The sequence below is a fragment of the Mobula birostris genome, chromosome 4, assembly GCF_030028105.1.
Source record: "Mobula birostris isolate sMobBir1 chromosome 4, sMobBir1.hap1, whole genome shotgun sequence".
In the NCBI taxonomy this organism is placed as follows: domain Eukaryota; kingdom Metazoa; phylum Chordata; class Chondrichthyes; order Myliobatiformes; family Myliobatidae; genus Mobula; species Mobula birostris.
Window position 1 is genome coordinate 15,482,343 of NC_092373.1, and position 72,089 is coordinate 15,554,431.

The 72,089-nt window shown below is 44.2% G+C and overlaps 1 protein-coding gene across 2 annotated transcripts; it reads right to left on the reverse strand.

Annotated features, from left to right (window-relative positions):
• Window positions 1-10,031: 10,031 nt before the first annotated feature.
• LOC140196174 (P2Y purinoceptor 1-like) lies at window positions 10,032-47,586 on the reverse strand. 2 transcript variants are annotated; one of them, XM_072254934.1, is made up of 3 exons: window positions 47,405-47,586; window positions 14,301-14,400; window positions 10,032-13,670 (listed from the first exon to the last, which is right to left on the reverse strand). In XM_072254934.1, the coding sequence occupies exons 2-3, from the start codon at window positions 14,340-14,342 to the stop codon at window positions 12,687-12,689; spliced, it is 1,026 nt and encodes a 341-aa protein (XP_072111035.1). In that variant the 5' UTR covers window positions 14,343-14,400; window positions 47,405-47,586; the 3' UTR covers window positions 10,032-12,686. The 2 variants fall into 2 exon arrangements, with proteins under 2 accessions (XP_072111035.1, XP_072111036.1); XM_072254935.1 differs by lacking the exon at window positions 14,301-14,400.
• Between the last annotated feature and the right edge of the window lie 24,503 nt (window positions 47,587-72,089).

A 72,089-nucleotide genomic window follows, 5' to 3' on the forward strand; every position in this document is an offset into this window, starting at 1 on the left:
GTAATAGTGACTGAGACTGGAAGCTGGCAAGTGGAGACAAGAGAGAGCTGCAGATCATTAATACAGGATATGAATCAAATGAAAAGTTGAGCAAAGAATGGCAGATGGTTGTTTAATCCAGGCAAGTGTGAGTTGATGCATCTTGTGAGGTAAAATGCAAACGGCAAGTGTACAGTAGGTATTTACACAAGAGATTCTGCAGATGCTTTAAATCTTGAGCAACACGCAGAAAATGCCGGAGGAACTCAGCAGGTCAGACAGCATCTATGGAGAGGGGAAAGAGCTGATGTTTCGGGTCAAGAACCTTCATCAGGACTGAGATACTCTTTGCTTTTTACTCTTAATGGAAACTCCTAAAAATTCAATCAAAATGCTGTGATGCGTAATAAAATGATCTCATCGACTGGCTCACACAGAGCATAAATATTGTGTGTTCATAAACAAAAGGATTTTCTCTGGAATTTAAGGAAGAATCTTCAATTACTAAATCCAAACATTAGCACAAAACTTTACTATGTATACTGTACCGAAGTCTCTCATTATTCAGGTCCTTTAGAAACCCTGGAGACATTCAAGGTCGTTGGGGAATTCCATTACTTCCTTTCCTTTAGATTTGCATCCACGATAATTGTTAGTTTATTCTAATATTGACAGATATACTCCTGACAAATTACTCCTTATACATTACCATGGAAATGTGTTGGTTAGCACGAGGTTATTACAGCTCCGAGCAAACTGGAGTTCAGAGATCTGACTAGTGTCTTAAAAAGCCTCAACATTATCTCCTTGCTTTTATATTCTATTCCCCTTGAAATAAATGCCAACATTGCATTTGCCTTCTGCACCATAGACTTAACCTGTGAATTAACCTCTGACGGTCCATCCGCACCTCTGATGTTTGAATTTTCTCCTCGCTTAGACCATAAGACCATACGACATAGGAACAGAATTAGGTCATCTGGCCCATCAAGTATTCAATCATGGCTGATCCTTTTTTTTCTCCTCCTCAACCCCAGTTCACAACCTTCTCCCTGTAACCTTTGATGCCATGTCCAATCAAGAACCTATCAATATCTGCCTTAAATACATGCACTGACCTGGCCTCCACAGCTGCCTGTGGCAACAAATTCCACAAATTCACCATCCTTTGGCTGAAGAGATTTCTCCATATCTTTGTTTTGAAAGGGCACCCCTCTGTCCAGAGGCTATGCCCTCTTGTCCTAGACTCTCCCACCATGGGAAACATCCTTTCCACATCTACTCTGTCTAGGCATTTCAACATTCAAACGGTTTCAATGAGATCCCCCTCATCCTTCAGGCAGTCTGCCACCATTGTTCTTTTTACCAAAATGCATTATCATATATTTTCCAACTCTGTATTCCATCTGCCACCTCTTTGCCCATTCTTCCTCAGCACTACCTACCCCTCCACCTATCATCTGAAAACTTTGCCACAAAGCCATTAGTTCCTTTACCTAAATCACTGATAACCAACGTGAAAAGTAGCAGTCCCAACACTGACCCCTGATTCCCACTTGCTGCCTCCTACCTGTCAGCCATTCCGTTATCCCCTTCTTTTTCTGTGCCTGGAATGTGAGTGTCATTGTAGCAAAATCAGGTTTACTATTGCTGGCATATGTTGTGAAATTTCTTGTTTTGCGGTAGCAGTACAGTGCGATACATAATATAAAACAACTCAAAATTACAAGAAGTATATATGTGTGTGTGCGTGCATGTGTGCATACGTGTGTGTGTGTGTGTGTGTGTGTGTGTGTGTGTGTGTGTGTGTGTGAAGTTAAATTAAGTAAGTCTGACAAAAATAGATGAGAAACAAGTGAACCCGTGCCCTTTCTTACCTCACTTCCTTGGAATTAAGAAACCAATTTCCTTGAAGCCTGACGAACCTCAGGAAGGCGTTTGAACGTCAGACAAGCTTGTGCAATGACAGAGACTCAGTAATACAGCAGAGAAAGAAGTCATTTGCCTGATCATCAGTGCAAGTTGAAAAGTGATGACAAGCTTTGCCTCACTCTACAGCTTCAGACTTGCAACTTTATAAGTCATTGGTCAGACCATACTTGGAGCATTGTGCACAGTTTTGGGCTTATCCCTTATCTAAGAAAGGATGTGCTGGCTTTGAAGAGGATCGAGATGATGTTCATGAGAATGATCCCAGGAATGAGAGGATTAACCTTTGAAGAACATTTGATGGCGCTGAGCTGGTACTTGCTGGAGTTTAGAAGAATGAGGGGAGAATCTCATTGAAACCCATCAAATATTGAAAGGCTTGGATAGAGTGAAAGTGGAGAAGATGTTTCCCATAGTGGGGGAGTCTAGGACCAGAGGGCACTGCCTCAGAATAGAGGGGCATTCTTTTAGAACAGAGATAAGGAGGGATTTCCTTAGTCAGAGGGTGGTGAATCTGTGGAATTTATTGCTATCGACAGCTGTGGATGCCAAATCATTGGGTATATTTAAAATGTAGGTTCATAGGTTGTTGATTAGCCCGGATGATAAAGTTTACGAGGAGAAGGCAGGAGAATGGGGTTGAAAGGGTTAATAGTTTAGCCAGAGTGGAGTGGCAGAGCAGACGAATTCAGCTCCCATGTCTTATAGTCTTATCTCTAACCCAGACAACCACAGCTCGATGCAGAAGTCAAGACCCACGGCCACTGGGAGCAAACTTCTGCTTTTATCCCTCAAGAAGAAGAAACCTGCATTTCTGCAGTTCCTTTCACAACCCTGGGACCTCTCAAATCCCCTTGCACATGTCTAAATGTGCACAGTCCTTCCAGGTGAGGCGACATTTCACCTGTGAGTCGGCTGGGGTGATATACTGCGTCCGGTGCTCCTGATGTGGCCTTTTATATATTGGCGAGACCTGACGCAGACTGGGAGACCGCTTTGCTGAACATCTACGCTCTGTCCGCCAGAGAAAGCAGGATCTCCCAGTGGCCACACATTTTAATTCCACATCCCATTCCCATTCTGACATGTCTATCCACGGCCTCCTCTACTGTAAAGATGAAGCCACACTCAGGTTGGAGGAACAACACCTTATATTCCGTCTGGGTAGCCTCCAACCTGGTGGCATGAACATCGACTTCTCTAACTTCCGCTAATGCCCCACCTCCCCCTCGGACCCCATCTGTTACATATTTTTATACACACATTCTTTCTCTCACTCTCCTTTTTCTCCCTCTGTCCCTCTGAATATACCCCTTGCCCATCCTCTGGGTCCCCCCCCCCCTGTCTTTCTTCCCGGACCTCCTGTCCCATGATCCTCTGGTATCCCCTTTGCCAATCACCTGTCCAGCTCTTGGCTCCATCCCTCCCCCTCCTGTCTTCTCCTATCATTTTGGATCTCCCCCTCCCCCTCCAACTTTCAAATCCCTTACTCACTCTTCCTTCAGTTAGTCCTGACGAAGGGTCTCGGCCCGAAACATCGACTGTACCTCTTCCTAGAGATGCTGCCTGGCCTGCTGCGTTCACCAGCAACTTTGATGTGTGTTGCTATCACTATTGCAGTGTCCGACTGTATTGACACAGAAGGCTCCCACAAACAGGATTATGATTAGGGCCAGATAATCAGTCTCCATGATATTGACAGACTCCTGTATCGATTTCCTGCTCCTGTTCAGAATGACTTCATGGGGCTGTTTGCATCTGCTTAAAAAACATGAAGGATGCACGGCACTTTCAAAAGTGCAGCACTACCTCAAGACCCCACTGCATTAACTCCGAGCTTCTGGCGGGGGATTTGAATCCACAACTTCCTTGGACGCAGCACCTATCTGTGATAGTGAGAACAGCTACATTATTGCTGCCTGTGGGAGCCTCTCAAATTGAATACTTCCCTCTTTTACAATATGGTTTAAAGAGCATGTACAACAATGACTCTGCAACTGACCCCTCTTAAATATCTGGAGGGACAAACAGGCTGCCATACCTTTCTCTTGAGATGGGAAACTGCAAGGAAGTCCCTTAAAAGAGGTCGGGCAAACTAGGATAGTCCAGTTTGGACCATCTAATGAAAGTCCAATTCATTACCAAGACTGACACAGAGGAACTGCGTATCCTTGAGTTATTGCACAGACCAATTCCTCATACCTTGTGGTCACCTGTTGCAACTACCCAGAGAAGAGGCGCTGGAGACTGATAACATTCAAAGTGTAAAAGAGGACAAGTCGTACAAATAATAAAAATGTAAACAATAATTCTGAGAACGTGAGCTGCAGAATCCCCGAAACCAAGTCTGCAGGCTGTGAAGTCTGAAATGAAGAAAGCCAGTCCAGGGGCCCGATGGTTGTCAGGCAACAACTGTTCCTGAACCTGGTGGCTTAGGACCCAAGACTCCTGCATTTCCTGCCCGATGGTAATAACGAGAAAAGAGGGAGACGGGTCAAACATAGGCAGATGGGATGGGCTCAGGTGAGGGACCTTGGCTAGCACGCCATAGTGGGACTGCACACCCCTTTGTTTCCCACTAGCGGGCATTGACACTTTAATCCTGCTTGAAGACTGACCCTCTCTTGTAGTGATGGCCAACCTTTGTCCACTTCAAGGTGCTGTGCCTGCATTCCTGAGTCAAGTTTGCTGAATCCTTTGGGAGATCGTAAAATCGCTAGTTCGCTTACGGTTCAAATGTATGTTTCTTGAAGAGAAATTACAGGCTGTGGTTTGCATCAAAGCAACACTCACAACACACTGGAGGAACTCAGCAGGTCGGGCAGCATCCGCGGAAACGATGAGTCGACGTTTCAGGCCGGAACCCTTCGTCAGGACCGAAACGTCGACTCATCGTTTCTACGGATGCTGCCCGACCTGCTGAGTTCCTCCAGCGTGTTGTGAGTGTTGCTTTGACCCCAGCATCTGCAGATTATTTTGTGTTTACAGATTGCATCAATCATAGTTCTGAAGAAGTATACTTAGTAGTTTTGTGAACTGCCTGCAAAATGTTGCTGTATATCACCAGTGCCATCTTGGATCTGGTATATTCCGGCATCAACTCCATATTCCTGGATTCACTTTAAGTCCAAAGGACTATCTATTTTAACTAATCCCACCACTCAGTCTTCATACTCCCCAGGGATACAGAATTCAGAAGGTTCTGACTGAGAAACACATACAAAAGTGCTGGAGGAACTCAGCAAGCCAGGCAGTATCTGTGGTCGATGTTTCGGCAGGACCATAGAGGCTGCCTGACTTGTTGAGTTCCTCTAGCATTTTCTGTGTGTTGATCCAGATTCCCAAAATCTATTATGTGTTGGGGAAAGAAATGTTTTCCTCATTTCAGTTAGGGAATCATTTTTCCTACGTCTGATCCTACTGAACACTTTAATCATTTTGCAAGTTTAGGCGTGACCTTATTCTTTTAAATACCAGAGAATACAGAAAGTGGTACATCTCTGGAACTTGTCTACTGAAATTCTGATGCACACCCTCTACAACAAGTACATTCTTGGGGTCAAACCTGTGCACAATACTCCAGGAATGGTAAACACACAATAGTCTGCAGATGCTGTTGTCAAAGGAACACTCACAATGCGCTGGAGGAACTCAGCAGGTCAGTCAGCATCAGTTGAAAAGATTAGTCGACGTTTCGGGCCGAAACCCTTCGTCAGGACTGAAGGAAGAACTTTGGGGAGGGTCTGAAGAATGCTGGTAGTTGAAAAAAAACAGTAATTTGAAAGACAAAGGGGTGGGGGAGGGGAAGCAGGGAGGTGATTGGCAGGAGAACAATGCGCAGTAGTAGAAGGAGGTGGAACTATGAGGGAGGTGATGTGAAATAGGGATAGAGGAAGGGAGGGGGAGGGAATTACCGGAAGTTGAAGAGTTCTACGTTCATACCAAGGGGCTGGAGACTACCTAGACGGTATATGAGGTGTTGCTCCTCCAACCTGAGTTTAGCCTCATCATGGCAGTAGAGGAGGCCATGTATGGATATATCTGAACGGGAATGGGAAGCAGAGTTGAAGTGGGTGGCAACCGGGAGATCCTGTCTGTTGTGGCGGATGGAGTGGAGGTGCTCGACGAAGCGGTCCCCCAATCTGTGTCAGGTTTCACCGATGTAGAGGAGGCCGCACCGGGAGCACCGGATGCAATAGATGACCCCAACAGACTCACAAGTGAAGTGTTGCCTCACATGGAAGGACTGTTTGGGGCCCTGAATGGTGGCAAGAGAGGAGGTGTTGGGACAGGTGTAGCACTTACGCTTACTCTGGGAATGGTCCTACCCAAGTTTCTATGGAATTGCAAGTAGTCTTGTTTACCCCTGTAAACAAATCCTCTTAGAATGACATTAAAAGTATCATTTACCTGTCTGATGACCTGCTGCATATGAATTTTACCCATCATTTTCTTTCGGTGAACAACTTCAAACTCCTGGTGTCAATATCTCTGAAGATCTATTGTGAGCCCAACATAGTAATGCAATTATAAAGAAGGCATGCAGCATCTATACTTCATTAGGAGTTCAATCACTCAGTCTCATTCAATGGCAGCAAGATAAGGAGCTGATTATTGGGTTCAGGAGGAGGAATCCGGAGGTCCATGACTCAGTGTCCGTCAGGGGATCAGAGGTGGAGAGGGTCAGCAACTTTAAATTTCTCAGTTATCTTTTCAAAGGATCTGTCCTGGGTCCAGTACATATGTGTCATTAAAAAGAAAACACAACAGTGTCTCTTCTTCCATAGAGGTTTGTGAAGATTCAGCATGTTCAGAGGTTCATTTATTGTCAAAGTATACAATTCTGAAGTTCTTCTTCTCTGGGTAGCCATGAAACCAAGAAAGAAACAAAAGGCAGCACAATCATCGTCCCCCAGATCCCCCCTCTCCGCACAAAATAGTGAACAAAACTGGACCAGGCACATCAACCCCGCTGTACAAAAAACAAGAGAAAGACTGGGCGAAAAACACAGAATACGAAAAAAACTATAAGATTGTAAAAAGTCACAGTCCAAGTCCCCATCCAAAACATAGGAAACCTAGGCAACATTCTCCTGGCACAGCAGCAGGTTCTCCCCTCTCTGGCAGTGTAGCAGAGCAGTTCCCAGTGATCAAAATCAATGCTCACCTACAGCATTCACCTCGATGTTTCAATCTCCCTCGTCGCATTAATTGGCAAACAATGGAAGCATTAATCGGCGAAATAGAGTTGAAGATCAGCTCACGCCCTATCCTACAGCCTACCTGCCAGGAAGTTCAAACACACTGCCTCTACTGCCTGGAATTCTCTCAGAGACTGAAGCACCTAAATGATCTCCAAACCTCTGCATTTACCTTGATGCTTCAACTTCCCTCGTCATCTAAAACTTTGACACACTTACAGAGATGTACGGTGGGGAGTATATTGACTGGCTGCATCATGGCCTGGTATGGAAACACCAATGCTCCCTGAATGGAAAAGCATACAAAAAGTAGTGGATGCAGCCCAGTCTATCGCAGGTAAAGCTTTCCCCACCAAGGAGCATCCGTTAGTCTTGCGAGACCATGGATCTGCGCCTGGAAAGTCTTCACTCACCAGGGCGCAGGCCTGGGCAAGGCTGTATGGAAGACCAGCAGTTGCCCGTGCTGCAAGTCTCCCCTCTCCACGACACCAATGTTGTCCAAGGGAAGGGCATTAGGACCCATACAGCTTGACACCAGTGTCGTCGCAGAGCAATGTGTGATTAAGTGCCTTGCTCAAGGACACAACACATTCCCTTGGCTTGGGCTCGAACTCACGACTTTCGGATCGTTAGTCCAATGCCTTAACCACATGGCCACGTGCCCACTAGACGAAGGAGCACTGCCGGAGGAAAGCAGCATCCATCATCAAGGGCCTCTGCCATCAATGTCATGCTCTCTTCTCGCTGCTGCCATCAAGAAGGACAAACAGGAACCTCAGGACCCACACCACCAGGTTCAGGAACGGTAGTTACTCCTCAACCATCAGGCTCCTGAACCAGCGTGGATAACTTCACTCAACACAACTCTGAACCGATTCCATGATCTGCAGGCTCATTTTCAAGGACTGTACAACTCACATTCTCAGTATTATTCTTTTCACCTGTAGAAGTTGTCTTCACTTACACTTTGGTTGACTGACAGTGTTTATTGAGGGAATAACCTCTCAACTTCACTCATCCCAACACTGAACTGTTCCCACAACCTATGGACTTACTCTCAAGGACTCTTCATCTCACGTTCTCAATATATATAGTCAGTTAGTTAGTTAGGTAGTATTTGTACAGTTTGTTGCCTTTTGCACATTGGTTGTTTGTCTGTCTTGTGATGTGCAGTTTTACATTGATTTCCATTGTATTTTGTATTTACTGTGAATACCCACAAGAAAATGAATCTCAGGGTTGTATATGGTGACATATATGTAGTTTGATAATAAATTTACTTTGAACTTTGAATTTAGTTGAATTTGAGTTTGAGGAGATTGGACATGTCACCAAAGACTCTCGCAAATTTCCACCGGCATATATCTTGCCTTTCTTTGACAATTTCTCGTTCCTCCTTTGGATTCCAAAAGGCTCCAAAATCACACTTGTATGGTCATGCATTTTGGTAGAAGGAATAAAGACGTAGACTATTTTCTAAGTGGGGAGAAAATTTTAAGAATCGGAGGTACAAAGTTCTCATGCGAGATCCCCTAACAGTTAACTTGCAGGTTGAGTTGGTGGTCAGCAAGGCAAATATATTGTTAGCATTCATTCCGAAAGGACTAGAATACAAGAGCAAGGATGTAATGCTGAGACTTTATAAGGCATTGGTCAGACCACACTTGCAGATTTGTGAGCAGTTTTGGGCCTCTTATCCAAGAAAAGATGAGCTGGCATTGGAGAGGATCCAGAGGAGGTCCGCCAGAATAATTCCAGGAATGCAAGGGTATACATGAGGAATATTTGATGCCTCTGAGCCTGTACTTGCTGGAGTTTAGAAGAATGAGGGGGGAATCTCATTGAAATCTATCAGACAACGGAAGGCCTAAATAGAGTGGATGTGGAGGGGATGTTTCCTATAATGGGGGAGTCTAAGACCAGAGGGGACAACCTCAGAATAGACAGATGTCCACTTAGAACAAGATAAATTTCTTTAGCCAGAGGGCAGTGAATCTGTGGAATTCATTGCCACAGATGCTTGTGGAGGCCAAGTCATTGAGTATATTTAAAACGGAGGTTGATAGTTTGTTGATTAGTCAGGGCATCAAAAGTTATGGTGATAAGCAGGACAATGGGATTGAGAGGGAAAATCTCTCAGTTCCAAGTTGGAATGGAGGAGCATACCATTGGGCCAAATGGTCTACTTCAGCTCCTATGTCTTATGGTACTCATTGAGCTCCTTCACTCTATAGGCAGGATTCCCAGTGGCCACTCATTTTAATTTCACTTCCTATTCCCATTTCAACATGTTGGTCCGTGACCTCCTCAACTGCCACAATGAAGTCACTCTGAGGTTGGAGGAGCATCATCTCATATTCCATCAAGGTACTCACCAACCTGATGGAATGAACATTGATTTCCAGTGATTTCTCACATTCCCTCCCTTCCCTCTTTTTCATTTTGTCATTCTGACTCCCTTCTTTTCTCCCCACCTGCCCATCACCTCCCTCTGGTGCTCCTCCTCCTTCCCTTTATCCCATGGTCTACTCTCTTCTCCTATAAGATTTTTTTTTTCTCCTGGTCTTTACCTCTTCCACCTATCCCCACCAAGCTTCTTATTTCGTCACCTCTCCCCACCTTCCCCCTCACCCGTTTTCACTTATCACTTGTCAACTTGTACTCCTTCCCCTCCTCCCACCTTCCTATTCAGACCTCTTTGTCCTTTCTTTCTAGTCCTGATGAAGGTTTCGGCCTGAAATGTTGACTGTTTATTCCTCTCCATGTACGTTGAAGACCTGCTGAGTTCCCCCAGCATTTTGTGTGTGTTGCTCTGGACTTCCAGCATGTGCTGAATCTCTTGTGCTCCCAGTAACATCTGCTTATTCAGCATCATACTTTGCAATTATAATCAACTACAGACAACTCTTGTTACATAGCTTCACATTTATTTTGGGATTCTAGTCAATGGTTTTGTTTTGAACTACATTGGTTTCACATTCAGAGTAAAATTCCATCATGATATGATCATCCTTCTCCGCAGGCCCCTTGACAACAAAATCCCCCATGCAGCTGAGACTTCTGTGGTGCTACCTGCCTGCTTTTAACCATACTACTCTGAGGAACTATAATTCTTTACAGTATCTGAAAAGTAATATCGTTTTGAGAGTGCAATTTGCTTAGAGACACCGTTAGTTCCTCAGTCTGTCTGCGGTTATCTATGTGCTTGCTCAACCTTAAAGTTGTGGTGTGACCCTGACACCCTTGTGCTGCGGAAAAGTTAGACTATGGAGTGCTGAGTGGTAACCATGGACAAAGTTGTGCAATTAGGTTCCATGTGTGATAAATAGATCATTAACAAGCATCCTTTACTGGAACACAATGTAGTAACTATGTGCCACCAGAACAGTAACCAGATAGAAAGTGGAACACAGGAAGCTGGTTCCAATGGAGTTCCAATCAGTAACCAGTCTCCACCGTAGCAATCCATTCAGTTAACTGATACATAGCATCGATGGGGAAGAAATGTGAACTAAGTGACTTTGACAGTAGAATGATTGATGGTGCCAGACAGGGTGGTTTGAGTATCTCAGAAACTGCTGACCTCCTTGGTTTTTCATGCACACCAGCTTCTAGGTTCTAGACCATAAGACCAGGAGCAGAATTAGGCAATTTGGCCCATCAAGTCTGATCTGCCATTTCATCATGGCTGATCCACTCTTCCTCTCTCAGCCCCAATCTCCTGCCTCCTCCTTGTATCCTTTCATGCTCTGACCAATCAGGAATCTATCAACCTCTGACTTAAATATACGCAAAGAATTGGCCTCCACAGATTCACTACTCTGGCTAAAGAAATTCCTCTTCATCTCCATTCTAAAAAGACACTCCTCTGTTCTGAGGCTGCGTCCTCTGGTCTTAAACTCCCCTACTATAGGAAACATCCTCTCCATATCCACTATCACGGCCTTTCACCATTTGGTAAGTTTCAATGAGGTCACCCTTCAGTCTTCTGAATTCCAGTGAATAGTGGCCCAGATTCATCAAATGCTCCTCATCTGACAAGCCATTCAATCCCTGAATCATTTTCATAAAGTTCCTTTGAACCCTCCCCAATGTCAGCACGTCCTTTCTTAGATAAGGGGCCCAAAACTGCTCACAATACTCCAAATGAGGCCTCAGCAGTGCTTTGTAAAGCCTCAACATTACATCCTCCATTTCATATTCTGAACCTCTCAAAATGAATACTAACATCGTATTTACTTTCCTCACCACCAACTCAACCAAATTAATCTTTAGAGAATCCTGCACAGAGACTTCCAAGTCCCTTCACACTTCAGATATTTGACTTTTCTCTGCATTTGTAAAATAATCTATGCATTTATTTATTCTACCAAAGTACATAACCGTACACTTCCTGATACTGTATTCCACCTGCTGCTTTTTTTGCTCTTTCTGCTAATCTATCTACATCCTTCTGTAGCTTCTCTATTTCCTCAAAACTACCTGCTCCTCCACCTATCTTCGTATCGTCTTCAAATTTGGCCACAAATCCATCAATTCTGTCATCCAAATCATTGACATATAATGTAAAAAGAAGTCGGTCCCAACACAGACCCTATGGAACACCAGCGGTCACTGGCAGCCAACTCAGAAAAGGCTCTCTTTATTCTCACACTTTGCCTCCTACCAATCAGACAATGCTTTATCCATGGTAGTATATTTCCTGTTATACTATGGACTCTTAACCTGGCAAGCAGCCTCGTGTGTAGCAACTTGTCAAATGCCTTTGAAAATCCAAGTAAACAACGTTCACTGATTCTCCTTTGTCTGTCTTGTTTGCTATTTCCTTAAAAAATTCCAACAGATTTGTCATGCAAGATTTTCTCTTAAGGAAACCATGCTGACTACAGGCTATTTTATCATATGCCTCTAAGTACCCCGCACCACATGCTTTGCAATCAACTCCAACATCACTAACTGGCCTATTATTTCCTTTCTTCTGCCTTCCCCCCTTCGTGAAGTGACATTTGCAATTTTCCATTCCTCTGGAACCATTCCAGAATCAATTGAAAAATCATTGATAAGGCCTCCACGATTTTTTCAGCCACCACTTTCAAAAACCCGGGGTATATACCATCTGGCCCAGGTGACATACCTTCAACCCTTTCCATTTCCCAAGAACCTTATCCTTAGAAATAGCAACTTCACAGAAAGGTTCACAGAGAATGGTGCGAGAAATAAAAAAAAATCCAGTGAGTGACGGTTCTGTGGATAAAAACTTCTTTCTGACAGAGGTCAGAGGAGAATGGCTAGAATGGTTCAAGTTGATATGCGTTACAACAGTGGTGTGCAGAAGAGCATCTCAGAACACACACCACATCAAACCTTGAAGTGGATCATCTAGATCACATTTCTTCCCCATTCTGATGTTTGGTCTGCATACTTTAATACTTTGATTTGCTGCCACATAATTGTCTGATTACATATTTGCATTAATGAACAGTGTACAGGTGAACGTACAAAAGTTGCCACTGGGTATAAGTACTGGTTGTAGGTTCACCTACATCCTATGACTGAACTATCATGTCCAGAAAATTCCTACACAATGTTCTCATTCCGAAAGGTCGTCCTAAAAACTGCATTAGAAAATCTTTTCCTGAAGTTGTCACCAGCCAGAAAGTACAGGATGGGGTCCATGCAGCTGTTGAGACTGGCAAGACCCCTGGTCACTTGGTACATGGCGTACACCATTTTATTCCACGTGCACGTGTCTATCCCTTGGTAATAAAGTCTGGACTGAAGGTTTAGATTCTTCATCACGTGGAAGGGCAGGTAGGAGATGGCAAAGACCAGCAACACAATGATGACCAAACGCACGGACCTGCTCCGGGAGGGAGACTGCATCTTGTTACGTATCAGCGCCTTCACTATGAAACCATAACAGACCAGGATGGTGGCGAAGGGGACACAGAATCCAAAGAAGGTGGTACTCATGGTGTAGATGAAGTATTTGTGAAGGAGTTCCTCTGATGTCGTGTCATAACAAATGGTACGATTAGCATCTTGTTGTGGCGTGGAACTGGTGTGCAGGTGTGTTCTAGAGAAGTAGAGTATTGGGGAGATGCCTGCCACCACGACAATCCACACACACACACAAACAATGGTGGACAACCTCTTGTTCAGCTTGCCCAGTGACTTCATGGGATGGACAACCCCCGTGTATCTATGGACGCTGATGCAGGTGAGGAACAAGATGCCACTGTACAAGTTGACGTGGAATATAAACCGGTGCAGCTTGCACAGGACCTCACCAAAGATCCAGTCACTTGCCTTGAGATAGTAAAAGGTCAGAATGGGCAGGGAGAAGATGTAGAAGAGATCAGCCAGGATGAGGTTGAACATGTAGATGGTGATGCTGCTCCAAGGTCGCATGTGGAATATGAACATCCAGAGGGCAACACCGTTGCCGATGAGGCCGGTGACAAAGACGATGATGTAAATGATGGGCAGGTAGTATGTCTCAAAGTCCTTGTCAACTTTGCAGATCTCATCTCCCTGCTCAGGCCATTCTTGTGAGAACATCTGCAACAGCAAAGAAAGATTTACACTTAGCGGCCACTTTATTAACTACACCTGTACACCTGCACACCTGCTCATTAATGCAAATATCTAATTAACCAAACATGTGGCCGCAACTCAATGCATAAAACCATGCAGACACGGTCAAGAGGTTCAGTTGTTGTTCAGACCGAACATCAGAATGGGGAGGTAATGTGATCTAACTGAATTTGACTCCGGAATGATTATTGATGCCAGATATGGTGGTTTGAATATCTCAGAAACTGCTTAACTCCTGAGATTTTCACACAGAACAGTCTCAAATTTGCAGTACATTCTACCCAATTACCATTCTCTGCGTAATAAAAATCTACCTCCAAAATTCCCCCACCCACCCCATCATTTCCTCCAATGTTGGAAATGATGGCTATTTCTGCCCTGGGAAGAAGTTGCTGGTTGTCCATTTGGCCAATGCCTCTTTTCGTCTTGTACACCTCTATCAGTCACCTCTCATCTTTCTTGGCTTCAAAGAGAAAAGCTGTAGCGCGTTCAACCTTTCCTCATAAGGTGTGCTTCATATTATTATTGCCAGGTGTACTGAGAGAGTTAAAATCTCTCTGGTTTGATGTTTAATATTCTGTAGTTTTTGCTCACATTTTTGCTGTTTCCAGGATTTGGTCTTTCTTTTTTGTGCATTGGGGGTTTGATGTTTTTCTTTGAACAGGCTCCATGGTTTTCTTTGTTTCGTGGCTGTCTGTGGGAAGACAAATCTCAGGGTTGTATACTACATACACACTTTCATAATAAATGCACTTTGAATCTTGGGAAAACTTTGTTTTGCATGCTGTCCATACAGATCATCTCATCACCTCAGTACATTGAGGTAGTACAAGGGGAAACAACAGAATGCAGAATAAAGTGCTGCAGCTAAAGAGAAAGTGAACAAGGCCATAACGAGGTAGATTGTGAGGTCAAGAATCCATCTTATCAAGCCAGGAAGCTGCTCATATATACAGAAGCAAACTGGAAAAGGGTCAGTAATATTATGAAGACTCCCACCCACCCTGCTCATGGACTGTCTGTCCTACTTCCATCAGGAAGGAATCTATATAGCCTCCACACCAGGAGCACCAGGCTCAAAAACATTTACATTCCCCAAGCAGTAAGGCTGACCAAAACTCTCACCTACTAATCCACCCCTCAAGAACCCCAACCACAATATTTTATCATTTCCTGTTAGAGCTGCTTCATGTACATGCACTCCTGTACCTAGCTTCATTTTATGGACGTATAATCAATCTATGCAGAGAAGCTATCTTATGTTTTTTTTTATTATTGTGCTATTTCTGTGTGCTGCATCGGATCTGGAGTAACAATTATTTCATTCTCCTTTACAACTATGTATTGGAAATAACATTAAACAGTCTTGAATCTTGAATCTTTAATAATCTTATAAAAGTGCATAGAAGATGCTCTTGAGCCTGGTGGTATGTGCTTTTGGATGGTTTCTTTGATTCTGTCATCTGATTTACTGAGGCTCTGAGAAGTATAAACTATGTTTATGGAGGGGAGACTATTTTCCATGATGTACCGAGCTGTGTCCTCAACTCTGCAGTATTTTGCGGACATGGGCAGAGTAGCTGCCATACCAATCCATGATGTGTCCAGATAAAATATTTTCTGGGCTGCATCTATAAAAATTGGTGAGAGACAAAAAGGACATTGCTGAATGTCCATAGCCTCCTGATGAAGTAGATGTGTTGGTGTGGTTTCTTTGCCAAGATGTCCATGTGGCTATTGATAATGTTCACTTGGGAACTGGAAGTTCTCAATTCTTAGAACCGCCAATGTAAACAGAAGCATACGCAAGGCATTACCCTCTTCTCCCACCAACACCAACCCCACCCCCTTCCTGAATTGAATGACCAACTCTTTTGTTTCGTTGATATTGAAGGAAAGGTTGCCGTCCTGACATCATGTCACTAGGGCTTCCATTTCCTTCCTGTACTCCAAATTATCGCCATTTGAGATCCATTGTTCTATATTCAAATGTCTACATGAAAGTTCTACCACAACACTTCAATCCTGTTTGTTTTCATATACACTTACAATTCTAGCACTTTGCTTAACCGATTTTACCATGACATCAATTTGAATTGAAACAAACAGAGAGTAGTGGACATATCATGGGCACCTGTTTTCCTACAATCTACAGGAAAGTGCTGCCTCAAGAAGGCAACATCTATCACTGAAGATCTCCACCACCCAAGTCATACCATTTACTCAGAGTTAGCATCAGGCAGGACATACAGAAGACTAAAGTCCTACAACATCGGTTTCAGGATCAGCTTCTCGTCTTCAACATTTGGTAATTGAACCAACTGAAACAACCCTAATCACTACAGTTTAGCAAAACTATGACCATTTTCCACTAAAATTGACTTTATTTTGTTTATTCCAATTTCCTTTTATTGTGCCTTTGTTTTTGTTGGCAATTAGGTCCTGCATTCGCACAATCATTTTCTCCATTTTATGGCATAATTTTATATACAATTGGTATGTAAAATTGGTGTGTTGTCTCTGCCTACATTGTTACTTGCTTCTTCTCATTGTTACCATCACGGAGGAGGTACAGAAGCCTGAAGGCACCCACTCGACAATTCAGGAACAGCCTCTTCCCCTCTGCTATCCAATTTCTGAATGGACATTGAACCCATGAACACTACCTCACTACTTTTTAATTTAAGTTCTACTTTTTTGCACTGCTTATTTTAACAACTACATAATACACACATACTATATTTATACTATATTTATTTATCATGTACATGTCCGATTCTGACATGTCTGTGATACTGCTGGAAGCAAGGTTTCATTATATTAAACCTCACTGTACTGTGCATAGGACAATCAAAGTTCAAAGTAAATTTATTATCAGTGTACTTACAAGGGGTGATTGATAAGTTTGTGGCCTAAGGTAGAAGGAGTCAATTTTAGAAAACCTAGCATATTTATTTTTCAACATCATCCCCTCCTACATGTACACACCTAGTTCAGCAGTCGTGGAGCATACGGATCCCTTCTTTGTAGAAGTGGTCCACAGCAGGAGTGATTGATAAGTTCGTGGTCTAAGGTAGAAGGAGATGAGTTATTAACTTCAAACTTTCTGCATTATCACTAAAAGAGCTGAACTGCATTTGCATGTCACAAGAGCGTCTTGAACCTCCGGGTGGTCCATAGCAGAGGCAATTGATAAGTTTGTGGCCTAAGGTAGAAGGAGATGAGTTATACCGCTCTTGTTACATGCATGTACTCTTTGAGTGAATATGCAGAAAGTTTGAAGTTAATAACTCATCTCCTTCTAGCTTAGGCCACAAACTTATCAATCACCCCTGCTGTGGACCACTCCTGGAGGTCCAAGATGCTGACTTCTACAAAGAAGGGATCCATATGCTCCACGACCGCTGGACTATTGACGCCTTCTACCTTAGGCCACGAACTTATCAATCACCCCTCGTATACGACAGCATTTTCTTGTGGGCATATTCAATAAAGCAACAGAATAATAACTATAACAGAATCAATGCAAGACAGCACCAACTTGGGCATCAACCAGTATGCAAACGACAGTACACTGTGCAAAGAGAAAAAAAGAAATAAAGAATAATAATATATAAATAAGAAATCATTATCAAGTACATGAGATGAAGAGTGCTTGAAAGTGAGTCCATAGGTTGTGAGAATATTTTAATGATGGGGCAAATGAAGTTGAGTGGAGTTATCCCCTCTGGTTCAAGAGCCTGATGGTTGACAGGTAATAACTGTTTCTGAACCTAGTGGTGTGAGAGCTGCGGCTCCTGTATCTTCTTCCTGAAGGCAGCAGCAAGAAAAGAGCATGTCCTGGGTGGTGGGGTCCTTGATGATGGATGCTGCTTTCCTGCAACTATGCTTTGTGAGTCTGTTGGGGCCATCTATTGCATCCGGTGCTCCCGGCGCGGCCTCCTCTACATCGGTGAAACCCAACGCAGATTGGGGGACCGCTTCGTCCAGCACCTCCGCTCCGTCCGCCACAACAGACAGGATCTCCCGGTAGCCACCCACTTCAGCTCTGCTTCCCACTCCCATTCAGAAATATCCATACATGGCCTCCTCTACTGCCATGATGAGGCTGAACTCAGGTTGGAGGAGCAAAACTTCATATACCATCTAGGAGGTCTCCAGCCCCTTGGTATGAACATAGAATTCTCCAACTTCCAGTAATTCCCTCCCCCTCCCTTCCTCTATCCCTATTTCACTCTGCCTCTCCCCCAGCTGCCTATCACCTCCCTCATGGTTCTGCCTCCTTCTACTACTCATTGTTTTCCTGCCTATCACCTCCTTGCTTCCCCTCCCCCACCCCTTTGTCTTTCAAATTACTGGTTTTTCAATTGAGCCTACCAGCCTTCTCCTTCCAACCCTCCCCCACCTTCTTTATAGGGCCTCGGCCCCTTCCCTCTTCAGTCCTGAAGAAGGGTTGCGGCCCGAAACGCCAACTCATCGTTTCCACGGATGCTGCCCGACCTGCTGAGTTCCTCCAGTGTGTTGTGAGTGTTGCTTTGACCCCAGCATCTGCAGATTATTTTATGTTTTGTGTAATTGTGCTCAGTAGTGGGGAGGGCTTTACCCCTAATGGATTGTGCCCATCCACTGCTTTTTGTCAGATTGTCCATTCAAGGGCATTGGTGTTCCTATTGGCAGCTCGTCTATAGAAGTTTGTCCAAGTTTTGGATGTCATGCCCAATCTCTGCAAACCCTTAAGGAAGTACAGACATTGCTGTGTTTTCTTCAGAATTGCACGCTTGTACTGGGCTAGGACAGATCCCCTGGAATGAAAACACCGAGGAATTTAAAGTTGCTGACCTTCACCACCTCTTATCCTCCACCGCTGAGATAAATTGAAACCCATTGGAAAACAAATTGCCTTTAAAGCCTCTGGTAAATACAGAAACATTTTGGAATGGTATTTCTTTCCCTTTTACTCATGAATTTAACTTCTCCAGCTCGGGTAATACTCAGCTGACCAAGTAGCAATAGAAATCAAGGTAGATTTTCAGGATGAAAACTATTTGCCCGAAGTGAAAGGAACCAGAGATATAGTAAACAGGGGAGAAGTAAAAGGCAAACTAGTCACAGAGTGAAAGGTTAGAGAAAATAATCACAGAATGGGGTTAAGGTATCATGCCAGCATAGCGGTTGGCACTATAGCTTTACACTGCCAGTGATCACTGATCAGGGTTCGATTCCCACTGTTGTTTCGAAGAGCTTTGTATGTTCTCTTCGTGACCACATACTGCAGGTTTCCTCTGGGTGCTCTGGTTTCCTCCCACATTCCAAATGCCTATAATTAGTGTTAGGGTTAATGAGTTGTGGGTATGCTCTGTTGGCACCTGAAGTGTAGCAATACTTGTGGGCTGCCCTGCACAATCCTCAATGATTTGATTTGATGTAAAAGCACATTTCACTGAATCTTTTGAAAATTGGCCTCCACTGCCTTCTGAGGCAGAGCATTCTACAGATCCACAACTTCTCTGGGTGAAAAAGTTTTTCCTCAACTCCGTTCTAAATGGCTACCCCTTATTCTTAAACAGTGGCCCCTGCTTCTGGACTCACCCAACATCGGGAACATATTTCCTGCCTCTAGCGTGTCCGATCCCTTAATAATCGAATATGTTTCAATCAGATCCCCTCTCATCCTTCTAAATTCCAGTGTATACAAGCCCGGTAGCTCCAAACTTTCAACATATGACAGTCTCGCCATCCCAGGAATTAACCTCGTGAACCTACGCTGCACTCCCTCAATAGCTAGATTATCCTTCCTCAAATTTGGAGACCAAAACTCTACACAATACTCCAGGTGTGGTCTCACCAGGGCCCTGTACAGCTGCAGAAGGACCTCTTTGCTCTTATACTCAATTCCCCTTGTTATGAAGGCCAGCATGCCATTAGCTTTCTTCACTGCCTGCTGTACCTGCATGCTTGCTTTCAGTGACTGATGTACAAGAACACCTAGATCTCGTTGTGCTTCCCCTTTTCCTAACTTGACTCCATCTAGATAATAATCTGCCTTCCTGTTCTTACCACCAAAGTGGATAACCTCACAATTATCCACATTAAGCTGCATCTGCCATGCATCTGCCCTCTCACCCAGCCTGTCCAAGTCACCCTGCATTCTCATAACATCCTCCTCACATTTCACACTACCACCCAGCTTTGTGTCATCAGCAAATTTGCTAATGTTACTTTTAATTCTCTCATCTAAATCATTAATATATATTGTAAACAGCTGCGGTCCCAGCACTGAACCCTGCGGTACCCCACTGGTCACTGCCTGTCATTCCGAAAGGGACCCGTTAGTCGTTACTCCTTGTTTTCTGTCAGCCATCCAATTAGTCAGGGTGTCAAAGATTATGTGAAGAAGGCAGCAGAATGGGGTTGAGAGGAAAAATAAATCAGCCATGATCTAGTAACAGGGCAGACTTGATGGGCGAAATAGCCTAATCCTGAAGCTATGTTTTATGGCTTCTTGTTTGGTTACCAGTGAGGCCTATGTGGAAGCTTCAGTGGTCACCAGTTGTGGATGTTCTTGCTGGGTGAGATGGACCACAGGAAGTTGGGACCCATAAGGATACCAGCAGTAAGTGCCATGGAGTGTGGAAATAAGGGCAGGGTAGGCCATTCGGCCAATTGAGTCTGCTCTGCTATTGAATATGATTACAGCTCATCCTCAACCACAAACTCATACTCCTGCTCCTCTCAATACCTCCTGATTCCCTTTGTGTCTCCATTATCTTATATCATCACTCAGCCTTCACAACCCTCTGGGGCAAAGATTCCAAAGGTTCACCAACTCTCAGTGAAGATATTTCTCCTCCACTCATCCTAAAAGTCTTACCCTAAATCCTCAATGATGACACTTTATTATTGTCATTTTTTCACCTTGTTCTGTCTCAATGCACTGATCCACACTTCTCCGTGGATTGTCACCTTGTCGTGGTGGAGAAGATTGTGTGGTCCTGTGACCCCAAGAGCAATGCCGTCTGAGCTATGCTCCTGGTAGGGTCACCCATGGTGGTAAGGTTGAGGGTGAGGTCCCTGACAAAGAACAATCCAACCAAGACCTCAACAGTGGAACAGATGGACGAAGTTACTTTGAACTCAACGGCTGTGAAGTTGGATGAAGGCTGCAACAAATCCATCAGCTTCAATTGTCGAGGTTCCCATGCCATTGGAATCAGTTGGTTGATTTGTGAAATACTGTGTGCTTCTTGGACTGCAACATCAAGCACAGGTTAAACAAATACACGCACAGGCGTCTTCGCTCTGTGGGGCACTTCTTCAGAATGAAGACTATCATCCTCGACCTCGAGGGATAGCCACGATGACGACAACTGACCCACACACTGTATGCTCGTGGTCTTCTGCTGCTGTAGCCCATCCACATCAAGGTTCAAGATGTTTTGCAGTCAGAGATGCGCTTCTGCACATCACTGTTCCAACATGTAGTTATTTGAGTTACTGTTGCCTTCCTGTCAGCTTGAACCACTCTAGCCAACAATATAAAATTGTGTAGCCAAAGTTGCTTCAAATATATAAAGCATAATAGAGAGGTGAGAGTGGATACTGGGCAATTGTAAAATGACGCTGGAGAGGTAGTAATGGTAGACAAAAAAATGGCGGATGAACTTAATCAGTATTTTGCGCTAGTTTTCACTATGAAAGACAGTAGCAGTATGCCAAAAATTCAAGATTATCAGGGGTTTCTGGTGTAACCTACCCTTTTTGTACAGGTCATACCCTCCCTAGCGGAGATCCCAATGATCCAGAAATATGAAACCCTGCTCCCTGCACTGATTCCTCAGCCAAGCATTTATCTACCATATTATCCTATTCTTACCTTCACTGGTGCATAGCACAGGCAGCAATCCAGAGGTTACTATCTTGAAAATCCTACTGCTCAGCTTTCTACCTAACTCCCTATATTCTCTCTTAAGGACTACCTCCCATTTCCTACATACAGTGCCTTTAAAAAGTATTCACCCCCACCACCCCCCCCACCACCAGGAAGTTTTCATGTTTTCTTGTTTTATAACATTGAATCATGGTGGATTCAATTTGGCTTTTTATGACACTGATCAAAAGAAAAAGACTCTTTTGTGTCAAAGTCAAAACAGATCTCTACAAAATGATCTAGTGAATTACAAACATAGAACCCAAGGTAATTGAATGCATAAGTATTCCCCCCACCAAGTCAGTATTTAGTAGATGGATCTCTGGCAGCAATTACAGCCTTGAGTCCATGTGGATAGGTCTCTATCAGCTTTGCACATCTGAACACTGCAACTTTCCCACATTCTTCCTTACAATATTGCTCAAGCTCTGTCAGATTGCATGGGGATCGTGAGTGAACAGCCCTTTTCAAGTCCAGCCACAAATTCTCAATTGGATTGAGGTCCGGTCTCTGACTTGGCCGCTCCAGGACATTAACTTTGTTGTTTTTAAGCCATTCCTGTCCGGCTTTGGGTTTAGTCTTGGGGCTATTGTCTTGCTGGAGAGCAAACCTTCTCCCAAGTCACAGTTGTCTTGCAGACTGCACCAGGTTTTCCTCCAGGATTTCCCTGCATTTTGCTGAATTTTTTTTACCCTCTGCCTTCACAAGCCTTCCAGGGTCTGCTGCAGTGAAGCATCCCTACAGCATGATGCAGCCACCACCGTGCTTCACAGTAGGGATGGTGTGTTTTTGATGATGTGTTGTGTTTGGCTTACACCAGACAAAGTGTTTAGATGATGGCCGAAAAGCTCAATTTTGGTTTCATCAGACCATACAATTTTCTTCCAGTTAACTTCAGAGTCTGCTGAGATTTCATGTGAGTATCTTTCAACAGTGACTTTCTCTTTGCCACTCTCCCATAAAGCTGTGACTGATGAGGCACCCGGGCAACAGTTATTGCATGCGCAGTCTCTCCCACATCAGCCACTGAAGCTTGTAAATCCTCCAAAGTTGTCATAGGTCTCCTGGTGGCCTCCTTCACTAGTCCCCCTTCTTGCACGGTCACTCAGTGTTTGAGGACAGCCTGCTCTAGGGCAGATTTACAGCTGTGCCATATTCTTTCCACTTCTTGATGATTGACTGAACTGTACTCCAAGGACAAAAAAGACACATACATTCGAATGTTATTCATAAACTTCAGTTCAGCATTCAACACAATCATTCCTCAGAAACTGATTGGAAAGCTGAGTCTACTGGGCCTGAACACCTCCCTCTGCAACTGGATCCTAGACTTCCTGACTGGGAGACCTCAGTCAGTCCGGATCGGAAGCAGCATCTCCAACACCACCACACTGAGCACGGGGGCTCCCCAGGGCTGTGTGCTCAGTCCACTGCTGTTCACTCTGCTGACCCACAATTGTGCTGCAACACACAGCACGAACCACATCATCAAGTTCGCCGATGACACGACTGTGGTGGGTCTCATCAGCAAGAACGATGAGTCAGCATACAGAGAGGAGGTGCAGCGGCTAACGGACTGGTGCAGAGCCAACAACCTGTCTCTGAATGTGAACAAAACAAAAGAGATGGTTGTTGACTTCAGGAGGACAAGGAACGACCACTCTCTGCTGAACATCGACGACTCCTCCGTAGAGATCGTTAAGAGCACCAAATTTCTCAGTGTTCACCTGGTGGAGAATCTCACCTGGTCCCTCAACACCAGCTCCATAGCAAAGAAAGCCCAGCAGCGTCTCTACTTTCTGCTAAGGCTGAGAAAAGTCCATCTCCCACCACCTCCTCCCCCGCGCCCCCCCCCCCCCCCATGCTCACCACGTATTGAGAGCATCCTAAGCAGCTGCATCACTGCCTGGTTCAGAAATTGCACCATCTTGGATCACAAGACCCTGCAGCGGATAGTGAGGTCAGCTGAGAAGATCATCAGGGTCTCTCTTCATTTACACCACACGCTGCATCCTCAAAGCAAACAGCATTATGAAGGACCACACGCACCCCTCATACAAACTCTTCTCCCTCCTGCCATCTGGCAAAAGGCACCAAAGTATTCGGGCTCTTACGACCAGATTATGTAACAGTTTCTTCCCCCAAGCCATCAGTCTCCTCAATACCCAGAGCCTGGACTGACATCAACCTACTGCCCTCTACTGTGCCTATTGTCTTGTTTATTATTTATTGTAATGCCTGCACTGTTTTGTGCACTTTATGCAGTCCTGGGAAGGTCTGTGGTCTGGTGTAGTTTTGTGTTGTTTTACGTAGTTCAGTGTAGTTTTTGTATTGTTCATGTAGCACCATGGTCCTGAAAAACATCGTCTCGTTTTTACTGTGTACTGTACCAGCAGTTATGCTCAAAATGACAATATAAAATGACGACTTGAAACTTGAAAAAGGGATATTCAGTGACTTGGACATTTTCTTGTATCCATCTCCTGGCTTGTGCTTTTCAATAACCTTTCTCACACAGTTGCTCGGAGTGGTCTCTTGACTTTAAGATGTAATTTTTGCCAGGATAGACTCACCAGCAGTTGGACCTTCCAGATACAGGTGGTATTTTTACTGCATTCTGTTGAAATTACTTTACTGCACCCACATCTCCGAAAACAGATCTCCGTTTAATTAATTATGTGCCTTCTCAAACAAATTGGCTGCACCAGTGATGATTTGGTGTGTCACATTAAAGGAGGGCAAACAGTTATGCAATCAGTTATTTTGCATTTTATATTTGTAATTAATTTAGATCACTTTGCAGAGATTGGTTTTTCACTTTGACATGAAAGATTATTTTTCTGTTGTTCCGCATCAGAAAAGCCAAAGTAAATCCATTGTGATGCAATGTTGTCAAACAATAAAACATGAAAACTTCGAAGGAGGGGTGAATATTTTTTATAGACACTGTATGTCATTGATATCAATATGTACTCTACCATGTCTTTTGGATCGGGACAAGAAGAGTGGCGTGAGAGCTGAATTCTGAAGAAAGGCAGATTTCTAAAACACTTCTTCGAGTACAAGAAGGACGAGACTGTGCAGGCGCGTGACGTATACAGGACAGTGCGGAGAGTTTAAAAAGGAGACCACCCTATACAGCGGGCAGTGGAGTGAGTAGCAGCAGTGTAGGGCTTTGGCTCAATGGGCTTATGTGGTAATGGGAAGAGGCGAGAGCAAGGCACCAACTCTTTTTTTGCCCCTTGGCGAATCAGCCCAGACAGACAGAGGAACAGCAGGGCTCACACAGCTAACGGTATGAACTAATGGTTTAAAAAGTTTGTGTGTTTGGCGAGGTAAGTGGGTGAGTAGACTTATTTTTCCTGTTTCATTCCTGTAGAATTAGGTAGCCTGCCTGCAGGGTTAGTGCTTTGCTCAGGGTGTCAGATGTGGGAATCCTGGGAGACCTCCAGCCTCCCTGATGGCCACATCTGCGCCAGGTGCACCGAGATGCAGCTCCTCAGAGACTGTGTTAGGGATCTGAAGCTGCAGCTTGATGACCTACAGCTTATTAGGGAAAGTGAAGAGGTGATAGACAGGAGCTACAGGGAGGTAGTCATCCCTAGGCTACAGGGGTCAGAAAACTGGGTGACTGTCAGGAGAGGGAAGGGAAATGCCTGGATAGTGGAGAGCACCCCTGTGGCTGCTCCCCACGGCAACAAGTATCTCGTTTTGGATGCTGTTGAGGGGGATGACCTGACAGGGGACAGCCACGGTGACCAGGTCTCTGGCACTGAGCCTGGCGCTGTTGTGCAGGAGGGAAAGAGGGAGAAAAGCAATGTGGTAGTCATAGGGGATTCCATAGTCAGGGGAACAGACAGGAGATTCTGTGAGCCAGATAGAGATACCCGCATGGTGTGTTGCCTCCCATGTGCAAGGGTACAGAATGTCTCGGATCGGGACCAGAATGTTCAGAAGCGAGAGGGGGAGCAGCCAGTTGTCTTGGTACATGTTGGTACCAATGACATAGATAGGAAAAGGGAGGAGGTACTGAAGAGAGATTTCCGGGAGTTAGGAAGGAAGCTGAGAAGCAGGACCTTCAGGGTAGTAATCTCAGGATTGCTACCTGTGCCACGTGCTAGCGAGGGCAAAAATAGTAGGATCAGGCAGATGAATGCGTGGCTGAGAGACTGGTGCAGGGGGCAGGGCTTCAGATTCTTGGATCATTGGGATCTCTTCTGGGGGAAGTATGACCTGTTCAGAAAGGACGGGTCATACCTGAACCCGAAGGGGACCAGTATCCTGGTGGGAAGATTTACTAGAGCTGTTAGGGAGGGTTTAAACTAATTTGGCAGGGGGATGGGAACTGGAATGATAGAGCAGAGGAGGGGGAAAGCAGAAATAAATCTAAGATAGTGAGCAGTAAAGACGTCAGGAAAGACAGGCAGGTGATGGGGCAAATTTGCAGCCATTGGGATGAGTTGCAGTGCAATCAAAGCAAAAAGTACCAAATACTGGTCTTAAGGTGTTATACTTAAATTCACGCAGCATGAAGAATAAGGTGGATGATCTTGTCGTACAGCTACAGATTGGCAGGTATGATATTGTGGCCATCACTGAGACGTAGCTAAAGGATGCATGTCTCTGGGAGCTGAACGTCCAAGGATACACGGTGTATCGGAAGGATAGGCAAGTAGGCAGAGGGGGTGGCAAGGCTCTACTGGTAAGAAATGATATTAAATCATTAGAAAGAGGTGACATAGGATCAGAAGGTGCAGAACATTTATGGGTTGAGCTAAGAAATCGCAGGGGTAAAAGGACCCTGATGGCAGTTATGTACAGGCCTGCAAACAGCTGCAGTGATGTGGCCTACAAATTACAACAAGAAATAGAAAAGGCTTGTCAGAAGAGCAGTGTTATGATAATTGTGGGGGATTTTAACATGCGAGTGGATTGGGAAAATCAGGTCGGCACTGGATCTCAAGAGAGAGAATTTTAGAATGTCTGGGAGATGGCTTTTTTAGAACAGCTTGTTGTTGAGTCCACTAGGGGATTGGATGTACTGGATTGGGTATTGTGTAATGAACCGGAGGAGATTAGAGAGATTCAGGTGAAGGAACCCTTCGGAGACAGTGATCATAACATGATTGGGTTCACTGTGAAATTTGAAAAAGAGAAGCCAAAATCCGATGTGTCGGTATTTCAGTGGCGTAAAGGAAATTACTGTGGCATGAGAGAGGAACTGGCCAAAGTTGACTGGGAAAGAAGCACTGGCGGAAAGGACGGCAGAGCAGCAGTGGCTGGAGTTTATGCGAGAGGTGAGGAAGGTGCAAAACAAATATATTCCAAAAAAGAAGAAATTTTCTAATGGAAAAAGGATTCAACAGTGGCTGACAAGAGAAGTCAAAGCCAAAGTTAAAGCAAAGGAGAGGGCATACAAGGAAGCAAAAATTATTGGGAAGACAGAGGATTGGGAAGTTTTTAAAAGCTTACAAAAGGAAACTGAGAAAGTCATTAAGAGGGAAAAGATGAACTATGAAAGGAAGCTAGCAAATAATATCAAAGAGGATACTAAAAGCTTTTTCAAGTATATAAAGAGTAAAAGACAGGTGAGAGTAGATATAGGACCGATAGAAAATGATGCTGGAGAAATTGTAGTGAGAGATAAGGAGATGGTGGAGGAACTGAATGAGTATTTTGCATCAGTCTTCACTGAGGAAGACATCAGCTGTATACTGGACACTCAAGGGTGGCAGGGAAGAGAAATGTGCACAGTCACAATTACGACAGAGAAAGTACTCAGGAAGCTGAATAGTCTAAAGGTAGATAAACCTCCTGGACCAGATGGAATGCACCCACGTGTTCTGAAGGAAGTAGCTGTGGAGATTGTGGAGGCATTAGCGATGATCTTTCAAAAGTTGATAGATTCTGGCATGGTTCCGGAGGACTGGAAGATTGCAAATGTCACTTCGCTATTTAAGAAGGGGGCAAGGAAGCAAAAAGGAAATTATAGACCTGTTAGCTTGACATCGGTGGTTGGGAAGTTGTTGAAGTCGATTGTCAAGGATGAGGTTACTTTGGCAGAAGAAATAAACGGGCAGACTATTATTTAAATGGGGAGAGAATTCAAAGTTCTGAGATGCAACAGGACTTGGAAGTCCTCGTGCAGGATACCTTTAGGGTTAACCTCCAGGTTGAGCAGTGGTGAAGAAGGCAAATGCAATGTTGGCATAGAGTATAGGAGCAGGGATGTGATGTTGAGGCTCTATAAGGCACTGGTAAGACCTCAATTGGAGTACTGTGGGCATTTTTGGGCTCCTTATTTAAGAAAGGATGTGCTGACGTTGGAGAGGGTTCAGAGAAGATTCACTAGAATGATTCCAGTAATGAGAGGGTTAACGTATGAGGAATGTTTGTCCACTCTTGGATTGTATTCCTAGGGTTTAGAAGAATGAGGGGAGACCTCATAGAAACATTTCGAGTGTTGAAAGGCATGGACAGAGTGGATGTGGCAAAATTGTTTCCCATGGTGGGGGAGTCTCGTACGAGAGGGCATGACTTAAGGATTGAAGGGCGCCCATTCAGAACAGAGATGCGAAGAAATTTTTTTAGCCAGAGGGTAGTGAATCTATGGAATTTGTTGCCATGGGCGGCAGTGGAGGCCAAGACATTGGGTGTATTTAAGGCAGAGATTGATAGGTATCTGAGTAGCCAGGGCATCAAAGGTTATGGTGAGAAGGCGGGGGATTGGGAGAATGGATCGGCTCATGATAAAATGGAGGAGCAGACTCGATGGGCCGAATGGCCGACTTCTGGTCAGTCTTTCTGATTAGAATGGACCTAATCTAAGACATCCCTGACCCTGGAACTACGGAAGGCAAAGTACCATCCAGGTGTCTTTTTCATATCCATTGAATCGCCTGTCTGCTCCTCTAACTATGTAATCACCTGTCACAACTGTACTCTGCCATTCCCTTCTGAGCTACAGAGTCAGACTCACGGCCAGAGATCTGCTCATTGCGGTTTCTTCCAGGTACGCCACCACCCCCCCACATTCACACACAACAGTATCCAAAGCAGTATACTGATTATGTGCGTCCTTCAACTTATGGATGACTATCTCCCTGTAGCTCCTATCTATCTCCTCCACATTCTCCCGTATCAGCCAAAGGTCATCGAGCTGCAGTTCCAGTTCCATAACACAGTCTCTAAAGAGCTGCAGCTCGGTGCACTTCATGCAGATGTGTTTATCAGGGAGTCGGGAGGTCTCCTAAAGTTACCACATCTCAGACAGGGAACATATCACTAAATCTGGCTCAATTATCAGCGCACTAGCTACATATGCACTAACAGAGGAAAAGAACACCTTATTAAAACTAGCGCCTACAGCTGTTTTCGCCCAAGCCTTAGGATAGCTAAGTAACCAAAATGAGACAGAATACACCCAGGGTTCTGAAAGAGGTGCTGAAGAGATTGGGGAGGTATTGGTAATGATCTTTCAAGAATCACTAGATTCTGGATTGGTTCTGGAGGACTGGAAAATTGCAAACATCATTCCATTCTTTAAGAAGGAAGAGAGGCAGCAGAAAGGAAATTGTAGGCCAGTTAGCCCAACTTCAGTGGTTGAGAAGATGTTGGAGTCCATTTTCAAGGATGCGGTTTTGGGGTACTTGGAGGCACATGCTAAAATAGGCCAAAGTCAGCATGGTTTCCCTCGGAGGAAATCTTGTCAGACAAATCTTTTGGAATTCATTAAAGAAATAACAAGTAAGAGCGACAAAGGAGAATTGGTGGGTGTTGTTTACTTTGAATTTCAGAAGGCCTTTGCAAGGTGTCGCACATGAGGCTGTTAAACAAGATAAGCAGGTATTACAGGAAACACACTAGCATGGATAGAATGGATAACATGGCTAACTGGCAGGAGGCAAGGAGTGGGAATAAAGGGGGCCTCTTCTGGTTGGCTTCCCTGTATACGTAGGGGTTGGTGTTCGGATGAATTTCGGAATTCATGACTTTGTGGCCAAGTTTACAGATGATATGAAGGTAGGTGAAGGGGCAAGTAATGTTAAGGAAGCAGGGAGTCTGCAGAAGGACTTAGACAGATTGGGAGAATGGGAAAAGAAGTAGCAGATGGAATATTATGTAGGGAAATATATGGGCATGCACTTTCATAGAAGGAATGAAGACATAGGGTATTTTCTAAATGGGGAGAAAATTAAAAAATCAGAGGTACAAAGGGACTTGAGAGTCCTTCTGGAGGAAGGATAACTTGCAGGGTGAGTCGGTGGTAAGGAAGGCATATACAATATTAGCATTAATTTTGAGAGAACTAGAATATACCAGTAAGGGTGAATTACTGAGGTTTTATAAGGCATTGGTCAGACTGCACTTGGAACATTGTGAGCAGTTTTGGGACTCTTACCTAAGAAAACATGTGCTGGCTTGGAACAGAGATGAGAAGGAACTTCTTTAGCCAGCGGGTAGTGAATTTGTGAAATCCATTGCCAAAGGATGCTGTGAAGGCCAAGTCATATTATATTTAAAGTATATTTAAAGCGTAAATTGCTAGGGCCTTGATTAGTGAGGGTGTCAAAAGTAATGGTGAGGAGGCAAGAGAATGAGGTTGAGAGGGATAATAAATCGGCCATGATGGAATGGTAGACCACACCTAATTCTGCTCTTATGCCTTATGGTCTTAGGATCATACAGGTGGCCCAATCTCTTCTCGAAGCTCAGGAATCCAGCCTGCTTCTGCACCATTTCCAACGCCTCCACACCCTTCCCATAATAGGGCAACTAGAATTGCACACACTGCTAGGATTACTCAACTTGGCCCTTTAACCTGGCAATGTAACTAGGTATGACCATAAAGTACAGTTCAGAAGTTTGACAGGATGGGCTCATTGAAAGTCAATCAAGGGACAGAAGAAGCTGGAATCTAGATCAACATAATCTAAAGGGACCTCGTTAGGGAACTAGAGATGCAGCTCGATGACCTTTGTCTGATCAGAGTAAGTGAGGAGGTGATAGAGAGGAGCTAAAGGCAGGTAGTCACACTGGGGCCTCGGGAGACAGGTAAGTGGGTAACAGAAGGGGGAAAGGCAGGAGTCAGAGGATAGTGAGCACCCCTGTGGCTGTACCCCTTGACAATAAGTACTCCTGCTTGAGTACTGTTGGGGGGGGATGGCCTACAAAAGGAAGCAACAGTGGCCGTACCTCTGGCACAGAGTCTGGCCCTGTGGCTCAGAAGGGTAGGGAAAGGAAGAGGATGGCAGCAGGGATAGGAGACTCTATAGTTAGGGGGTCAGACAGGCGATTCTGTGGACACAGGAAAGAAGCGCGGATGGCAGTTTGCCTCCGAGGTGCCAGGGTCCGGGATGTTTCTGGTCGCATCCACGATATCCTGAAGTGGGAAGGAGAACAGTCAGAGGTCATGGTACATATTGGTACCAACGACATAGGCAGGAAAAGGGAGGAAGTCCTGAAAGCAGACTACAGGGAGTTAGGAAGGAAGTTGTGAAGCAGGGCCACTAAGGTAGTATTCTCCGGATTACTGCCTGTGCCACGTAACAGTGTGTATAGGAATAGAGTGAGGTGGAAGATAAATGCGTGGCTGAGGAATTGGAGCAGGAAGCAGGGATTCAGATTCCTGGATCATTGGGACCTCTTTTGGGGCAGGAGTGACCTGTACAAAATGGACAGGTTGCACTTGAATCCCGGGGGACTAATATCCTTGCGGGGAGGATTGCTAAGGCTATTGGGGAGAGTTTAAACCAGGATTGCTGGGGAGTGGGAACCAAACTGAAATGACGAAGGAAGAGGCAGTTGGCTCACAAATAGAGAAAGCTTAGAGACAGTGAAAGAGGGAGGATAGACAGGTGATAGAAAAGTGACACGCTCAAACCGATGGTTTGAGATGTATCTATTTTAATGTAAGGAGTATTATGAACAAAGTAGATGAGCATAGAGTGTGGATCAGTACTTGGATCTATGACGTTGTGGCCATTACAGAGACTAGGATGGCTCAGGGGCAGGAATGATTACTTAGAGTGCCAGGCTTTAGATGTTTCAGAAAGGACAGGGGGGCAGGCAAAAGAGGTGGGGGTGTGGCACTGTTGATCAGAGATAGTGTCATGGCTACAAAAAAGGAGGAAGACGTGGAGGGATTGTCTACGGAGTCTCTGTGGGTGGAAGTTAGGAACAGGAAGGGGTCAATAACTCTACTGGGTGTTTTTTATAGACCACCCAATAGTAACAGGGACATCGAGGAGCAGATAGGGAAAGAAATTCTGGAAAGTTGTAATAATAACACTTTTGTCATGGTGAGAGATTTCATTTTCCCAAATATTGATTGGCATGTCCCTGGAGCAAGGGGTTTAGATGGGGTGGAGCTTGTTAGGTGTGTTCAGGAAGGTTTCTTGACACAATATGTAGATAAGCCCACAAGAGGAGAGGCTGTACTTGATTTGGTATTGGGAAATGAACCTAATCAGGTATCAGATCTTTCAGTGGGAGAGCATTTTGGAGATAATGATCACAATCCTATCTCCTTTACCATAGCATTGGAGAGGGATAGGAACACATAAGTTAGGAAAGCGTTTAATTGGAGTAAGGGGAAATATGAAGTTATCAGGCATGAACTTGGAAGCATAAGTTGGGAACAGATGTTCTCAGGGAAATGTACGGAAGAAATGTGGCAAACGTTCAGGAGATACTTGCGTGGAGTTCTGCACTGGTACGTTCCAATGAGACAGGGAAAGGATGGTTGGGTACAGGAACCATGGAGTACAAAGGCTGTTGTAAATCTAGTCAAGAAGAAAAGAAGAGCTTAGAAAAGGTTCAAAACCTAGGTTATGATAGAGATCCAGAAAATTATAAGACTAGCTGGAAGGAGCTTAAAAAAGAAATTAGGAGAGCCAGAAGGGACCATGAGAAGGCCTTGGCAGACAGGATTAAGGAAAACCCCAAGGCATACCTCAAAAATGTGAAGAGCGAGAGGATAAGACGTGAGAGAATAGGACCAATCAGGAGTGACAGTGAAAAAGTGTATATGGAACCGAAGGAGATAGCAAAGGTACTTAATGAGAACTTTGCTTCAGTATTCACTATGGAAAAGGATTTTGGCGATTGTAGGGATGACTTATAGGGGACTGAAAGGCTTCAGCATGTAAATACTAAGAAAGAGGATGTGCTGGAGTTTTTGGAAAGTATCAAGTTGGATAAGTCACTGGGACTGGACGGGAGGTACCCCAGGCTACTGTGGGAGGCGAGGGAGGAGATTGCTGAGCCTCTGGCGATGATCTTTGCATTATCAATGGGGACGGAAGAAGTTCCGGAGGATTGGAGGGTTGCAGATGTTGTTCCCTTATTCAAGAAAGGGAGTAGAGATAGCCCAGGAAATTATAGACCAGTGAGTCTTACTTCAGTGGTTGGTAAGTTGATGGAGAAGATCCTGAGAAGCAGGATTTATGAACATTTGAAGAGGCATAATATGATTAGGGATAGTCAGCATGGTTTTGTCAAAGGCAGGTTGTACCTTACGAGCCTCGCTGAATTTTTTGAGCATGTGACTAAACACATTGATGAAGGTAGAGCAGTAGATGTTTTGTGTATGGATTTCAGCAAGGCATTTGACAAGGTACCCCTATGTAAGGCTTATTGAGAAAGTAAAGAGGCATGGGATCCAAGGGGACATTGCTTTGTGGATCCAGAACTGGCTTGCCCATAGAAGGCAAAGAGTGGTTGTTGATGGGTCATATTTTGCATGAAGGTCTGTGACCAGCAGTGTGCCTCAGAGATCTGTTCTGGGACCCTTACTCTTCGTGATTTTTATAAATGTTCTCGATGAGGAAGTGGAGGGATGGGTTAGTAAATTTGCTGATGACACAAAGGTTGGGGGTGTTGTGGATAGTGTGAGGGCTATCATTGATAGGATGCAAAACTGGGCTGAGAAGTGGCAGATAGAGTTCAACCCAGATAAGTGTAAGTGGTTCATTTCGGTAGGTCAAATACAATGGCAGAATATAGTATTAATAGTAAGACTCTTGGCAGTGTGGAGGATCAGAAGGATCTTGGGGTTCAAGTCCATAGGATACTGCACAGCTTGAATCTGTGGTTAAGAAAGCATATGATGCATTGGCCTTCATCAATTGTGGGATTGAGTTTAGGAGCCGAGGGGTAATGTTGCAGCTTTGTAGGACCTTGGTCAGACCCCACTTAGAGTACTGTGCTCAGTTCTGGTCGCCTCACTACAGGAAGGATGTGGAAACCATAGTAAGGGTGCAGAGGAGATTTACAAGGATGTTGCCTGGATTGGGGAGCATACCTTATGATAATAGGTTGAGTGAACTCATTCTTTTTTCCTTGGAGTGATGGAGGATGAGAGGTGACCTGATAGAGGTGTATAAAATGATGAGAGGCATTCATCGTGTGGATAGTCAGAGGCTTTTTCCCAGGGCTGAAATGGCTAGTATGAGAAGGCACAGTTTTAAGGTGCCTGGAAGTAGGTACAGAGGAGATGTCAGGGGTAAGTTTTTTTACACAGAGAGTGGTGAGTGCATGGAATGGACTACTGGTGGTGGAGGCGGATATGATAGGGTCTTTTAAGAGACTCCTGGACAGATTCATGGAGTTCAGATAAATAGAGGGCTATGGCTAACCCTAGGTAATTTCTAAGGTATGGACATGTTTGGCACAGCTTTGTGGGCCGAAGGGCATGTGTTGTGCTGTAGGTTTTCTATGTTTTTATAAACAATCTACTGGAGGGTCAGAATTGTAAGGTGATTGGAGGAAAGTATACTGTAGGAGGGTTATCAGAGATAGGTTCTTTACACAGAGAGTGGGGGGGTGCATGGAATGCCCAGCCAGGGGTAGTGGATAGGGACATTTAAGAGGCACATAGATAGGCATATGGATGATAGAAAAATGGAGGGCTATGTAGGAAGGAACAGTTAGGTCGATCTTAGGATAAATAAAAAATGTTGAGCACAACATTGTGGATTGATGGGCTTGTACTATGCTGTAATGTTCTATTTTCTATAATCAGATTTCTGAAAAGTCCACAAATCCATGAATACTTCCTCATTGTTTCCATTTTTTTATCGTTTATTTATTTTGTAACATAGTAATATTTATGCCTTGTTGTAGTGGTGCAAAACATTTCATAAGACTAGAGCTAGCGGTCATGGATTAACGGTGAAAGATGAAATGTTTTAGGGGAACGTGAGGGGGAACCTCTTCAGTTAAAGGGCGGTGTGAGTGTGGAATCAGCTGTCAGCAGAGGTGGAGGATTCAGGGACGATTTCAGAATTTAAGAGAAATCTGGATAGGTACATGGATTGGAGGGGTATGGAGGGCTATGGTATGGGTCCAGATCTACGGAACTAGGCAGCATAACAGCTTGGCATGGAATAGATGGACAGAAGAGCCTACTTCTGTGGTGAATCGGTGACTATATGTCATATCAGACAGTGAGTACTGACCTGATCCTGAATCTGAATTGGATGGGTGGACAACGTTTGTTGTCTTTGCATCAAAACTGTATAAGTGGGTAATTGGAGTTCCCCTTTTCACAGAGATATTATAACTCATTCATTGCCTGTATCTACATTTGCTCTGGGGAATCTAACAAATTAAGACCCATGCAATGGTAGAGAAGTACAGCACAGAAACAGACCCTTCAGCTCATCTAGTCCATGCTGAAACCATTTAAACTGCCTTCTCCCGTCGACCTGCACCTCCATACCCCTAATATCCATGTACCTATCCAAATGTAGCCTATACATTGAAATCAAGATCACATGCACCGCTTATGCTGGCAGTTCTTTCCAGACACTCACGACCCTCAGAGTGAAGAAGTTTCTCCTCATGTTCCCCTTAAACTCTTCACAGTTCACCCTTAACCCATGACATCAGGTTGTAGTTTTACCCAACCTCAGCGGAAAAAGCCTGCTTGCATTTACCCTATCTATATCCCTCATAATTTTGTATACCTCCATCAAATCTCCTCTCAATCTTCTACATAGGGTTAACATATGAGGAACGTTTGTCCGCTCTTGGACTGTATTCCTTGGAGTTTAGAAGAATGAGGGGAGACCTCATAGAAACATTTCGAATGTTAAAAGGCATGGACAGAGTGGATGTGGCAAAGTTGTTTCCCATGATGGGGGAGTCTAGTACGACAGGGCATGACTTAAGGATTGAAGGGCGCCCATTCAGAACAGAAATGCAAAGAAATTTTTTTAGTCAGAGGGTGGTGAATCTATGGGATTTGTTGCCACGGGCGGCAGTGGAGGCCAAGTCATTGGGTGTATTTAAGGCAGAGATTGATAGGTATCTGAGTAGCCAGGGCATCAAAGGTTATGGTGAGAAGGCGGGGGAGTGGGACTAAATGGGAGAATGGATCAGCTCATGATAAAATGGCGGAGTAGACTCGATGGGCCGAATGGCCGACTTCTGCTTATGGTCTTACATTCTAAGGAGTAAAGTCCTAATCTATTCAGTCTTTCCTTATAACTTTGGTCATCCAGACATGTCTCCATACTTTTTCAATCTTGTTTACATCACCTCCAAGCTGATTGCCAAACTTCGCCAGCTTGGTATCAGCTCATCCCTCTGCAATTGGACCTTGGACTTTCTGACTAACAGACCCCAATCAGTTAAGTTATACAACCTTTCGTCCTCTACTCTCACCCTGAACACAGGCGTGCCTCAAGGCTGTGTGATGAGCCCTCTTCTGTACTCCCTTTTCACCTATGACTGCGTTCCTGTACATGGTTCTAGTTCCATAATCAAGTTCGCAGACAACACCACGGTGGTTGCCCTGATCAGAGGGAATGATGAGACGGCTTACAGGGAAGAGGTCCAGCACCTGGCCGGGTGGTGTGCCAATAACAACCTGGCCCTTAACACCCAGAGAAGACCATGGAGATCATTGTGGACTTCAGGCATGCCAGGAGTCACACTCACATCCCCATCTACATCAACGGAGTTGTAGTGGAGCGTGTATCAAGCTTCAAATTCCTTGGCGTCTACATTTCCGACGATCTCACCTGGTCCCTGAGCTCCTCCATCCTGATCAAAAAGCGCCTTTATTTCCTGCGGAGCATCAAGAAAGCTCACCTCTGTCCCAGGATACTGACTGACTTTTACTACTGTACCATTGAGAGCATACTCACCAACTGCGTCTCAGTGTGGTATGGCAATTGTCCCATATTGGACTGCAAAGCACTCCAGCATGTGGTGAAAACTGCCCAGCGGATTATCGGTACCAAATTGCCCACCTTTGAGAACATCTACCATAAACGCTGCCTGGGCAGGGTGAAAAGCATTATCAAGGATGACCATGGACTTCTTACTCTCCTCCCATCCAGTAGGCGCTACAGGAGCCTCCGCTCCCACACCAGCAGGCACAGGAAGAGCTTCTTCCCTGAGGCTGTGACCCTGCTGAACCTCACATCACAGCGCTAAGCAGTATTGCACCCATATTGTACTGTCTCAGTACTTTTATATTTGTGTGCTGTAGCACTTACTTTTTATTCATAGCTATTTTGTAAATAACACTATTCTTTGCATTTCTGGTTAGATGCTAACTGCATTTCATTGGCTTTGCATCTGTACTCGGCACAATGACAATAAAGTTGAATCTAATCTAATCTAATCCTTCCTGTGGGTAAGTGACCAAAACTGCACACAATTTTCCAAATTAGACCTCACCAACGTCTTATTCAACTTCAACATAACATCACATCTCCTGTACTCAATACGTTGATTTATGAAGGCCAATATGCCAAAAGCTTTCCTCATGACCCTTTCCAGCTGTGATACCACTTTCAATGATCTTGAGACCTGTATTCCCAGATCCCTTTGACCTACCACAATCCTCAGTGCCCTACCTTTCACTGGGTGGGACCTACCCTGGATGGCCCTACTGTATACCTTGCCTTATCTGCATCAAATTCCAGCTGCCATTTTCAAGCCTATTTTTCCAGCTGATCCAGATCCCCCTGTAAGCCGCAATACCCTTCCTTGCTGTCCACTACACCCCCAAGCTTGGTGTCATCCGCAAATTTACTGAGCCAGTCAACTTCATTATGATCTAGATCATTGATGTAGATGACAAACAATAACACACCCAGCACCCATTCCTGTGGCTCATCACTAGTCCCAGACCTCCAGTCAGAGAGGTAACCATCTACTACCACTCCCTGGCCTTTCCCACAAAGGCAATGTCTAATTCAATTTACTACCTCGTCTTGAATGAGAAGTGACTGAACCATCTTGACCAATAGGTGATAAGAGTGGGCTCCCTCACCTCTGCCCCGCTGACCCTCAACACAGGAATTCCCCAAAGCTGTGTCCTAGGGCGGACTGCCTGGCTATGTTTAGGGGGTATGTTCGAGCCCGGGTGAACATTGAAAAGGAATACGCACAGTCCACGGCGACCGTCGAGATGTTCCGGGACCGTTGGGCTCCGCGGGGTGTAAATGCCATCATTGACGAGGATGGCAATATATTGGTTTAACATGTATTGTCTGTTTGTAGTGTAGTAAATGTGTTATTCACTGGGTTTGTAAATATTGTATAGCACCGACATTTGTAATAAAGAATTTTGAAAAAAAAAAAAAAAAAAAAAAAAAAGCTGTGTCCTAAGCCCCTTCCTTTACTCTCTGTATACCCATGACAGTGTCACCACCCACAGCTCCAATCTGCTAATTAAATGTGCAGATGATATTACATTGATTGGCCTTATCTCAAATAATAATGAGGCAGCCTGCAGAGAAGAAGTCATCACCCTGACACTGTGGTGTCAAGAAAACAACCTCTCCCTCAATGTCTCAAAAACAAAGGAGCTGGTTGTGGATTACAGGAGGAATGGAGACAGGCTCATCCTTATTGACATCAATGGATCTGGGTTTGAGAGGGTGAACAGCTTTCAGTTCTTCTGTATACACATCAGAGAGGACCTCACTTGGTCTGTACATAGCGGCTGTGTGGTGAAAAAAGCATAACAGCGCCTCTTTCACCTCAGACAGTTAAAGAAGTTCAGCTTGAGTCCCCAAATCCCAAGGACTTTCTACAGGGGCACAGTTGAGAGCAATCTGACTGGCTACATCACTGCCTGGTATGGGAACTGTACTTTCCTCAATTGCAGGACTCTGCAAAGAGTGGTGCAGACAGACCAGCGCATCTGTGGATGTGAACTTCCCACTATTCAGGACATTTACAGTGACAGGTATGTAAAAAGCGCTCGAAGGATCATTGGGGACTCGAGTCACCCCAACCACAAACTGTCCTAGCTGCTACCATCTGTGAAATAGTACTGCAGCATTAAAACCAGGACCAACAGGTTTCCGGACAGCTTCTTCCACCAGGCCATCAGACTGATTAATTCACATTGACACAATTGTATTTCTAAGCTATATTGATTATTCTGATGTATATCTTACTGTACATACTATTTATTACAAATTATTATAACTTGCACATTGCACATTCAGACGGAGATGTAATGTAAAGATTTTTACTCCTCGTGTATGTGAAGGATGAAAGAAATAAAATCAATTCAATTCAAAACCAACTTCCCATGAAGGACTTTATTTATAAATATATATCCGGTTCCTTAGAATACCTTCCAATAACTTTCCCACAACCGATGTCAGACGCACTAGCCTGCAATTTCCTGGATTATGTTCAGAACCTTTATTAAACAGCAGAACAACATTGACTATCCTCCAGTCCTCTCGTACCTTTCCTGTCACTAAAGATCATTTAAATATCTCTGCTGGGCTCCAGCAATTTCTGCACTTGCCTCCCACAGGGTCCAAGGGAACACTTGTCAGGCCCTGGGGATTTATCTACCCCCATTTGCCTCAGGATAGCAAACACCTCTTCCTGTGGAGGAGACTGAGGTCCTTTAACATCTGCCGGACAATGCTGAGGACGTTCTACGAGTCTGTGGTGGCCAGTGCTATCATGTTTGCTGTCGTGTGCTGGGGCAGCAGGCTGAGGGTAGCAGACACCAACAGAGTCAACAAACTCATTCGTAAGGCCAGTGATGTTGTGGGGATGGAACTGGACTCTCTCACGGTGGTGTCTGAAAAGAGGATGCTGTCTAAGTTGCATGCCATCTTGGTCAATGTCTCCCATCCACTACATAATGTACTGGGTGGGCACAGGAGTACATTCAGCCAGAGACTCATTCCACCGAGATGCAACACAGAGTGTCATAGGAAGTCATTCCTGCCTGTGGCCATCAAACTTTACAACTCCTCCTTTGGAGGGTCAGACACCCTGAGCCAATAGGCTGGTCCTGGACTTATTTCATAATTTACTGGCATAATTTACATATTACTATTTAACTATTTATGGTTCTATTACTATTTATTATTTATGGTGCAACTGTAACGAAAACCAATTTCCCCCGGGATCAATAAAGTATGACTATGACTACGACTATGACTATGACTGTAATCTCTACAGGGTCCATGAGGTTGATGTCACTTTGCCTCACTTATATAGACTCTGTGTCCATCTACTGAGTAAATACAGGTTCTAAAAATGTATTTAAGACCACCCCCAACACCACAAAATGCTGCCGGAACTCAGCAGGTCAGGCAGCATCTATGGAAAAGAATAAACAGTCGACGTTTCGGGCAATTCCCTTTCATCAGGACTGGAGTATAAAGATGAGACGTCAGGGTAAGAAGGTGCCGGAGGGGAGGAAGAAATATAAGGTAGTAGGTGATAGGTGAAACTGGGAGTGGGGCTGGTGAAGTGAAGAGCTGGGAAGTCAATTGGTGAAAGAGATAAAGGGCTGGAGAACTGTGGAAAGTGTGGGTCTCAGCTCGAAACATGAACTATTCTGCCTTGATGCTGCCTGACCCGCTGAGTTCCTCCAGCATTGTGTGTGTGTTGCTCAGATATCCAGCATCTGCAGATTTTCTTTGTTTAAGACTTCCCCCACCTGCTTTTGCTCCACATATGAACTACCATTTTTGATCTCCCAGAGGACCGATTTTGTCGGTTGCAATCCTTTTGCTCTTAACATATCTGTCAATATTTCTTCACCTTCTTTGCTTGAGCAACTTCATGCCTTCTTTTAGCCCTCCTGATTTCTTTCTTAAGTGTTCTCTTGCATTTCTTATACATCATAAGCCATAATTTGTTTCTGCATGTCTATACCTGCTATGAACTTCTGTTTTCTCTTAACCAGGCCCTTAATATCTTTTAAAAACCAAGGTTATCCTTACCTTTTAGTCTGAAAAGTACCTACAAGAGTTGTACTCTGAAAATTTTGCCTTTGAGAGCCTCCCACTTACCAAGTACACCATTGCCAGAAAACAGCCTGTCCCAATCCACATTTGCCAGATCATTCCCAATACCATCAAAATTGGCCTTTCTCCAATTTGAAATCTCAAGCCATGGATCAAACTTATCTTCTTCTGTATTTACTTCCAAACTAATAGCAGTATGATCAGCTGTTTCAACATGTTTCCTTATGCAAACTTCTGTCTCCTGCCCTGTCTCGTTCTCTCATTGCAGATCCAGTATAACATACTCTCTGGTTGGCACTTGTACATACTGCTACACGAAACTATCCTGAACACATTTGATCTTCTCGATTGAATCGGCAATTTTCTGGAAATTAATTGAAATTTCCTCACGAATCAGCTCCGTAATAGAGGTTGAAATTTCCCTTTGAATTAGCTCTGATATAGCTTTCAAAGTCACCGGTGGTTCAGTCGGAGGGAAATCGGTACCTTTCGGTCTACCCAGAGGTTTGCCGTCCTTCCCGTTTTTTCCATTCTTAGACATAGCAGACCTTAAAAACATCCGATTATCGAAGAGCCCAATTTGTTTCAAAGTATTGTAAAAGTCGATGCCTTAATGGTTAATTAAAATATAGCTGATCATAAGAAGAAAAACTCATAGGTAATGGAGCAAGTCAAGAACACGACTTCACTCCATGAGCGCTACCGGAAGTCCCCCATTTGATAAACTCCATCCTATCCAGCCCTTTGGTAGTATGGGATCCCCAGTCAATATGTAGGAAGTTAAAATCACCTACTATAACAATGTTATGTTTCTTACAACAATCTGCAAATTTCTCTACAAATTTGTTTCTCTAAATCCACCGGACTATTGAATGGTCTGTAATATTGCCCACATTATTGCGGTCAGTCCTTTCTTATTTCTTAGTTCCGCCTGTAATGCCTTAGTAGACGAGTTCTCCAGACTGTCCTGAACTGCATCAAGAATTGCAAACATTCCTGTCCGGATAGTTCACCTGAATTTGTTTCTCTTTCAACTCAACATCTCGCATCTGCATTTACAGTGTGTACAGGGTGCAAAGTGTTGAAGGACATTTGACCTGTATCGATCAGCTCCCTTTATCAACCAGCTCGGCAAGGTGGACTTCATTGGAAACGCAAAACTCAAAACAATGAAAATACTGGGAATCTGAAAAAGCATTAGAAAATTCCTCAAGACACTCTGTATGCAATCATCCAAGAGGACAACAACCCAACCTTGTGGTTTTAGGCTTATGTGCCTCAATAGACAATAGGTGCAGCAGTAGGTCATTTAGCCCTTCGAGCCAGCACCACCATTCACTGCGATCATGGCTGATTATCCAAAATCAGTACCCCGTTCCTGCCTTCTCCTCATATCCCTTGACTCCACTATCATTAAGAGCTCTATCTAACTCTTGAAAGCCTCCAGAAAATTGGCCTCCACTGCCTTCTGAGGCAGAGCATTCTACAGATCCACAACTTCTCTGGGTGAAAAAGTTTTTCCTCAACTCCGTTCTAAATGGCCTACCCCTTATTCTTAAACAGTGGCCCCTGCTTCTGGACTCCCCCAACATCGGGAACATATTTCCTGCCTCTAGCGTGTCTGATCCCTTAATAATCGAATATGTTTCAATCAGATCCCCTCTCATCCTTCTAAATTCCAGTGTATACAAGCCCGGTAGCTCCAAACTTTCAACATATGACAGTCTCGCCATCCCAGGAATTAACCTCGTGAACCTACGCTGCACTCCCTCAATAGCTAGAATATCCTTCCTCAAATTTGGAGACCAAAACTCTACACAATACTCCAGGTGTGGTCTCACCAGGGCCCTGTACAGCTGCAGAAGGACCTCTTTGCTCCTATACTCAATTCCCCTTGTTATGAAGGCCAACATGCCATTAGCTTTCTTCACTGCCTGGTGTACCTGCATGCTTAATTTCAGTGACTGATGAACAAGGACACCTAGATCTCGTTGTACTTCCCCTTTTCCTAACTTGACACCATTCAGATAGTAATCTGCCTTCCTGTTCTTGCCACCAAAGTGGATAACCTCACATTTACCCATATTAAACTGCATCTGCCATGCATCTGTCCACTCACCCAAACTGTCCAAGTCACCCTGCATTCCCATAACTTCCTCCTCACGTTTCACACTGCCACTCAGCTTTGTGTTATCTGCAAATTTGCTAATGTTGCTTTTAATCCATTCTTCTAAATCATTAATGTATATTGTAAATAGCTGCAGTCCCAGCACCGAGCCTTGCGGTACCCCACTAGTCACTGCCTGCCATTCTGAAAAGGACCCATTAGTCCCTACTCTTTGTTTCCTGTCTGCCAACCAATTTTCTATTCATATTAGTACCCTACCCCCAATACCATGTGCTCCAATTTTCCCCACTAATCTCCTATGTGGGACCTTATCAAAGGCTTTCTGAAAGTCCAGGTACACTACATCCACTGGATCTCCCTTGTCCATTTTCATAGTTACATCCTCAAAAAATTCCAGAAGATTAGTCAAGCACGATTTCCCCTTCGTAAATCCATGCTGACTCGGACCGATCCTGCCACTGCTATCCAAATATGCCGTTATTTCATCTTTTACAATTGACTCCAGCAATCTTCCCCACCACTGATGTCAGGCTAACTGGTCTATAATTCCCTGCTTTCTTGCTCCCTCCTTTCTTAAAAAGTGGGATAACATTAGCTACCCTCCAATCCTCAGGAACAGATCGTGAATCTATAGAATATAGAATAGTACAGTACATTACAGGCCCTTCGGCCCACAATGTTGTGCCAACCCTCAAACCCTGCCTCCCATATAACCCCCCCCCCACCTTAAATTCCTCCATATACCTGTCTAGTTGACTCTTAAACTTCACTAGTGTATCTGTCTCCACCACTGACTCAGGCAGTGCATTCCACACACCAACCACTCTGAGTAAAAAACCTTCCTCTAATATCCCCCTTGAACTTCCCACCCCTTACCTTAAAGCCATGTCCTCTTGTATTGAGCAGTGGCACCTTGGGAAGAGCCACTGGCTATCCACTCTATCTATTCCTCTTATTATCTTGTACACATCTATCATGTCTCCTCTTATCCTCCTTCTCTCCAAAGAGTAAAGCCCTAGCTCCCTTAATCTCTGATCATAATGCATACTCTCTAAACCACGCAGCATCATGGTAAATCTCCTCTGTACCCTTTCCAATGCTTCCACATCCTTCCAGAACTGGACACAGTAATCCAAGTGTGGCCGAATCAGAGTTTTATAGAGCTGTGTCATTACATCGTGACTCTTAAACTCTATCCTTAGACTTATGAAAGCTAACACCCCATAAGCTTTCTTAACTACCCTATCTACCTGTGAGGTACCTTTCAGGGATCTGCGGACATGTACCCCCAGATCCCTCTGCTCCTCCACACTACCAAGTATCCCGCCATTTACTTTGTACTCTGCCTTGGAGTTTGTCCTTCCAAAGTGTACCACCTCACACTTCTCCGGGTTGAATTCCATCTGCCACTTCTCAGCCCACTTCTGCATCCTACCAATGTCTCTCTGCAATCTTTGACAATCCTCTACACTATCTACAACACCACCAACCTTTGTGTCATCTGCAAACTTGTCAACCCACCCTTCTACCCCCACATCCAGGTCGTTAATAAAAATCATGAAAAGTAGAGGTCCCAGAACAGATCCTTGTGGGATAATCCTCCAATCTGAATGTACTCCCTCCACCACGACCCTCTGCCTTCTGCAGGCAAGCCAATTCTGAATCCAGCTGGCCAAACTTCCCTGGATCCCATGCCTCCTGACTTTCTGAATAAGCCTTCTGTGTGGAACCTTGTCAAATGCCTTACTAAAATCCATATAGATCACATCCACTACACTACCCTCATCTATATGCCTGGTCACCTCCTCAAAGAACTCTATCAGGCTTGTTAGACATAATCTGCCCTTCACAAAGCCATGCTGACTGTCCCTGATCAGACCATGATTCTCTAAATGCCCATAGATCCTATCTCTAAGAATCTTTTCCAACAGCTTTCCCACCACAGACGTAAGGCTCACTGGTCTATAATTACTCAGACAATCCTTACTACCTTTTTTGAACATGGGGACAACATTCATCTCCCTCCAATCCTCCGGTACCATTCCCGTGGACAACGAGGACATAAAGGTCCTAGCTAGAGGCACAGCAATCTCTTCCCTCGCCTCGTGGAGCAGCTTGGGGAATATTCCGTCAGAACATTGGAAAATAATTACCAATGTGTCCACGATTTCTAGAGCACCTCCTTAAGTACCCTGGGATGCAGACCATCAGGCCCTGGGGATTTATCAGCCTTCAGTCCCATCAGTCTATCCAACACCATTTTCTGCCTAATGTGAATTTCCTTCAGTTCCTCCGTTACCCTAGGTCCTCTGGCCACTATTACATCTGGGAGATTATTTGTGTCTTCCCTAGTGAAGACAGATCCAAAGTACCTGTTCAACTTGTCTGCCATTTCTTTGTTCCCCATAATAAATTCACCTGTTTCTGTCATCAAGGGCCCAACTTTGGTCTTAACTAATTTTTACCCCTTCACATACCTAAAGAAGCTTTTACTATCCTCCTTTATATTCTTGGCTAGCTTACATTCATACCTCATCTTTTCTCCCCATATTGCCTTTTTAGTTATCTTCTGTTGCTCTTTAAAAGTTTCCCAATCCTCTGGCTTCCCGCTCATCTTTGCTATGTTATACTTCTTCTCTTTTATTTTTATACTGTCCTTAACTTCCTTCTTGAGCCATGGTCGCCCCTTACTCCCCTTAGGATCTTTCTTCCTCTTTGGAATGAACTGATCCTGCACCTTCTGTATTATTCCCAGAAATACCTGCCATTGTTGTTCCACTGTCATCCCTGCTAGGGTATCTTTCCAGTCAACTTTGGCCAGCTCCTCCCTCATGGCTCCATAGTCCCCTTTGTTCAACTGTAATACTGACACTTCCAATTTTCCCTTCTCCCTCTCAAATTGTAGATTAAAACTTATCATATTATGGTCACTACCTCCTAATGGCTCCCTTACCTCAAGTTCCCTTATCAAATCCGGTTCATTGCACAACACCAGATCCAGAATTGCCTTCTCCCTGGTAGGCTCCAGTACAAGCTGCTCTAAGAATCCATCTCGGAGGCACTCCACAAACTCCCTTTCTTGGGGTCCAGTACCGACCTGATTTTCCCAGTCTACCTGCATGTTGAAATCCCCCATAACAACCGTAGCATTACCTTTGCTACATGCCAATTTTAACTCTTGATTCAACTTGTACCCTATATCCAGGCTACTGTTTGGGGGGCCTGTAGATAACTCCCATCAGGGTCTTTTTGCCCTTGCAGTTTCTCAGTTCTATCCATACTGACTCTACATCTCCTGATTCTATGTCCCCCCTCGCAAGGGACTGAAATTCATTCCTCACCAACAGAGACACCCTACCCCCTCTGCCCACTTGTCTGTCCTTTCGATGGGATGTATATCCCTGAATATTCATTTCCCAGCCCTGGTCCTCTTGCAGCCATGTCTCTGTTATTCCTACAACATCATATTTGCCAATTTCCAACTGAGCCTCAAGCTCATTCACTTTATTTCTTATACTTCGTGCATTCATATATAATACTTTTAATCCATTACTCCCCTCACTTTTCACATCGGTTCCTATTGCACTTGACCGTACTCTCCGATCCCTTCCTGAGCTTTCTGTCCCGTTAATTCTGTTGTCTTTCTTAACTTTTCTTATTCTCTTTCCCTTTAACTCCATCCTTATATTTCCAGTTCATCTCTACCCCCCCCCCCCCGCCACTTAGTTTAAACACACCAGTATAGCAGTGGCAAACCTGCCTGCGAGAATGCTGGTCCCCCGCCTGTTAAGGTGCAACCCGTCCCTCTTGTACAAATCATCCTCACCCCCAAACAGATCCCAGTGGTCTAAAATCTAAATCCCTGCTCCCCGCACCAGCTCCTCAGCCATACATTCAGATCCCCTATCTCCCTGTTCCTGTCCTCTCCAGCACAAGGAACTGGAAGCAAACCGGATAACCGTCCAGAGAGCTATGCCGGTTGAAATCAGGATTTTATGCTTTGGCTTTTGGTAGGGTCACCCATGCCGAACAGGTTAAAAGGTAGAGGCCAAACTACGAGTCTTCCAGGTTCGGGGGTGTAGCCCAGGGCTAACAAACCTGACTTGTAAAGAAATGTCACGGAAACAGCAATGAAGAACCCTTTTACATCTGAGTGCGACCGTTTTCCTGACACTCCACTCGGGACTTGCAGTAAACCGAGGGATAGCTGCTGAACGCCGCCGAGATGGAGGGCTTCCACTGCTGCTCTCAACGCTAGCAGCGTAATGAGCAGCTAAACCTCTGTATGCAATGTGAGACCATTAATGTGCCAGGTCGAAGATCTTTCATCAGAGAGGAGCAAGTTCTAAAGAGGTGCAATTATAACCGCATCATACGCTATCAAATTTACCTTCCACAAGATATTCAGCAAATGATCCAACGCATTCCTTAGGAGATGGAGAAAACTAGTGATGCTACTGGTGGTTTCTTGGAAGGAGAGTCTGGGTTCGTATCGACGGAAACTCGAATCCTAGTCCGAGCTCTCTTCCTCTCTCTTCTCTGGACAATTCCGCAGGGTTCTCTCAGTCAGCCCGTTCTTCCTCTTTACATCTCATGGGGCGTGACTGTAAGCGCCACACCGCGTTCCCTGACATTTCAGCTCCGATGACAATCAAACCGGAAGTATTCAGTGAAGTTTAACAAAAAAAAAACGTAGTTACAATAAGATCGATTCTCCTCAAACGTGATTTTAACATAATCAGTATAGGGCTTCTGACTTGTCACCAAATTTTTTTTTCTCTTATAAAACATTGTCCTTGATCGGTGGCGCTTAATTCATTCATGACATCTACTTTTTAAATGTTTTCGGCTCCTTTTATTGTACACTCTAGTTTAAAGTACTGCTCTTTTATCACATTTCCTCTACCTTTATATTCTCTCCGATCTTCAGCCTGTTTTTCTTTTTAGTATTTACATTTGGGTACGATATAAAAATGATCTGCCCAAGGATTAATGTTCGAGTCTTTACTGTTTTACAAGCTAGATGAATATAAAATTGCTGATGACTCAAAGATTGAGATACAAACTAATATACATGGTTAATATTAGTAATATAAAAAGGTAGGTAAAAATCTGACAAATAGATTATACTGTAGGAAAATGTAACATTGTCCGTTTTGGCAGGAAAAGGTTAAAATAGAAGCACATTCAACCGGTGAGAGAATAGAGTGCCGGGCGAAATCTTCGAGTGCAGAATTCAGAATTAGGTTTAATACCACCGGCATATGTCGTGAAATTTGTTAGCTTTATGGCAGCTGTACAATGAAATACATAAACACAGAGCGATAAAAATGTGAATCGCAGTATGTATATATAATAGCAACACACATCAAAGTTACTGGTGAACGCAGCAGGCCAGGCAGCATCTGTAGGAAGAGGTGCAGTCGACGTTTCAGGCCGAGACCCTCCATTCCAGCATCTCCAGAATTTCCAGCATCTGCAGAATTCCTGTTGTTTATGTATATATAATAGTTAACTTAAATAAGTAGTGCAAGAATAGAAATAAGAAAGTCGTGAGGTAGTGCTCATGGGGTCAATGTCCATTCAGAAATCTGGGAGAGGGGAAGAAACCGTTCCTGAATCACTGAGTGTGTGCCTTCAGGCTTCTGTACCTCCTTCCTGAGGGAAACATTGATAATAAGACATGACCTGGGTGATGGAAGTCCTTAATGATGGACGCTGTCTTTTTAAGGCATCTGCTTGAAGATGTCCTGGATATTACAGAGGCTAGTGCTCATGATGGAGTTGACTAAGTTTATAACTCTCTGCAGCTTACTTCCATTCTGTGCAGTAACACCCCCCCCCACCCATTCCTCCATATCAGACAGTGATGCGGCCAGCTAGAATGCTCTCCACCGTACATCTATAGAAATTTTTCAGTGGTTTAGGTGACATACCAAATCTTTTCAAACTCTTAATGAAATATAGCTGCTGTTGTACCTTCTTTGTAGCTGCATCAATGTGTTGGGTCCTGGTTAGATCTTCAGAGATATTGAAACTAGAGAACTTGAGATAGTTTACTCTTTCCACTTCTCATCCCTCTGAGAACTGATGTGTATTCCCTCACCTTACCCTTCCTGAAGTCCACAATCAGTTCTTTGGTTTTACTGATGTTGAGTGCAAGGTTGTTGCTGCGTCACCACTCAACCAGCTGATATATCTCACTCCTGTATGCCCTCTTGTCACCATGTGAAATTCTGCCAGCAATGGTGGTATCATCAGCAAATTTATAGAAGGCATTTGAGCTATGCCTAGCCACACAGTCATGAGTGTAGAGAGAGTAGAACAGTGGGCTAAGCACACGACCATGAGGTGAGCCAGTGTTGATCGTCAGCTGTTTCTGTCTGACAAATTGTGATCTTCTGGTTAGGTACCTCAGGATCCAGGTACAGAGAGAGGCACAGAGGCCCAGGTTCTGGAGCTTTTTATTGTCATTTCGACCATAACTGCTGGTACAGTATACAGTAAAAATGAGACATTTTTCAGGACCATGGTGCTACATGAACTGTTACATAGTCTGGTTGTAAGATCCCCAATACTTCAGTGCCTTTTGTCAGATGGCAGGAGGGAGAAGAGTTTGTATGAGGGGTGTGTGGGGTCCTTCATAATGCTGTTTGCTTTACGGATGCAGCGTGTGGTGTAAGTGTCGGTAATGGCAGGAAGAGAGACATTGATGATCTTCTCAGCTAACCTCACTACCCGCGGCAGGGTCTTGCGATCTGAGATGGTGCAATTTCCGAACTAGGCAGTGATGCAGCTGCTCAGGATGCTCTCAATACAACCTCTGTAGAATGTGGTGAGGATGGGGGGGGGGGGGGGGGGAGATGGACCATTCTTTCTGCGAAGGCTAAGTAGAGACACTGCTGGGCTTTCTTTACTATGGAGCTGGTGTTGCGGGACCAGGTGAGTGTCATATGGGGGGGTGGGCGCTGGGAGTGGACCCAAATGCAAGACACTTAAGTACTAGGAGCAGGACTTGACAAGAGAGCTGGGACAAGGACATAGACTTGGGCTAGGACATTAGCTAGGTAAGCATGACCAGGACAAGGAACTGGGAACTAGGAGCCTGGGCTTGGACTCTGAGCCGGAGATTGGACAAGGACCCAGAACCTGGGTCTTGACTTGGGCTCGGACCTCAGAATCAGGAGAGGACATGGCGTGGCTACAGGATTGGGTACTTCATGGCTTGGGTTCGGCCTCCGAGCCAGAGACTGGAAAAGGACACAGAACCAGGTTCTTGACTTGGGCTCGGACTCCGGAACTAGGCAAAGGCATGACGTGGTCTTGGGAGACAGGAATAGGTGAGGCCACAGGACAGAACGAGAGACTCCTGGGTAAGACAAAACGCTTGGACAGGACGGGGTTCTTGGATGAGGCTTGGACAGGATGGGGGAATCCCAGCACCAGGACAGGCTAGACACATGGATAGGATGAGAACACGAAGCCTTGACTTGGTCGAGGAAGACAGGAATGCAGAGCCTTGGTAATCTTGAGAGACAGGAACATGGAACACAGAGCCAGGACCCCTCCTTGGAAACAGGGCGCAGGGCCGGGACTCATACACAGAATACTGAACATGACAAGACGGTTCCCAACACAAGGTAGCGGCAAACAGCCGAATCTACCTAGTGAAGGCATGGACACAGAGGTGGTTCCCAACACTATGTAGCAGCAAATGGCCGGACCTACCCAGCGAAGGCGTGGACACAGACAGTTCCAACTCAATGACAGACAGTTCTTTATCTTGACACAGCAAGGCTCCAGTCTCGCTCTGGTGGTTGAACTTAACCAGGTTGCAGGGCAAGGCTCCAGGAGGAAGGAGCAGAGAAGGGATTCAGACAGAGGGTTTTGACAGGAACAATCCAGCCACTGAAGCTGACCCAAGGAGCTATTTATGTAGCCAGCCCAAAATGTGAATCAGCTGCCTCAATTAGAGCACCCAACAGAAAAATGGAAAACCAGAAAACCTGGAATAAGGAACAATGGACCAGACCATGAACCGGAATCCGGACTTCACGGACTGGACCTTGACAGTGAGATTCTCCACCAGGTGAACACTAAGAAATTTGGTGCTCTTAACGATCTCTACAGAGGAGTTGTTGATGTTCAAAGAAGAGTAGTCATTCCGTGTCCTCCTGAAGTCAACAACCATCTCTTTTGTTTTGTTCACATTCAGAGACAGGTTGTTGCTCTGCACCAGTCCGTTAGCCACTGTACCTCCTCTCTGTATGCTGACTCATCGTTCTTGCTGATGAGACCCACCACAGTCGTGTCATCGGCAAGCTTGATGGTGTGGTTCGAGCTGTGTGTTGCAGCACAGTCGTGGGTCAGCAGAGTGAACAACAGTGGACTGAGCACACAGCCCTGGGGGGCCCCCGTGCTCTGTGTGATGGTGTTGGAGATGCTGCTTCCAATCCAGACTGATTGGATCTCCCAGGCAGGAAGTCTAGGATCCAGTTGCAGAGCTAATCTAGGATTTGATCAGAATTCTAAGAATAACTGTGTTAAATGCAGAGCTGTAGTTAATAAACAACATCCTGACATAGATATTTGCATGGGCAGCTTGTTCCACACTCATATGACCCTCTGAGTGAAGATGTTTTCCCTCATGTTTATATTAAACTTTTCACCTTTTATCCTTAACCCATGACCTCTGGTTGTAGTCTCACACAACCTCAGTGGAAAAAGCCTGCTTGCATTTACTCTATCTATACCCTTCATAATTTTGTATATCTCTATCAAATATCCTCTCAATCTTCTACATTCTAAAGAATAAAATCCTAATCTATTCAATCTTTTTTTGTAACTCCAGTCCTGCAGTCCTGGCAACATTCTTGTAAATTATCTCTGTACTCTTTCAACCTTACTTACATCCTTCTTTTAGGTCGGTGACCAAAACTGCACATAATACTCTAAGTTAGATCTCACCAACATCCTATACAACTTCAACAAAACATCCCAACTCCTGTACTAACTACTTAGATTTTTGAATGCTAATGTGCCTGAACAATTCTCTATGACCCTATCTATTTGTAACACTATTTTCAATAAATTATGGACCTGAATTCCCTGATCCCTTTGTTCTACAGTTCACTGTGTAAGACCTACCTTGGTTGGTCCTACTGAAGTGCAACACCTCATTTGTTGGCATTAAATTCTATCTACCATTTTCAGCCCTTATTTTGAGCTGGTCCAGAACCCACTGCAAACTCTGATAGACCATACAACCATAAGATATAGGAATTGAATTAGGCCATTTGGCCCATTGAATCTGTTCTGCCATTTCATCATGACTGATCCAATTTTCCTCTCACCTACAATCTCCTGCCTTCTCCCATATCACTTCATGCCCTGACCAATCAAGAATCTGTCAACTTCTGCCTTAAATATATATAAAATCTTGGTCTCCACAGCTGTCTGTTGCAAAGAATTCCACAGATTCACCACTCCCTGGCTAAGAAATTCCTCCTCATCTCCGTTCTAAAAAGACACTCCTCTATTCTGTGACCTCTGGTCTTAAACTCTCACCGCAGGAAACATCCTCTCTATATCCACTCTATTAAGGCCTTTCACCATTCAATAGGTTTCAATGACGTCACCCATCATTCTTCTGAATTCTAGTGAATACAGGCCCAGAGCCATAAAACTCACTTCATATGACAAGCTGTTCAATCGTGGAATCATTTTCGTGAATCTCCTCTGAATCTTCTCCAGTTTCAGCATATGGCCCTAAAACTTCTCACAGTATTCCAAATGAGGCATCAGCAGTGCTTTATAAAATCTCAACATTACATCCTTGGATTTCTAGTCCCCTCGAAATGAATGCTAACATCAAATTTGCCTTCCACACCACAGACTCAGCCTGCAAGTTAATTTTTAGGGAATCCTGCACAAGGACTCCCAAGTCTCTTTGCACCTCAGATTTTTTATATTTTCTCTCCATTTAGAAAATAGTCAACCATTTCATTTCTTCTACTAAATTGCACGACCATACACTTTCCAACCCCGTAGTCCATCTGCCATTTCTTTCCCTCTTCTCCTAATCTGTCTAAGTCCTTCTGTCACCTCTCCACGTCTTCAAAACTACCTTAACTAACTTTGCAACAAAGCCATCAATTTCTGCAGCCAAGTCATTGACATATAACATAAAAAGAGTCAGTCTCAACACAGACCGCTGTGGAACGCTACTAGTCATTGGCAGCCAGCCAGAAAAGGCTCTGTTTTTCCCCACTCATTGCTCCTTCCAATCAGCCATTGCTTTATCCATGCTGGAATCTTTCCTGTAAATTCATGGGCTCATGGCTTGTTAGGCAGCCTTATGGATTGCACCTTGTCAACGGCCTTCTGAAAATCCTAGTACAAAATATCAACCGATTCTTCTTTGTCTATCCGCTTGTTACTTCGAAGAATTCCAACAGATTTGTCAGGCATAATTTTCCCATGGGGGAAGCCATACTGACTATGGCCAATTTTATCATTTGCCTCAAAATACCCTGAGGCAAATACCTCTCATCCTTAATAATTGACTTCAATATCTTAAGAATGACATCAACTGAGGTCAGACTAACTGGCCTATAGTTGCCTTTCTTCTGCCTTGCTCCCTTCTTGAAGAGTGGAGTGACATTTGAAATTTTCCAGTGTTCCAGAACCTCTCCAGGACCTGGTGATTCTTGAAAGATCATTATTAATGCCTCCATGATCTCTTCAGCCACCTCTTTCAGAACACTGGGGTGTACACCATCTGGTCCTGATGACTTATCTACATTCAGACGTTTCATTTTTCCAAGAACCTTCTTTCTAGTTATGGTAACTTCACACATATCTTGACTGCTGACCCCTGGACCTTCCACCATATTGCTAATGTCTCCCACAGTGAAGACTGATGTGAAATACTTATTCAGTTCATCTGCTATTTCCTTGTCCCTCATTACTACCTCTCCAGCAGTCCAATATCCACTCTCATCTCTTTTACACTTCATGTGTCTGAAGAAACTTTTTAACATTATTGGATAATCTTCCTTGCTGCCCACGACACCCAATCTTGCTGTCATCAATAAATTTACCTATTAAGGAACTGGAGCTGCAGCTTGATGACCTTTAAGTCACACGGGAGAATGAGAAGGTAATAGATCAAAGCTGCAGGGAGGTAGTCAGATTTAGGTTACAGGAGACAGGTAACTGGCTGACTGTCAGGAGAATAAAGGTAGCTTAACATCCAAGGACACACATTGTATTGAAAGGACAGCAGGTAGGCAGAGGTGGTGGCATGTCTCTGTTGGAAAAAAAAATCATTAGAAACTGCAAAGGTAAAAAGACCCTGATGGGAGTTATATACAGACCCCCCCCCAAACAGAAGTAAGGATGTGATCTACAGATTACAATGGGAGATAGAAGATACAAGCCAAAAGGGCAAAGTTATGATAGTCATGGGTTTTACAATATGCAGGTAGATTGGGAAAATCAGGTTGGCGCTGGATCCCAAGAGGGGGTATTTCTAGAATATCTACAAGATGTCTTTTTTGACCAGCTCATGGTTGAACCCACTAGAGGATCAGCTATTCTGGAGTGCATGTTGGGCAATGAACCAGAATAGATGAGAGAGCTAAAGGTAAAAGAACCCTTAGAGGAAAGTGACCATATCAGTATTACAGTGGAGTAAAGGAAATTACAGAGGCATGAGAGTGGAGTTGGTCAGAATTAATTGGAAAGGACAGTGGCAGGGCTGGCAGCAGAGCAGCAATGCCTGGAATTTCTGGAAGCAATCTGAATGGCACAGGATATATACATCTCAAGGAGGAAGAAGAATTCTAAAGGCAAGATGACACAACCATGGCTAACAAGTGAAAGCCAACATAGAAGCCAAAGAGGTCATATATTAGAGCAAGAATTAGTGGGAAGTTAGAGGATTAGGAAGCTTTTAAATACCAAGAGAAGGAAACTAAAAAAAATCATTAAGGTAATGATGGAATATGAACCTTATATGCCCACTTTGAAAGAGAATAAACTACAGCTGTGAAGATCCCTGCTGCACTTAATGACCCTGTGATCTCTGTCTCAGTGTCACGGTCTTGATCGGTTATTCCCTGTGTCCCTTTAATCTTACTTTGTGTCACGATCAGGATCGTTGACTCCTTGTTTTCCTTAATTCATTGTTTCCCCATGTTTCTTGGGCTCTGTAATTAAAGGCACTTGAGTCTCGGCTGAACGAGCAGTACTTAGTGTCCGGCTTACAGCTACTTGGCGCTAGATTGTCATCAGACGTCACCGAAGCAAGTGCGAGCAAGTCACCCTGCTGGAACAGGCCAAGTTACATTGCCGGAGCTACTCAAGTCTTCTCCCCGAAGCGAGTGCCAGTAAATCGCCTCTCCTCACCGGAGCCAACCTGTTAAGTTACCTTGCCTGATCGAGCCGCTAAGCTACCTCGCTGGAGCGGGATGGTCAAATTAACCCGCTGGAGTGAGACTAGAGCCACTCTCTGTAGTTCCTGGGCCACGTCAAGGGCTTGCCACAACTTGGAGCCATTTCGTGTCAAGGTATGAACTGTCTATCATTGTGTGGTACCGTCTCTTCGTGTCCTCATCTCTGCTGGGTAGGTCCAGCCGTTTGCCGCTACCGAGTGGGGAACTGGCTCTTCGTGTTCTCGTCTCTACTGAGTAGGTCCAGCCGTTTGCCACTACTCTGAGTTGGGGAATCCTGTCTCTCAGTGTTCTGCGTCCTGTGTCTAAAAGAAGAGTCCTGGCTCTATGTCCTGTGTCCAAGGAGGAGCCCCGGCTCAGTGTTCCATGTCCTGTGTCTAAGAAAGGTCCAGGCTTCGATGTTCTGCATTCAGGCTTCTGACATCTTGAGTTCCAAGTTCCGGGTCTCGAGTTCCAAGTTCCAGGTCTAGCCACGCTTATTCCCGCTTCTGCTTTGCTCACTCCTAGATTTCTCTCTGAACAATCCTTGCTTCCCTGCTTTTCTAGTAAGGATTAATAAACTTTATTCTTGTTAATGCTACAAAACGTGTTTGTGTCTTGCATTTGGGTCCACTTGTGCTCCGCAATTGTGATACTCAGAGGCTGATGTTAGGCTGCCTTTAAAGATAGTGAACCCTCGCAAGGCAGAAGGTCCCAATGGAGAACCTGGTAAGGCTCTGAAAACCTGTGCCAACCAACTGGCAGGAGTATTCAAGAGTTGCAAAATTTGCAGACGATACAGAGATAGGTAGAGGAGCTGGTAGCTTTGAGGAAGCAGAGATGCTACAGTAGGACTTAGATAGATTAGGAGAATGGCAGATAGAATGCAGTGTCAGGAAGTGATGGTGATGTACTTTGGTAAAAGAATAAAAGGATAGACTATGGAGAGAAAATTCAAAAATCTGAGGCACAAAGGGTCTTCGGAGTTCTTGTGCAGAATTCCATAAGGGTTAATTTTCAGGTTGAGTCTGTGATGAGGAAGGCAAAAGCAATGTTCGCATTCTTTTCGAGAGGACTGAAATATAAAAGCAAGGATGTAATGTTGAGACTTTATAAAGCACTGGTGAGGCCTCACTTGGAGTATTGAGAGCAGTTTTGGGCCCCTTATCTAAGAAAGGATATGCTAACACTGGAGAGGGTTCAAAGGAGAGTCATGAAAAGGTTTCCACGGCATTGTCAGATGAAGAGCCCTTGATGGGTCTGGGCCTATATTCTCTGGAGTTCAGAAGAATAGGGGTGACCTCATTGAAACTAATCAAATGATGAAAGGTCTTGATAGTTTATGTGGAGAGGATGCTTCCTAGGGTGGGAAAGTCTAGGACCAGAAGACACAGACTCAGAATAGAGGTGCATACTTTTAGAAAGGAGATGAGGAGGCATTTCTTTAGCTATAGAATGGTGAATCTGTGGAATTTGTTGCCAAGGGCAACTGTGGAGACCATGTCTTTACAAATATTTAAGGCCAAGTTTGATAGATTCTTGACTGGTCAAGGCATCAAGGGATATTGGAGAAGGCAGGAAATTGGGATTGGGAGATAAAAATGGTGATGAAGAGTTGCAGTAGACTTGATGGGCTAAATGGCCAAATTCTACTCCTATACCTTATGGTCAAATTGTCTTAAATTTGCTTATCCAGTTAGCCACATTATCATCCAGATCATTGACAACAATGGACCCAGCACCGATCCCTGCAGCACTTCACTAGTCACAAGCTTTCAGTCGAAGAGACAACCATCAGCTACCACACTGACTTTTCCCACAAAGGCAAGGTCTAATCCAATTTATTATTTCATCTTGAATGCAAAGCGACTGAACCTTCTTGTCCATTCTTACATGTGGGACCTTGCAAATGCCTTGCTACGGTCCATGTGGACAACATTACTGCCTTGCCTTCATCCACTTTCCTGGTTACTTCCTTGAAAAATTATGTTTGATAAGACATGACCTACCATGCACTATGCCATGCTGAATATCTCTAACCAGTCCATGTCTATCCATATACTCATATATCCAGTCTTTAAAATACCTTCCAATAACTTTCCCACACCTGGCGTCAGGCTCACAGGTCTATAATCTCCTGGTTTATGTTTGGAGCCTTTCTGATATAGCAGTACAACATTGGCTATCCTACAATCCACTGATCTCTCATCCATCACTAAGGATGATTTAAATATCTCTGCTAGGGACCCTGCAGTTTCTGCGATTACCTCCCAGGGGGTCTGAGGGAATACCTTGACAGGCTCTGGGTATTTATCCACCCTAATTTGCCTCAAGTCGGCAAACACCCCACCTCCCTGTAATCTGTATAGGGTCCGTGAAGTAGATGCCCCTTTGCTTCACTTATATAGACCTTGTATCCAGCTCCTGAGTAAATACAGATGCAAAAAAATGTATTTAAGACCTCCCCCATGTCTTTTGGCTCCACACATTGACTACTATTGTGATTTTCCAGAGGACCAAATTTGTCCCTTGTAATCATTTTGCTTTTAACGTATCTGTAGAATCCCTTGGAATTCATCACCTTGTCTGATAGGGCAACCTTGTGCTTTCTTTTAGCCCTCCTGATTTCTTTCAGTGTTTTCTTGCATTTCTTATACTCCATAATTACCTCATTTCTTCCTACCTGCCTATACCTGTAATACACCTTTTTTTCCCCCTTAGCCTGGGCTGCAATATCTCGGGAAAACCAAGGTTCCCTAAACCCAGTATCTTTAAGTTTTATTCTGACAGTCACAGACAAATTTTATACTCTCAAAATTTCACATTGAAGCCCTTTCACTTACGAAGTACACCTTTGCCAGAAAACAATCCACACTTACCAGATCATCTCTGATACCATCAAAATTGGCCTTTATCCAATTTGGTATCTCAAGTTGTATCTTCTTCCGTACTTACTTTGAAACCAATGGCAGTATGATCAGCAGTTTCAACACGTTCCCCTATACAAACTTTGTCTCCTGCCCTGTCTCATTCCCTAATAGCAGATCAAGTATCGTATGCACTTTCTTTTGGACTTGTATAAACTAATTAAGGAAACTTTCATGAACACAATTGACAGATGTTAAAATCACCTAATATGGCAACCTTATGCTTCCTGCAACAGTCTGTGATCTCTCTACAAATTTGTTCCTCTAAATCCTTAGGACTGTTGGGTGGTCTGTAAAATAGCCCCATTAAAATGGTCATACCTTTCTCATTTTCATTCACAACCCCTTGCTAGAGAAGTTCTCCAGTCTGTCCTGTCTGAGCACTGCCGTGACATTTTCCCCGACTCGTATGCCACTCCTCCTCCTTTAATCCCTCCTGCTTTGTCATGTAGAACCACAGAACCCTGGAATATTGAGCTGCCAGTTCTGCCCGTCCTGCAACCAAGTCTCACCAATGGCTATAATTGTCATAGTGGGGGCGCTGGCAGGTGGACCCAAATGCAAGACACAGACGCTGAACTACTAAATCCAGGACTAGGATTATCAAGGTAGCAAGGTGTGTCAGGAAGAAACGAGACAAGGATTCAGGGCCTGGGCTAGGACTTGACTAGGATAGTGGAACCAGGACATGGAACTGGGAACAGGAGCCTAGGCTTGGATTCCAAGCCAAAGACTGGACAAGGACCCAGAACCTGGGTCTTGACTTGGGCTCGGACCCCGGAACTAGGCGAGGAGATGACAAGGCTTGGGTTCTTTGAGGCTTGGATATGGACTCCGAGCCAGAGACTAGGCAAGGACCCAGAACCTGGAACTTGACTCAGGCTCGGACTCCAGAACTAGGCGAGGACTAGGTGTGGCTACAGGAAGAGGAGTGGCAACAGGACTGGATGTGAGACTCCTGGACAGGACAAGAGAACCCCAGCATTGGGCTGGGTGAGACACATGGACAAGATGAGAACACAAAGGCATGGCTTGGACAGGACAGAGTTCTTGGATCGTGGCTAGGACTGGACGAGACCCTGAAGCCTTGACCTGGTCGAGGGAGAGACAGGAGCGCAGAGCCTTGGTCAATGGAGAGACAGGAACATGGAACACAGAGCCAGGACCCGTCCTTGGAAACAGGATGTAGGGCTGGGACTCATACACAGAACACAGAGACAGTTCTCCACTCAAGGTATTGGCAAATGGCCGGACCTACCTAGCGAAGGCATGGACACAGACGGTTCCCAACACTAGGTAGCGGCAAACGGCCAGACCTACCTAGTGAAGGCGAGGACACAAAGACAGATCCCAACACTAGGTAGCGGCAAACAGCCAGACCTACCTACTGAAGGCGTGGACACAGAGACAGTTCAAAACAGCAATAGACGGTTCCTTATCTTGCTCCGGCGATTGAAATTCACAGCGGTGCAGGCCAGGGTTACAGGTGAGGCAAGGCTCCAGGCAAGGCAAGGTTTCAGACACAGGTTGCAGGGGCATGGCAAGACTTCAGGAGGAAGGGGCAGAGAAGGGATTCGGAAAGGAACAATCCAGCAGCCCGAGGCTGTTTCTTCTTTGAGTTTTTACAGCAGTTGGCATCCACACTGTTGCATTACTGCCATCTTCAGTATTTATTGTCCCTCATTGCCTATTCACTTTAAAGTCATCTTTCCAGTCACGTCGCCCTTAAAAAACTAAACAACCGTTTCCTCCCCTGATCACTCTCCCCACATTCCAATAAACATTAACACTGTTCTCTACCAGTCCTATTTTGCATAATTGTTGTAACATTTGTTGTCTTTCTTGTGCAAATGTCCTGCATGAAATAAGGATATGCTCTACTGTTTCAGTCTCCTGACAGATCACGAAAACCTGTTGGATGCTTATTTATGATGGCCAGAGTGCCATTAAGGTTGCTGTGCCCAATTCTCAGTCTACTTATAATTACTTGCTCCTTCTGCTTTACTCCTCTACTTCTTCCCATATCTACTCTGTTCTGAATTGAATGTAAATGTCTTCCTTTTATTGCTCTATCCCAGTGCTGCTGCCACTGTTGATTTATCCTTCACACTATGCTGTTCCTCTCTGATTTTGATAGTTTAATATTGACCTATATAGATCCTTTTTTGACTGCTGCTTTTGCCAGTTTATCTGCTGTCTCATTTCCCATAATACGCGAATGTGCTGGAACCCACATGAATGTGATATTTTTGCCCTGTCTAGCCAGTCTTGAATTTGCAAACAGGATTTCATAAAGCAGATCCTGGTGGCCACTAGCTGTACCCGCCTTAATGCTTGTAAGGGCCGATACAGAATCGCTATATATCACAATATTATTACAATCAACCTGCTGACTCCATTCTAGTGCTAACAATATGGCAAACATTTCAACTGCATATACACTCAAGCAATCAGGTATTCTCTTGCTAATTTCCACTTGATAACTTGGCACAACAATTGCAGACCCTATTGCACCTGTTTCTGGATCCTTTGATCCATCTGTAAAAATCTGTATGCCTTTATATTTACATTCCCTATAACTATGATATTCACTGAGTATATCAGCCATCTTATTACGGTGTTTAATCTTAAGCAATTCCAAATCTACAGAGGGATTTTCTAATACCCAGAGAGGTCTGACAGGCCACGCCACACTTGGACAAAACTCTTCATCGTATCCACCCATATCTTTTGCTGTTTGCTCTCCTGTCCAGCCAAAACTTTGTGTCCTCTCCTTCTCCCAGCATGTCTGCAGCACCCTTTTTGTAGGATGGCTATCACTATGGCCCCTTAAATTAATCCAGTAATTGGCCTCCAGCTGTTTACGCCGCAGCCCCAGTGGCATTTCATTTGCTTCAACTTGAAGTGCACACACTGGGGAAGTTCTAACCGCTCCCAAGCACACCCTTAGAGCCCGAGCTTGCACGATATCCAGTTCTGCTAACACAGATTTTGCTGCTGACTCATATACAATACTTCCATAGTCTAACCTTGATCTTATTAATGCTACATAAATATACTTCAGTGATGCAAAATCAGCACCCCATTCCAATCCAGCAAGATACCTCATGACATTTATCACATTTTTACATTTACTAACTACATATCTAACATGTTCTCTCCATGTTAATCTCATGTCAAAGTGCACTCCCAAAAACCAAAAACTTTCAACTCTCTCCAGGTTACTTCCATACAGATTCAAATTAAGTCCCCTGAGCTTTTTCCTTGTAAAGATCATGGCTTTTGTCTTCTCCACTTAAAATTTAACACCCTACTTTGTCCCCCACTCTTCAACTTGATTAATTCCATCTTGCATTTTTGTAACTACATGTTCAATATTTCTCCCTCTTTTCCACAAAGCCCCATCATCTGCAAACAATGACCTCCTCACTTCCGTTGGAATATTTATGAATATATCATTTATCAAAATGGAGAATAAAGTTGGACTCACTACACTCCCCTGAGGCGTCCCATTTTCTACAACATACTGGCTTGATAGCTCTGATCCTATCTTCACCTGTATAGTTCTTCCGTTAAAAAGTCCTTAACCCAATTGAGCATTGCACCCCCTACCCCGATTCCCATTAAATGTAGCTTGATTAGGAGTCCTTCTTTCCATAACACATCATAAGCTTTCTCAACATCAAAAAAAAACTTCAACCACTGTCTCTTTATTTACTTGAGCTTTTCTTATTTCATCCTCTAGACACAACACTGGATCCATAGTTTTCCTTCCTTTCCTGAACCCGCTTTGATACGTAGCCACCATACCTCTACTTTCCAAGAAGTACACTAACCTCTCATTTATCATACGTTCCATAAGTTTACATACATGTGACGTCAAGGCAATTGGCCTGTAGTTTCCTGGCCTGCTGGCATCTTTCCCAGGTTTCCTTATTGGAATAACTATTGCCTCTTTCCAGCTCCCTGGTATTCTCCCTTCACCCCAGGCTTTGTTATACAGAAGCAGTAGTTTCTCCAGACTTCCTTCACTCAAGTGTTTTATCATACTATAACATATTTCATCTTTACCTGGTGCAGTCTTTCCTGTTTTATCTAGTGCCCTTCTTAATTCTCCCATGCTGAAAGGGATATCTGGCACACCGTCAAGGTTAGTTTTCCTACATAAAGCCTCCATATTATCAGCTTTTGTTCTCTCTTTACCTCTTCTTCCATTCTCAGACAAATTATCGGAACTATGTACCATGACAAAAGTGTTTGCTAACAGCTCTGCCTTTTCCTTATTTGTTACTGCAGTCACATTTCCATCAACCAGAACTGGGTACCTCCACTCTCTCCTGTCCCCTCACATCCTTTTTATCATCCCCCACACCTTTCCTACTTGAGTTGTGTTTCCAATTGAATCGCAATATTTTCTCCAGTGCGTCCTTTTAGCATGTCTTATTGTCCTCCTTACTACTGCCTGAACTTGTTTGTACTGAATCATATGTTGGAAGTTATAAGTTCTTTTAACCAGTTTAAATGCCTTATTTCTATTTTCCACTGCTTCCTTACAATTATCATCCCACCATGGTATTACCCTCTTCTTTGTTCTTCCTTTACTTTTAGGAATGGGTTCTAATGCAGCTGATATTATATCTTGTTTTAATATGCTGTCAAGTGTTTCTATGTCCATTCCATCACTGACCTGACTTAGATATCTATCACTTTTTTCCAGAAATTTCTCCCAATTGGCTTTCTCAAGGATCCATTTCCCACCTGTATTCTCTGTGACCAATGAGGCAGAAATATTTATCTTGCACCAGATTGAGTAACGATCACTCCCTACAGTTCCTTCTTGGTACACTAACCAATCACACACTGATGCAATGGAGTTTGATACTAATGTAAGATCAAGCACAGATTCCTTACCTGTATTAACATCAATTCTAGTACTACTGCCATCATTTAGGCACACTGAATACTTCTCATCTAGCAACTCCTCGATTACCCAACCATTGATGTCTGTTCTGTCACTCGCCCATAATACATTATGTCCATTAAAATCACCATACTTTTACTACCACATACTCTTGTTCACTTCCTATACCTAGTATTCTATAAGGAATACCTTGCTTTACATAAGTTGCACATCCTCCTCCTCCCCCCCCTCTCCTGTCCCACCTTACTGCCTCATATCCATATAAAACAAAATCTAAATTAGGTTTTAACCAGGTCTCCTGGATACACACAACATCTGGCTTTTCTCTCCTACTAGCTATAAACTGCTTGAAATCTTGTCCATTAGCAATCAGGCTTCTTGCATTCCATTGAAGAAGTAGCATTATTAGTAATATCAACCCACACATACTGTCTCATGACTTGACTGTACCCTGAGTTCATCGTTTACCTCTTCCCATTTTAATCCTATCATATCCAAATGGTGCTCTGCACAATAATCTAAATCCTTTCAGTTTTAGATTTGATCTCATAAGTTGCATTTACCACTCCTGCTATAAAGGTCACCAATTTCTTCTTCTCTATCCATGTATTCTTCTTATCTTGCCTTTCTTTAGCTGCCACTTTCTCTTTGCTACATCCTCCCTCGTTCATTTTCTTCTGTCCTACCAACTTGACTGCCTCAGCATATGAGACTTTATCCTTCACCCTTATCTGCTGCACCTCCACCTCTTTTTTCAACACTTCACATCCCCAGTACGCTACACAATGGTTACCTCCACAATCACAGCACTTTGGTCTCACTCCCTCTCCACATTTTCCATATTCATGTTCCCCACTACACCTTGCACATCTTCTCTTCCCTTTGCACACTTTGGCCACATGCCCAAACTCCTGGCAATTGAAACATCTCATAGGTTTTGGTATATATTCTCTTACATTGTATCTTAGAAATCCAAAATATAACTCTATGGAGGCACTTTATCCTCAAATTCTACCAGAACAGTTTCAGTCTCCCTTTTCTCTGCTCCCCTTGTCATTCTTTTCACACTCTTCACTGAACTATTCCTCACCCTCAAGTTCTCCACTAGCACCTTCATATTAACACTGAGGGGAACCCCAGATATCACCCCCTTGCAACCATTGACCCTTTGTGCTCCAACTCTTACAACCCTGGACACTTTGACTTTCCCAACATTAGTCACCTTCATTGCCTTCTCCGTCTGCTCTTCAGTTTTACATCCTATCAGCAGGTTTCCATCTCCTAAAATTCTCGCATGGCTCACTTCCCCTACTTATCTTCTAATGATTTTTGTTAGCTTAAGCGGATCAATTTTCTTTACACCCCCTTCTCCCTCAAATCTTACCACTGCATTCAGCAATTTTGCCCTCAGGCCCTTCTCCTCAACTTCTCTTCCCTCACTTTCTGATCCACCTATACTAGACCCACCTCCTTTCTTTCTCGTCCAACCCATCACCTTCCTGTTCTTAGTCCCTCTCCCCACCTCTTCCCACTCACACTCTGTGCTGTTGCTGTCACCATCAGTCTCCCTCCCTGCCATCCTATCAGAGTTTGCAAGGAACCGTGTACAAATATCATTCCAGACCTATAGAGGCCATCAGTCAATATTCCCACAGAATGTCCCCCACAACACCCACCCACCCAGCCAGCCACACTGAATCCCAAGGCTACCAGCCAGCCAGCAGCCAAATCCCTTCACCCACACCACCACAGCCCAAGCCTCCTCCTCCTCCTCTTTCTCCTTCTCCTCCAGTTTTCAGTTCATTACCGCCACCTGCTAAACTTCTTGTGTTACAACCAAATATGACCTGTAGTTCTCTGCTTTAGACAATCTAGTTCAGCCTGCAACTCTCTATTAGCATCACTCTGTAGTTGCAATTCCTCGTGAACGCTTAATGCGCTCGTTAGATGATGCCGCAAACTGCTATTCTTCCCTAATTTTGTCAGATGTTTTCATGTAGTTGCATTACCTCAATTACATTGATTTCATCTACATCACTTGTAAGACTAAAATCGTCTTGTTAAAGAATAGTAATTATTGCACGTTATAGTTTTAAAATTGCTGTTTTTCCAAGTCTATCTGCTTTTTCAGGTTTTCCTTTTCTTGGATCATAGTCTGCAGTTGTTTACTGAGACCGCGGAGTTCTTCTTCATTTGCTTCCATGTTTTCATTTTATAATCTGAATGTAGATAATTCACTTTACGACGAATTCCTTTTCCTTTTGTATCCTTGTAATAATTTCCTCCATTTTCCAATCTCTTTCCAACTCACCGTTGTTCTTGTCAGGTACTTCTATTTGTCGTAGGAGTTCTGCACATTTACCCTGGGCTTCAACCATAAAATCTGAGGATTTTTCTCAAGTTCTGAAACATTTCTTAAATTCTTGACCATTTGCGATAAATATACTGCCATTAAGATTCCATCTCTCCTGCCTGTGAACTGTTCGATCCTCCATTCAGCATTTCTTTGACTTTTTCCCCACCTAATCCCTTTAATACCAAGCAACACACATAAAAGTTGCTGGTGAGCGTTCACCAGCAACTTTTATGAGCGTTCACCAGCAACTTTTATGTGTGTTGCTTGAATTTCCAGCATCTGCAGAATTCCTGTTGTTTCCCTTTAATACCAAGATACTTTTCTGCAGACTTGACGATAATTTTAATTTTCTCAGTTCTTTTGCTTGTTTGAGCTGAACAATTAATTGCATCCACCATAAAAAGCACAAAATCCTTTCTACTCATTAATAGTGTATCCTTATTTTTCATATTACAGCTCTCACAATTCACCAGTTTATTATTCCCTGTATATGTTTGCTTGACATCCTTTTTTTCATCAAATTCTTTCACTGCCTCTGCATAACTGATTCCTTGAGTTACTTTTACATATTGTATCTCAGCCACCTTCTTGCTACAAATGCACCCTCGGTAAGCTGCGCTGTGTTCCTTGCCACAATTGCAGCATTTCAGCCTAGCTCCCGTTTCACATTTCTCATATTCATGTTCTCCAGCACATCCCCCACATCTGCAGACCGCCGCAATGTGCCCGAATTTCTGACATTTATAGCATCTTAAAGGCAGTGGTATATATATTCTAACCGCATAACACATGTACCCGAAATAAACATTAGTCAGCAATCTCTCTTCATCAAAGTTAATCATTACCGATAAACTATCACACTTTTTCCCATTTCTTGTAACTTTCAAACATTTGGCCTCAATAATTTTTGCTCCTTTTATGTTCTGTTTAATCTCATCCATAGCAACTTTTGTTGGTATCCCCAAAATAACTCCTCTAGTCCACTTTCTATTGCTGGGTATTGAGCATTGTACTTCTTTGTCATCTATTTTATATAATCTTATTGCTTTGCCTTGCTGAGCACTATCCCGACAAATCACTAATAGCGATCCATTTCATAAAATCTTTGCTCCTTTAATCTCACCTATAATTTTGTTGAGCATCTTCATCAAACAAATCAGGTTCCAATCACCAAAAGACACCCCATCTTCACTTAGTTTTATAATTGCTTTAATCTCATCTTCTTTCCATTGTTTTGCTGTCCTGTTTTGATCATCCACTGACTCCTCAGAGTTTGATATCCCATACCTCTGCATTCTTTTCTTCCTCTTTCCATTCCATTCCTCTTTCCCACAAACCTCCATCTGTAGTTCACTTCCACTCTCACCAGAAACTTCCTTCAACAGCTTTCTGTCGTCGTCGTCATCGTCGTCGTCGTCATCATCATCATCATCATCATCATCATCATCATCATCATCATCATCATCATCATCATCATCATCATCATCATCATCATCATCATCACTTTCCAGTCACAACTATGACTCTGCTTCCACTCCTCCACAGCCCAAGGCTGAATCCTGAAGCTATTTATGAAGCCAGCCCAAACGAGAATCGGCTGCCTCAACAGAAACTGGGGAAAACCAGAAAACCTGGAATAAGGAACATGGACCAGACTGTGAACCGGAATCTGGAATTCACGGACCAGACCATGACAACAATGTCATAATTCCATGTGGCGATCCATGCCCTGAGCTTACTTGCCTTTCCTATGATACTCCTTGCATTGAAATATATGCAGTTCAGGGCATTTGTTGCACCATGCTCAACTTTTTGATTCCTGACTCTGTCTGAGGCCTTTGGTTCCCATCCCCATACAACTCTAGTATAAATCCCCATGGTCCAGTGCAGCGCTAGCAAATGTTCCCCCTAGGATATTAGTCCAGTCCAGCTTAGGTGTAAGCCATCTATTCTGTACTGGTCCTACCTCCCCTGTAAGTTAGCCCAATGATCCAAAAATCCTCTCCTATCCTAACTCATTAGTTATATGTTAAACTGTATAATCTTCCTAGTATTGGCCTCTCTAGCACATGGCAGGGGTAGCAATCCTGAGAGCACAACCCTGGAGGTCCTGCTTTTTAACTTAGCATCTAACTCACTGAACTCACTTTGCAGAACCCTGTCATTCTTCCTGCCTATGTCATTGACAATGATCTAATGATCAAATGCCATCCATCCATGATCTTCAGCAGAGCTACACACCAGCAACAGATGACTATAATCAAGCGCTTGAGAGACTGTATAATGCCATCTCCGAACAAGAATTAGTCCATTCTGACACATTTCAAATCATAGCCAGGGACTTCAAATAGGCTTGTTTGAAGAAAGCCCTGCCTAATTACCATCAGCATATAACCTGTAGCACTAGAGGTCCCAACTGTCAGTACCTCCAGTTGAACTCTTCTTTTTGTGTGTTTTGCCCCTAGCCGTCAGTCTGTGGTTTTGTATTGCCATGTGCTCTTGTTTGTTTTCATGCCCCATGTGCTCCTGTCCCCACTTCTGCTCTACTCCGGCCCCTGTATTACTGAGAACTCTGCCTCTCACCTGTTTCTCATTATTACCTGTTTTGCTGCCACGTCTGTCTCATTGTGCTCCACCTATCATCTGGCTCTCTGTTCATTGCTCCATGTATTTTAGTCCTGTATTTTCACCTGTTTGTTGCTAGATTACGCCAGTGAAGTTTTCTGAGCCTTTCCAGCCTTTGTATCTGTCTGTCTGTCTGTCTGTCTGTCTGTCTGTCTGTCTGTCTGTCCGTCCGTCTGTCAACTTTGCCTGTTTCCCCATTCTGGATTTTGGATTTCTCTAGATGTTTTGATCTCTGCCTGAACTTTGATGCTGACTTTGTTTGCACCTCGGGATTTGTTATTCAATTATGTCTCTTTGTGCACACTACTGGGTCTGCGATTGGATCCCTGCTCCAGCGCCCTGACGCCAACACACTAGACCACTGTTATACTAAAGGAAGGAATGCCTACCAGTTCCATGCCAAGACTGCATTTGGAGATGTTTGATTGCTTGGCTGTCCTTCTTCTAGCTGCATACAGGCAGAGGTTAAAGAGCTAGGCTCCAGAGATTAGGACTACAAAGAGGTGGTTGTGGGAGGCAGAGGAGTGGTTACCTGATTACTTCAAGTTGGTGGACTGGGCTGTGTTCAAGGATTCATCTGTGGGTCTAAATGAATACACTGTGGTTGTCATGGACTTCATAAAAATAGCTGTACATGAGTGTGTGCCCACAATATTGTTCAGAGTCTTCCCCAACGAGAAGTCCTGGATGAACCATGAGATCCACAATCTGCTGTGGGCCAGATCACTGGCATTCAAGTCTGGTGACCAAGAAAGTTGCAAGATGTCCAAGTACAATCTGGGGAAAGCTATCTCATGAACAAAGTGGCAATTCCAGACTAAACTTGAATCAACAAAAGCATCCGGCCCAGAAGGCGTACCTGGCCAGGTACTGACGTCCTGTGCTGATCAACTGGTTGGAGCGTACACTGATATCTTTCGCCTCTCGCCTCAGCAGTCTGAGGTACCCACCTACTTCAAGCAACCTTCACTTGTATCAGTGCCTTAGAGGAATAAGGTAACCTGCCTTAATGACTATCGTCCAGTAGCACTTGCATCCACAGTGATGAAGTGTTTTGAGAGATTGGTGATGAAACATATCAACTCCTGCTTGAGGAGTGACTTAGATCTGCCACAATTTGCCTACTGGCGCAACAGGTCCACAGCAGATGCCATCTTACATAGCTCTTCACTCCACCCTGGGATATCTGGACACCAAAGATGTATACATCAGAATGCTCTTTATCGACTACAGCTTAGCATTCAATACCATCATCCTCTCAAAACTAATCAAGAAACTTCAAGACTTTGGCCTCAGTACCTCCTTGTGCAATTGGATCCATGATTTCCAGCCAGTTAGAATTAGTAGCAGCATCCCCACCACAATCTCTATTGGCACAGGTGCACCACAAGGCTGTGTGCTTAGCCTCCTGCTTTACACTTACGACTGTGCGGCTAAGCACAGCTCCAATGCCACATTCAAGTTTGCTGGCGACACCACTGTCGTGGGCCGAATCAAAGGCGGTGATGAATCAGCATGTAAGAGGGAGATCTGGCTGAGTGGCGCCATAACAACAACCTCTCACTCACTAACAGTAAGACCAAGGTGGTGATTATTGACTTCAGGAGAAGGAAACCAGAGGTCCATGAGCCAGCCTTCATCAGAGGATCTGAGGTGGAGAGGGTCAGCAACTTCGGATTCCTCGGTGTTAGTATTCTGGCGGGCCTGTCCTAGGCCCAGCACTTAAGTGCAATTATGAAGAAAGCATAGCAGTGCCTCGACCGCCTTAGGAGTTTGTGAAGATTCAGCATAACATCTGAAACTTTGACAAACTTCTATAGATGTGTAGCAGAGAGTATTTTATCAGGGTGCATCAGAGCCTGGTATGGAAACACAATGCCCTTGAACAGAAAATCCTGCGAAGATTGGTGGATACAACCCAGTCCAGGTAAAGCCCACCATGCCATTGAGCACATCTACATGGAGCATTGTTGCCAGAAAACAGCATCCATCATCAGGGACCACCACCACCCAGGCTATGCTCTTCTCTTGCTGCTGCCATCAGGAAGAAAGTACACGAGCCTCAGGAATCACACCACCAGATTCAGGAACAGTTACTACCCCTCAACCATCAGGCTTTTGAACCAAAGGGGATAACTTCACAGAACTTCACTTGCCCCATCACTGAACTGTTCCCACAACCTATAGATTCAGTTTCAAGGACTCTTCATCTTGTGTTCTCGATATTTATTGCTTATTTACTAATTATTATTATTTATTTCTTTTCATGTTTGCACAGTTCCTTGTCTTTTCACACTGGTTGAACACACAAGTTGGAAAGTCTTTCTGTTATGGTTATTATTCTATTATATATTTATTAAGTATGCCTGCAGGAAAATGAATCTCAGGGTTATTTATGGTGACATATATGTACTTTGATAATAAATTTACTTTTAACTTTGTACATAAAGAAATGATAAAGTAGTGATGGTTGGGGCTGTAATGGGGTGGGTTAATGGTTGCAGATGTTGATCAGTCTTACTGCTTGGGAAAGTAACAGAGTCTGGTGGTCCTGCCATGGATGCTACATAGCCTCCTCCCTGAAGGGAGAGGGGCAAACAGTCAATGATCAGGGTAGGTGGATTCCGGGGGGGGGGGCGATGGGGGAGAGAGCTTACACCGAACATTGGACATCCATGTTCTGTATCTGGAGCCTGTTTAGTACTCAACTTAAGGGAAGACTTGGTGGGAGATACTTTCCAATGACTGCTGATTACAAAGCTGGGATAATCCTGAAATTGTATGAGTCTGCATTCCTTCAGCTATACCTGATTCAAACTCTGTTGATGGTGGGAAGCAGTCATCAAAGCCTGTCCTTCTGTCTCGCCCTCGGTCTCATTTCCAGGTTTGTTTATTTTTTGAGATACAGTGCGGATTACCTCAAATATTCCCCTGCTCCTTCCACTGAGGCAGGCTGACTCCCCTCCATGTTATGTTCGTGGTACTGGGTGGCTGTGAATAACACATGAGGGAGGCTGATTCCTCTCCATGTCATGTTCATGTATTGGGAAGCCAGGTGGCTGTGAATAACACACATGAGAGAGGGAAAGGTGAGAAACAAACGTGCAGCTGTTTATTTTGCTTGTAAGTCTTCTACCCAGAATGCCCTCTCTCATTATCTTCAGTACATATCACACAGGGAACCTACAAGGTTCAAAATATACATGAACACTTAACACCTTTAACCCCTTTTCTCCCAACCTGCTTATCAAATCCCACTGCTGCCCCAACTCTTTTCCTTTCTCCCATGGTCCACTCTTCAGCCCTTTACTTTTTCCACCTAACACCTCCCAGCTTCTCGTGTCATCACCTCTCCCCCCCACCTACCTACATTACCCATCACCGAGCTTCACCTATCACCTTCTAACTTGTAATCCTTCCCCTTCCTCCACCTTCTTATTCTGGCTTTGCCCTTCTTTTACAGTCCTGGTGATGAGTCTCAGCCTCAAAGATCAACTGTTTATTCCTTTCTGCATTGTTTCCTGACCTGCTGAGTTTCTCCAGCATTTTGTATATGTTCCTCTATTCTGAGGTGGTTGCCTCTGATCCTAACTCTCCCACTCTTGGAAATATCCTCTCCACATCCTTTCTATCTAGGCCTTTTGGTGCACACTCCTGTCTGTAGCAATGGTGCTGAGCTGGAGATGGTTGAGTGCTCCTAGTTCCTTGGCATAAATATCATCAACGATTTGTCCTGGTCCAGCCATGTGGACGCTACAGCCAATAAAACATATCAATACATCTACTTCCACAGACAACTAAAGAAAGCCAGC

Coding starts and splice junctions, on each gene's coding strand:
- LOC140196174 (XM_072254934.1), bottom strand. CDS start 14,342: ATGCACAAAAAAGAAAGACCAAATCCTGGAAACAGCAAAAAT. Junction 13,671..14,300: donor ATCCTGGAAACAGCAAAAAT/GTGAGCAAAAAC, acceptor TTGCTGTTGCAG/ATGTTCTCACAAGAATGGCC.